The 72,089-nt window shown below is 42.2% G+C and overlaps 1 protein-coding gene and 1 pseudogene across 2 annotated transcripts; one reads left to right on the top strand and one right to left on the bottom strand.

Annotated features, from left to right (window-relative positions):
- Window positions 1–43,269: 43,269 nt before the first annotated feature.
- Window positions 43,270–43,894, bottom strand: LOC147430036 (uncharacterized; annotated as a pseudogene).
- A 7,148-nt stretch (window positions 43,895–51,042) lies between these two features.
- LOC147430035 (protein ANTHESIS PROMOTING FACTOR 1-like) lies at window positions 51,043–67,565 on the top strand. Of its 2 annotated transcripts, XM_086496228.1 has the most exons (11): window positions 51,043–51,193; window positions 55,444–55,544; window positions 55,633–55,733; window positions 55,818–55,884; window positions 65,982–66,081; window positions 66,155–66,271; window positions 66,332–66,466; window positions 66,541–66,625; window positions 66,769–66,818; window positions 66,891–67,066; window positions 67,153–67,565. In XM_086496228.1, exons 1-10 carry the CDS (start codon window positions 51,056–51,058, stop codon window positions 67,062–67,064), a joined length of 1,068 nt encoding a protein of 355 aa, XP_086352354.1. In that variant the 5' UTR covers window positions 51,043–51,055; the 3' UTR covers window positions 67,065–67,066; window positions 67,153–67,565. The 2 variants fall into 2 exon arrangements, with proteins under 2 accessions (XP_086352354.1, XP_086352353.1); XM_086496227.1 differs by having other exon boundaries at window positions 66,891–67,565.
- Window positions 67,566–72,089: the final 4,524 nt, after the last annotated feature.

Below are 72,089 nucleotides of genomic sequence, written 5' to 3'. Positions count from 1 at the left end.
CATCTGTCATTGACAAATTTGACTACAAGTCCAAGTCTAGCAAGTGCAGATACAGACAAGAGATTCTTCTTGATCCCAGGTACATAAAGTGCATCAACAAGTGTGAAAGAACTGCCATTAGCAGCAGTAAGCATAATCTTTCCAACTCCCTGAACTGGATAAAAGGCGTTGTTGGCACAAGTGACAGAATTCCCATGAGGGATAGACCCGAGAGAGGTAAACAATTCACGATGTGAGGTAATGTGCTTTGTAGCACCACTGTTGAAATACCACACATGTGAATCTGCAGCAACTGACAAGCATGCATCATGGACAACAGGATTGTAAGTGCACTCTGCGCTAAAAGCCGATTCTGCATCAACATGAGCATTACAGTCTCCTTTCGTAGAAGACTCAACAATGGCTGCATTTGTAGTGGAACCAGCATTTATAGTGGAACCAACCTCTTTCTTCTTAGCCTCTTTGGCCTTCAACTTAGGACACGACTTGATCAAGTGATCATTAGCTTTACAATAATGGCAAAGCATCTTCTTTTTGCCCTTATCACCAGAATTTACAGAAGAATTGCTGCCAGCAGAAGCATTAGGAACATAATTTTTGCCCTTATCACTAGAATTTCCAGAAGAATTGCTGCCAGCAGAAGCATTAGGAACATAATTTTTGCCACTCGTAGTAGAACCATAAGAGGTAGCTGCATTACTGTTACCACCCTTTCTTTGAGAAGCAATAAAAGCCTGTTCAACTGCACGTTGCCTAGTCCTGTTTTTTCTGGAAAGTGACTCTTGGAACAGCAATGTGCATAATGCATCAAACTTGACAACTTCAGGATTTCCTTGGGTCATCAGTCTCCAAGTACTAGCAAAAGTTTGGTAGAAATCTGGTAAGGCACCAAGAACAGTCTGCACAAGGGAACTGTTTGAAATGACTTCACCTGCAGAAATAAGTTGCTCATTGATATCCTTGACACTAGCAAAGAAAGTGTCCATATCATCTTCCTCATGCATAATCTTTGACTCCAGCTCTTTACGCAGCATTGCATAAAGACCTGCTAGAATATTCCAAGCCTATTTTGCATATTTTACTGAATGGATGTGAGGAACAATGGTGCGCTTCACAGACAATGCAATCAATGCATGAGCCTGCGCATCCTTTACATCCCAATGAGCGTGTTCTGTCGTAGGCAAAACAACTCTAACAGCAACAATCCTTGCAGCAAGACCTGCAACATCCTCAACATCGCCTACATCCTCAGAACCAGGACGTACATCAATGCCCTGCACAATGTTCCCGACGCCCTTTGACACAAGAACATGTTGTATCATATAAGCCCACATAGGGTAGTTGTCCCCATCCAACCTGTCCTCAACAACAAACATCTTGAACACATCTGTGTTGTTGTTGTCAGCCATGGTGAATGCTGCACCTGATGTGAAAGCAACCCGAAAATAGGAGAAACGGAGCGAGAACAACACGTGCTATATAGCACAAACTGTAGAAGACTATAAGGCACCTGTTATGCAGAAAACGGCACTAATAGAAATTCTGGACAAAATGATGAAATAGCCTGTGCAGTACTGCCTGTAGTGGAAACGGAGGCCAAAATGAGCCCAAATCAAAAATCTGAGCAAACCAAGCCCTTCGAGCTCGCTCGAAATATTTGTCGACCTGCGAACGCTCGCCAAAGCTCACTGAAATCAGAGAAAGTGAGCAGGCGTGTACTGGAGCAGCTGGCGACTAAGCCCGAGAGGACGCAACCTGCTATGATACCAATTGTTGGAATTAGGGTTACAGAGAAACGCACATAGCTTGGAGAAGACGAAGGAAGTTCAAGGCACACAATAGAGAGTGTTATGTAGTATGCAATGGAAAGATAGATAGCCCTAGAGTGATGGGCTTATATACAATGCTCGGCGGAAAAAACCTCCTAAAGTGGGAAAAATTGCCCCTTCATCCTTGTGCTTGAGAAAGTAAACCCATACTTTCCTCGAGTAATCATCTATAAATGTCATAAAGTAAGAAGCTCCCCCTAGAGATAGGTTAGGCATAGGTCCATACAAATCACTATGAACAAGTGCCAACTGTGTATCTCTTCTATTGCTTCTATGCTTATGTGGCTGCTGTGTTTGCTTACCATACAGACAATGTTCACAGAATTCAAAATCATTAAATGAAAAGCCAGGCAAATAACCAGAACGAGACAAGATTTCCATTCCCTTCTTGGACATATGTCCTAACCGGCTATGCCACAAAGAAACGTTCGGCTGCTCGGTTACATTGATTACATTTTTAGAGACATTTGATACATAAATCATGTAAAGTCCTCCAGACTTTACTCCATGTGCTACTGTCATAGAACCCTTGGATATCTTCCACATGTTCTATCCAAAAGTGGTGACGTAGCCAGCATCATCAAGTAAACCTGTGTTGATCAAGCTCTTTGTAATTGCGGGAACATGTCTCACATTCTTCAGCGTGAAAGAAGAGCCATTCTGAAACTTCAATTGTACATCTCCAACACCTAAGATCTCACATGTCTGCCCATTGCCTAGCCGAACATGATCTTTAGTGGTCACATAAGAGGTAAACCACTCCTTGTTTGGAGACACATGAAGTGATGCCCCTAAGTCTATAATCCAGTCACTCATTGCATTTCCATGAGATGCTGTAAGAAGAGCTGAGTCCATTGTATTCTTCAAGAAGTAGATGTCTCCTGACACTAGACTGTCATCCTCTGCAACAGTGTTTGTCACATTTATTTCTTGAATCTTCACTGAGGACTTGTTCTTCTCACCATGGTCTTCAGCTTTCTCTTTGCCTTTTTCTGCTTTCCATTCTTTGCAGTCTCTTTTCATGTGACCCTTCTTGCCACAATGGTAGCATTCTATGTCACTCTTGCCTTTAGCACTGCGGGACTTGCTACGAGACTGATTCCTCTTTCCACCTTTGTACTTTTCTTTGGTCCTTCCCCTGACAACTAAGGCTGTTCCTTTGCCTTTGTCCATTGTCTTTCTATTGGTTTCTTCAGTAAGCAGACTTCCTTCTACACCTGCTATGTTCAAACCATCTGGAGGTGCAGAATTACTCAAAGCTGTGCGAAAAGTGTCCCAACTTTTCGGCAATGTGATCAACAGGAACATAGCTCTAACAGGTTCATCAAACTTGACACCTTGAGCTGACAACTGACTATAGATTGTGTTGAATTCATTCAGATGATTGGACATAGGTGTCCCTTCTTTCATCTTCAAGTCAACAAGCTTCTTAAGCCAGTATACCTGTGAAGCTGCACTCTGCTTCTCATAAAGATCACTCATCTTTAACCATACTTGATAAGCCGACATCTCGTCTGCTACATTGAAGTAAACGCTTTCTGCCAAAGTCAGCATAATGGTAGAAAGTGCCATTTTGCTCCATTCATCTTCGTCCATATCTTCTGGTTTTATCCCCTTGAGCTTTATAGGTTTTATCTGCTTCTTTTGTACCAACACGTGCCAAATCTGCTTCTTCCACAATGGGAAATTGGTTCCATCTAGCTTCTTGATATTGTAAAGAGCATTGTCCTGTGATCCAGCGATAGCTACGCTTCACAATAGTTTACTTTTCTGGGAAAAATTCGGCAAAGTTTCCCCTGTAAACTGACCTCTGAACCAATATCAACCTGTCCAATGAACCAAGAAAGCTTCAGATTGTGCAGAAATTTTGGCAGAGTCTCCTTTGTAAAATGGCTCTGGTGTACTAAAAACAGACCAAAAAACAGCTCAAAAAACACTGTCTCTCTGACACTGTAAGCTGCGGGTAAACCTGTCCTGCACCTGTACTATCTCTCACAGTCCTCTCACTGTCCTATAAGCATAGACTGCAAAAATGCCTCAACGGCAGTAAAGCAAAGATGCAATCCCAACTATCTAACTCACAGTCAATACATCCTAGCTGCCTATCTAAGGGTGCTCGAGGGATCGCTCCAAGACTTGTATCACCGAAAGGATCTCAACATTCGAGAATCCCCCAACTCAATAAAACCTCACTCGACCCTCAACAAAGGCTGCAGTAAATCTAACAGTACATAGACTTCCCACAAAGTCATACATCCACAAATTTCCCACTATATGCTGTAACCGCTGTGTTGGGATTAAAGCCCAAGTGGCCTCTTATGCGGATATGGCTGGCCGCCCGCCTAACTTACTTCCCTCTAACTCTTTGTATATACTCACTTATACTTTGTGAATACTAAGGTAATTGGGAGATAACCCTTCTAACAGTTCTCTGTGTACTGTACTGTGTAAGCTCACTTTGTGTGTGTGAGAGAGTCGACCCACGCTCCGCTCCGCGACTTCAATTGGTATCAGAGCCTTGCTTTAGTGCAATTTTGCGCAATCGCGCGCGCGCGCACTTTTCCGGCAGATTTTGGATCCGGAGTTCGAAAATTCACACTCGGCGTTCCGGGAGCGTTTCCACCAGGTGACCTAGGGTTTTACCCCCCTTTCGAAGCCGTTTATGCCCTCAGAATTTCGTTCTGAGCACTACAACAGAAGATAGATTTCAGCCGCAAAGAAATCCGTCTTGTGTAGATTGGCAAGCAGGAGGTGGCCGACATCAATATCGGCATCGACATACATCACTCATTAGTCTTCAGAGCATCATCTATAGACCAGGTACACATATATATCATCATATATATATATTGCAGTCTGCATTGTTACTTCTTGTGCTTGCTAGGTTCCAGGGGAGGTGTGGCCATACGACGGCTTGACACCACTGGCATGTATTGCAGATTGATGTATTGTGATTGTGGGTCTGCTAGTTGTGAGTCACGCTAGCAGACAGACCGCCGCAGCGGTCATAGGACAGTGATTGGTCTATTATAGGATGTATGCTAGTTCTGGGCAGTTTGCTGAGCCATCTGAGCGGGTCGTGTGTGAGGTTTTTTGAAGCCAAGCACTGGGGGCTAGGTTACCCAGTGTGAGGTGGATTAGGTTGTTGGAGTTCCCCTCTACACGCATCCTCTTCGGCGACTTTTATCCCTTAGGATGTATGACTTTGTGTAGACACTGGATTGCATCTTATGCGTCAGGCCGTTGAGGCATTGTTCAGGGTTCAGTCTTGAGACAGATACAGGTTCTGTCATCGCCCAGAGAGGAGACAGTGCATGCTTACAGGACAGCATATTACAGAGATTTTTTAGATTTGTCACTGGTCAGCTATTTATGATTGTTTTTTGAGCTATCTTTTGGTTCCCAGAGCTCAGTTTACAGGGGAGACTCTGTCAAAAATTTTCAAAATACTGACAGTTCCTGAGGAGAGGTGTTCAGCTTGTTGATTATAGCTTGTTTACTGTGTACAGAGGCCAGTTTACAGGGGAAACTCTACCGGATTTTTCTCAGGAGTAAGCAGTTTGGCAGATATGGAATCTTCTCAAAGTGAGACTCTTTACAACATAAAGAAGCTGGATGGCACAAACTTTCCATTCTGGAAGAAGCAGATTTGGCAGGTTTTGGTGCAGAAAAAACAAGTGAAGCCACTGAAGCTCAAAGGGGAGAGACCAGAAGGTATGGCTGAAGATGAGTGGGAAGAGCTTGACGAGTTAGCTTGTTCCACAATCATGCTGACACTGGCAGAAAATGTTTACTTCAACGTAGCAGAAGAGACTACAGCGTATGGCGTATGGCAAAAGCTATGTGGTATGTACGAGAAACAAAGTGTTGCTTCTCAGATTTACTGGCTCAAGAAATTGGTGGATTTGAAGATGAAGGAAGGGACAGCCATGTCAAATCATCTGAATGAATTTCACACAATTTTCAGCCAGTTAACAGCACAGGAGATAGTCTTTCCAGATTCAGTGAAGGCTATGTTTCTCTTAATCACTTTGCCAGACAGTTGGGATACTTTTCGTACAGCGTTAAGTAATTCTGTCGCGCCAGAAGGTCTTACCAGTGCCAATGTAGAAGGCAGCTTGCTCACAGAGGAAGTGAACAGGAAGAAGATTGACAAAGGCAAAGGCAATAGTGCTTTGGTCGTTCGAGGGAGACAACAGTTTAAAGAGAAGAAGGGTAAGAAGGCACAAAACCGAAGTAAGTCTCGTGATTCAAAGTCAAAGGATGACATAGAATGCTACCATTGTGGCAAGAAGGGTCACATGAAGCGAGACTGTACGAAGTGGAAACAAGAAAAAGGAAAAACAAAGAGTTTTGAGCAAGATGAAAAGAAGAGTTCAGTGAAGATTGAAGAGGTGAATGTCACAGGATCTCGTTCAGACAGTGATTCTGGTATAGCAGCTGGTGACATCTTCCTTACAAGAAATCTTGATTCTATTTTCTTGACTGCAGAGGATGGACATGCTATGAGTGATTGGATTATTGACTCAGGGGCATCTTTACATGTTTCTCCACACAAAGAGTGGTTTACATCATATGTGGCTACTAAAGATTATGTCAGACTTGGCAATGAGCAGGTTTGTGACATCCTTGGAGTGGGAGATGTGTAGTTGAAGTTTCAGAATGGCTCTTCTTTATGGCTCAAGAATGTCAGACATGTTCCAGCAATCCGAAAGAGCTTGATTAGTACAGGGAAGTTGGATGATGCGGGTTATGTGACAGTTTTTGGGAACATTGCTTGGAAGATCTCCAAAGGTTCGATGACTGTAGCACATGGCAGCAAGTCAGGAACTCTGTACACTTTACATGTTTCAGAGGTTAAAAACCATGTAATTAATGTGATTGAGCAGCCAAGTGTGTCACTGTGGCATCGTAGGTTGGGACATATGTCAAAAAGAGGAATGGAAATACTTTCTCATTATGGTTATTTGCCTGGCTTTTCATTTCAAGATTTCGAGTTTGGTGAGCATTGTGTTTATGGTAAGCAAACACAGGAACCGCACAGATCAAAGAGGAATCGTAGGGACGAACGGTTAGCTCTTGTACACAATGATCTATGCGGACCAATGCCTAGTTTGTCACTAGGGGGAGCAGCGTACTTTTGTACATTCATAGATGACTATTCTCGCAAAGTATGGGTTTACTTCTTGAAGCACAAGGATGAGGTGCTCAAGGTCTTTAAGACATTCTTGCAGCTGGTGGAGAATCAGAGTGGTCAGAAGCTGAAGTGCTTGAGAACTGACAATGGTGGAGAGTACGTTTCCAAAGCTTTTCAAGACTTTTGTGAAGCAAAAGGGATTAAGCGGGAACTTACTGCACCATATAATCCTTCACAGAATGGGGTTGCAGAACGTATGAATAGGACCATACAAGAGAAGGTCAGAAGCATGTTGTCAAATGCTGAGTTGCCTGATGGATTTTGGGCGGAAGCAGTGGCTACAACAGTCCATTTGATCAACAGGTCTCCGAGTAGGGTTCTGGATAAGAGTGCAGTGGCCGAGATGCTATGGACAGGCAAGGCACCTTCGTATAAGCATCTCAGAGTCTTTGGTTGTGAAGCTTATAGCCATATTCCTAAGGAGTTCAGAAATAAGTTAGAACCAAAGAGCAAGAAGTGTATATTTCTTGGCTACGGAGAATCGGGCGAGATGGGTTACCGGCTTTGGGATCCTGAGTCCAGAAAGCTTATTCGTAGCAATGATGTGCATTTCAATGAAGCCAAGTTTCACGCTAAGCCAGAGAAGACAGAGGAGATCAGAAGAGTTGTCTTCAGGGAAGATGGACCTAGTGCTAGCACATCAAGACAGCATGGTCAGGCTCAGGAACAGCCTATAGTGGCTAGAGAGGCAGAATCAGTTGTGGTGAGACGTTCTGAGCGTGTCTCCAAACCACCTGATCGTTATGTGCCATCTCTAAATTATGTCATGCTCACAGATTGCGGAGAACCATCTTGTTACAAGGAAGCATTACAAGTGGTTGACTCGAAAAAATGGCAGTTGGCCATGCAGTCAGAGATGACAGCTCTGCATAAAAACCAGACATGGAAGTTGGTTAAATTACCACAGGGAAAAAAGGCTCTACCTTGTAAATGGGTTTACAGGTATAAAATCACTGCTCATGATAGTCAGCCAAAGTACAAAGCAAGGCTTGTTGCCAAGGGCTTTAAGCAAGAACAAGGCATTGACTTTGATGAAGTCTTCTCTCCAGTGGTCAAGATGACTACATTGAGATGCTTTCTTGCATTAGTTGCTATATTGGATTTGGTGTTGCACCAAATGGATGTCAAGACAGCGTTCTTGCATGGTGATTTAGATGTGGAAATTTACATGCAGCAGCCAGAAGGGTTTATTGAGAAAGGCATGGAACATTTGGTATGCCACTTGTTAAAGAGTCTTTATGGCTTAAAACAATCACCGAGGGCATGGTACCATAAGTTCCACCGGTTTATGCTTTCTCAAGGCTACAAACGTAGTGAGTTCGATCACTGTCTATATACAAAGAAGGCTAAGGATGGCAGTTGGCTGATCCTTATTTTGTATGTGGATGACATGTTGATTGCTGGCAAACACTTGGAAGAAATTTCAGCTTTGAAGTCAAAGAAGGCAAAATTGTTTGACATGAAAGACATGGGTGAGGCAAGTCATATACTTGGTATGCGCATTGAGAGAGACAGATCAAAGAAGTTGATTTGGTTATCTCAAACAGAGTATATTGACAAGGTTTTGCAACGTTTCAATATGGAGAAGGGAAAGGCATTGAGTGTTCCATTGCCACCATATGTGAAACTTAGCAAACAAGATTGTCTTGTGTCTGAGGAAGAAAAGGCTGAAATGGATAAGATTCCATATGCGTCTGCAGTGGGTAGTTTGATGTATGCAATGATTGCTACACGTCCAGATATTGCATTTGCAGTGGGAGTGGTTAGCAGATATATGTCAAATCCCGGCAAGAAACATTGGGAGGCAGTGAAAGGTATCATGAGATACTTAAAACATACAAAGAGTATGCGCATATGCTATGGTAGTCAGGATTTGAGTGTCAGAGGATACACTGACTCAGATTATGCAGGAGACTTGGATAAGAGGAGATCTACATCAGGCTATGTCTTTACATTGGCTGGAGGTGCCATATCATGGCGATCTCGATTACAAGATTGTGTTACACAGTCTACTATTGAAGCTGAGTATGTTGCAGCAAATGAGGCATGCAAAGAAGCTATTTGGCTTGGTAGATTGGTAGCAGACTTGGGAATCAATGCAGATATGCCAGAGTTATATTGTGATAGTCAAAGTGCTATACAATTGGCAAAGAATCCAGTGTTCCATTCGAAGACTAAGCATATTGATGTGAAATATCACTTCATTAGGGAAGTACTTGAAGACAAGCATATACAATTGCTGAAGATCCACACCAAGGACAATCCTGCTGATCTACTCACAAAGGGACTTCCAGGAGAGGGCTTTGTGCATTGTCGTGAGTTATTGGGCATTGGATAGATGGCAGCCATGTAAATCTTTGTACATTTATGTTCATAGATTTACAGTTACTTAAAGTGCCACATTGGACTTTAAGTGGGAGGTTGTTGGGATTAAAGCCCAAGTGGCCTCTTATGCGGATATGGTTGGCCGCCCGCCTAACTCACTTCCCTCTAACTCTTTGTATATACTAACTTATACTTTGTGAATACTAAGGTAATTGGGAGATAACCCTTCTAACAGTTCTCTGCGTACTATACTGTGTAAGCTCACTGTGTGTGTGTGTGTGTGTGAGAGAGAGTCGACCCACGCTCCGCTCCGCAACTTCACGCTGCGGCGGTTGTTTGCTGCGTGACTCACAGCCAGCAAACCCTCAACAAACATACATAATCTCTGACAATACATCCCATGTGGAAGTACCTGCAATGTCAGGATGAAATCTGGAATATCAAGCAGCAAACACAAGCTACCTGATGAACTAGTGGATGTCGCCTACAGTCTGTGTGTAGATGCGCCCGTGTCGTATGTGACACGCCTCCAAGAACTGTGAGCCGTCCTTCGATGTGTAGACAGCCACAAATCAACACTCTGGGAGTGTCGATATCCTCAACACCTGCAGTCGTAGGCTGAAAACCCCAAATTTGCAGAGTCGGATCTGCACCCGCTGAGACCACGTAGTCGAAAATGGCCTGCGCAGACCTTTGTCGAAGCCGAATGGTGGCCGAGATGACCTCAGAATGAAATTCTGAGCACACCGAGCCCTTCAGGCTCATCCACAGGATTTGGGGCCGTGTCTTCGCCTGTCGAATTTCACTCCAATCTGAGCTGGTGACTCTAGCCTCCTGCAGTGCTGCCCCGAGCCTCGATCTGAGCTCTGATACCAGTTGAAGGAGTACGAGCGGAAGTGCGACGCGAGAGAGAGTGTGAGAAGAAGAGCACGACGATATGGTGAACTCTCTCTACTGTAATGTGTAGAGCATAGTGAGTTCTTATTAGGTTTTAACAAAAGAATATGTGTACATACCTGGCGGCCCGCCCACTTACCTGGGCGACCACATTGGGCTTTATACCCCAACAGTAAACGAGAGCTGGCAAATGAGTAAAGGGAAGTGCCATGCCTTGAGGACATGATCAGTCCACAAAGGGGAGTAAGCCCAAAGCTTTCCGGAAAGCTTCGAACTTCTCCCGAGACAATGCCTTTGTGAAAAGATCTGCAAGGTTGTCCTGTGTTGGCACATAAGTCAACCTGACCTCTCTTGCTAAGAGCCTCTCCCTGACATAGTGGTAATGCACCTCAATGTGCTTTGTGCAAGCATGAAAAACTGTGTTCCTCTCAACTACCAATGTGCTCTGACTGTCAGTGTAGATAGTGTTGGTAGTGTCTTGTCCAAAACCCAATCAACCATAAGGCGTCTGAGCCATACACACTCAATCGTAGCTGTGAAGACTGTCCTGTACTCAGGCTCACAACTTGAAGTGGCCACGATAGGTTGCTTCTTGCTCAACCATGATATACATGAACTGCCAAGCATGAAACAAAAACTACTTGTGGACACTCGCGTGTCAAAACAACCAGCCCAATCTGAGTCCAAAAAAGCATGTAAGTCTGGCAGCAATGATCCTCCCTTGGGATAAAACAAGCCAAGATGTGAAGTGCCACTAAGGTAGCGGATAATTTTCTTGATAGCCTGCCAATGCTTAGACCCTAGGCTATGCATAAATCTCCTGACCTATGAGACTACAAACTGAATATCTGGCCTCATGTTGCATACATAAATGAGGCAACCAACAACAGTTTGGTAAAGAGTGACATCAGCAGGATCGCCATCATCATGTAGACTCAACTTAAAACCTGTTTCCATGGGAGTGGCAATAGGTTTGCAATCCTCGAGTCCAAACTTACATAGCAATGTCTCTATGTAACTTTTCTGACACAAGGTAGTACCACCATCACACCGCTTAAACTGTATGCCCAAATAATGATGCAACATCCCCAAATCTTCCATCTTGAAAGTAGCATTCAAATCAGCCTTAAATTCAGCAATATGTGCCTCATTGGGACCAATGATCAGCAAATCGTGCACATAAAGAGCAACAATGAGAAGTACATCGCCCTCACGCTTGACATACAATGTGCTTTCTGTTGGACTATTATGAAAGCCTCGTTTGACCAAATGAGAGTCAACTTTCTCATACCAAGCACGAGCAGATTGCTTCAACCCATAAAAAGACTTCTTAAATCTGCACACTTTGTCCTCTTGTCCTTTCTTGACAAAACCACGAAGCTCCGTTACATAAACTTCCTCAAATATATCACCATTCAAGAAAGCAGTAACAATGTTTGATTGATGTTCATCCCAACCAAAATGAGCTGTCAATGCACATAGAAAACACACAATAGTCATATGAAAAGTGGGAGTAAAAGTCTCTTTATAATCTATGCCCAAGGACGGAGTTTGCATGGGCCCACAAACATCACTATGCACAAGCTGCAACCTGCATGTGGCCCTAACTGAACCATCCTTTGGAAACTTTGAATGCTACATCTTACCCAAAATACAGCCTTCATAAACATGTTTGATAGGTGCTTCAAGAGGCGGCAAAGAAGCAACCATATTAGATTTCTACAAACGCAACAGATTGGCAAAATTCAGATGCCCAAAACGTGCATGCAACAATTTTGCATCTGAAACAACCCTTGAATCTGCAACCGCATTTGCAAAATTTTGTCCACACTTGTCATACAAAGTGAACTTATACAGCCCATGGCACAAAAGGCCAGATGCAACAATTTCATCACCAAAAGTAAGATCCTGAATTGTACATCTGTCATCCACAAATTTGACTACAAGTCCAAGTATAGAAAGTGCAGATACAGACAAAAGACTCTCTTGATCCCAAGTACATAAAGTGCATCAACAAGTGTAAAAGAACTGCCATTTGCAGCAGTAAGCACAATCTTTCCAACTCCCTGAAGCGGATAAGAGGCATTGTTGGCACAAGTGACTGAATTCCCATGAGGGACATACTTGAGAGAGGTGAACAATTCACGATGTGAGGTAAAGTGCTTTGTAGCACCACTGTCAAAATACCACACATGTGAATCTGCAGCAATTGACATGTATGTATCATGGACAACAAGATTGTAAGTACACTCTACACTAAAAGCCCATCCTACATCAACATCAGCTTTACGAACAAGGCAATCAACGCATGAGCATGTGCATCATTTACATCCCAACGAGCTTGTTCTGTTGTAGGCAAAACAACTCCAATAGCAACAATCCTTGCAGCAAGACCTACAACATCCTCAACATCGCCTACATCCTCAGAACCAGGACGTACATCAATGCCCTGCTCAATATTCTAGACGCCCTTTGACACAAGAATATGTTGCATCATGTAAGCCCACATAGAGTAATTGTCCCCATCCAATTGTCCTCAGCAGCAAACACCTTGAACCATCTGTGTTGTTGTCGGCCATGGAAAATGCCGCAGTTGATGTGAAAATTGCCCGAAATGAGGGAAAACTGAGTGAGACCAGCACATGCTATATAGAAAAACCTGTAGCAGACTGTATGAGACCTGTTATGTAGTAATTAGCACTGATGGAAATTTTGTACAAAATGATGAAATTGCCTGTGTAGACCTGGCTGTAGTGGAATGGGAGGTCGAAATGAGCCCGAAGAAGAAATTTGAGCAGACTAAGCTTTGTGAGCTATCCCAAAAATTTTGTCCACTTGCAAACACTTGCCAAAGCTCACTAAAATCGGAGAAAGTGAGTAGGCATGTGCTGGAGCTGCTGGCAGCTAAGCCGGGGAGGACGCAACCTGCTCTAATACCAATTGTTGGAATTAGGATTGCAGAGAAATACACACAGCTTGGAGAAGACAAAGGAGGCTCAAGGCACACAACTGAGAGTGTATTACTTAGTGTGCAATCGAAAGATAGATAGCCCTAGAATGATGGGCCTATATACTATGCAGGGGGAAAAACCTCCTAAAGAGGGAAAAAATGCCCCACGGTCCTAGTGTGTTCACACACATCACTATCACATGTATATGGTAACAATACCCACCCCTATGTCTATTATGCATAAAACGTCGCCTTCATTATTGCCCTAACATTTCATGCCCTTGCTCTCTCTGTCCCGCTTGGCTGTATTACCATACACCGCAGCCTACTGCATACATCTACATGCAATCTCTCTTCCCTCGCAACCCCCAATACACGAGCAAGACAGGCCATGAGGCGGCTTGGGAACCTGTAGCCACTAAAGACTCATATCGTGGGGCGTCTTCTCACGTGGAGCAAAGCAAATGGCCTATAAAAGGTGAGGGAGCTTTGAGCCCCTCACTTAGTCCGTGGGTATTCTTTCTCTGCATGTGTATTTCAAAGTGAGGTGTGAGGGATTTTTGATACTGTGCTACTATGGAGGTTGTTGAACTACCATCTCAGGTCGGTCCTACTACTCTCATGCATTTGGGTTATTTTCAACTATTTGCGCAGTGTTAACAGACTGGCTTTTAACTAGTTTTTTTAGGGATATTATGTCGGGAATACATATTGTGCATGAGTTGTTTGATTGTAGGAAGGTTTTTGAATACAATGCTGGGAATGCATACTGTGCATAAACTAGAACGGGTTTTTTAATGCTATCCGAGTAGGTACCGACCGGCTTTAACTGGTTTTTTTTACCGCGACTGCATATGGTGCATGAAACTGAGTATTTGTAGGATGGTTGGTAGAAAATATGGCTTGCAATATACATTTTGTTTTGGAAAAAATGGTGATGTTCATTGATGGGATCAATGACTTTAAATTGAACACGATGAGTACTTATGTTTTTTAAGCTTTTTAATGGAGGAAGTGGGTTTTATTAGTTAATGTGGGTTATGACCCAAAAACAATTGATAAACTTGTGTATTGCCTTATAGTTGAGGCTTCCATATATCTCTCCATAATCATGGGGCTAGGTAAAGCCGCAGTTGAACAATAAAAAAAAGGGGAGATCTTTTGGTACTGGTTATTGTCGTGAGGCTGCGCAGCTTATAATTTTGGTTTTTTCCTTTGACACTAATGGAAAAGGTGGCCCCAAAAGACGAATATTTTATGAAATAAGCTGTGAGGCATATGATGTGATAAAACATTGATAACAGGTTCATATCCGGCTTATTTTGCCGCTTAAAAAATGATTTTTTTTAAAGGTCGTTTACTAATGTGAAAATTAGTTTAAGCTAGGATAGATTTAGCATATTTCTCTCTTTATCACAACACATACAGAAGGAGGTAAGTTGGATTAGATATACCCACGTGGGACTGCAAGTTTTGGTTTTTACTTAAGCCAAAATTGATGCTAAAAAAAGGAATTTTTTGGGTACATATCTCAAGCTGTTTATTAGGTTAGTTTATGCGTTATGGTATTTAGGAATTTGGGCCTGACAAAATGACAAAATAACATTTGTAACACTAATCTATGGGTTAAAATAGGACACTTGGATCAAAAGGGGTAATGGTCTTTTGATCAAAATGATATATATGTTAAATATCTATTTAAAGGTCTTATAAAACATTGGGCTATATAGAAACCATACATACAATTCCTGCCAATAAATGAGATAATAATTTTTTTTACATTAAAAACAAAAGCACTAAAACATAAACATTTTGGACAGTGGTTTTCAGTTAAAAAGAGTTGTAAGTTGGACATGGATAATAACTGATATAGTCCATTGACACCTGTAATACACATCCAAGGCTAACAAATCTATTGTCTTTTTTGGATGAATGCAGGTTGTGAGGACTCTATCCTTTCTTGGAATTTGTGTTGGCTTAAAGCTATTGTCTGTCAGATAGTACACTTGCTCCTACCACTTGGGAAGTAATTCTTTATTGGATCAATATCATTGTATACTGGAATGTGGCTTCATTCTCATATGCCATGTACAAAGATAATTCTAAGACTGAGTGGTTTTTGTACTAATTTTACCTTTTCTCTAAAGACAATTGTCTTTCGAATGTAAAAGTTCATTTATGTCTTATTATATAAGTTAAAACAGCTACACACACATGTCACTTTTACGTTTGGATTGCTTGCATGATTTATCTCTTGAAAATTCCTCTACCTGTTACTTGGACTTATTGGTCTAGTGCAAAAAAGCCATATACTCGCACTAACACTATGATTGCACCAAGTTTCTGGGATTACTTTCCCACTAGGGGCTTAATTTTTTATTTTTCCCTAAGACTAGAACCCTAATTGGGAATACTTCCTTGATTGTTGTATGTAACCTCGTCCCTGGACTAGTTTTACCTCCCATGGATGGGACCTCTCCCCTATACAATTGTGTCTAGCCATAATGGATTGTTTTAGTGTCTTGTGGATTGATCTGCCCTTTGATATCATATTATAAAAACTCTGGCTCTTGGTGGGTGCTGAGATCTAATTGTTTAGTGGGACCTCACCCTTGGTGCTAAAATTATATTGGGGTAATTACCCCGACACTTAACTTGTTGAGGGGTACATGGCCTCTGCGTTGCTTTTAATTCCTTCTTTCTCCCAAGCGCATATTTTCCTTGCATATTTTTTTATTGTTGCTCCTCTCTCTCTCTCTCTCTCTCTCTCTCTCTCTCTCTCTCTCTCTCTCAGCGGGAGCTAAGAGAGGGACAACAGGCAAAGATAAAAGAGTGGCACCATGCACTAAGTTGCCTATGCCTCTCGTAGCACCCATGTTTTAGTTATAAGTGTGACTAGGTACTTGGCTTTAATGGAATTGTTAACACCTCAAGGCACATGTTGTGCTTAAGGGTGATTGTAAAGCTTGTTTGAAAGAAATTTTGTTCTCTCTCTCTCTCTCTCTCTCTCTCTCTCTCTCTCTCTCTCTCTCTCTCTCACACACACACACACACACACACACACAAATGGCAAGGAATATTAGCTTAAAGGGGAGAATTTTAGGCTCCCTTGTGCAAAGGCCCCTACAGTATGAAATTCACACCCTATTGAATTAAAAGGTAATATGGTGTTCTAATCCTTGAGATGGAGCATCCCAACAACTTCAAACACCATTGATGTGAGCAAACCTAAAAACTATCTCTATGCATGCTAGGGGGTATGGTAAAGCCTTTGATTTAAACAAATAAGGTGAGTTTCAATGAGATCTAGACAGCAAAACCTGCCTCGTGGGAGCCTGGGTTTTATAAAAGCCTTTTAAAAGGGATTTTTTCCCTTAAGTAAGGATTTCTAATAATAGGGGCACAGTGAGAGCGTGTAAAGAGAGATGGGTGATTCTCTGCAGCGCGGTGATGCTGCCGACAAAGGTGGGAAGCGGTGGCGAGAGCGTTGACAATGCACATGGGCCCTTCAAGGCTACCCGAGTGCATAATTGGTAATGAGCTGCAAGACGAGGGAAATTCTGGCTGATCCGAGCAGTGACTGTATAAAAGGTGAGGGTCTCCCTCACTTAGCTGGTGAGTATGTGAGTTTGAATTCCTTGTACACTCTCTATGGTAACTGAGGGTTAGTGCATAAGAAGTAGTGCTTGGTGTGTATTAAACCATGGCGAAAGGAAAGCAAGTATTGGAGGTCCAACCATTGGCTACTGCTTCGTCTCAGGTCGAGTTCCTTTGCATAATATAATAGAAATGATGCTTGGTACTGTGGAAAACTTTCCTTGAGATGGAAAGTTCTGTTCATTCGGGTTTGTAAGTAGCGAAAGAATTCAGTTTTTTACTGCATACCTAATATTGGCAGCACTCACACTTAGTTTTATTTGGCATCTAATCTTGCATTGACATAGAGAATATTTTGAGTTTTGTTTACTAATGGTGAGTATATGGCTGAAATCTTGGTGGTATTTTTGGTTATGCCGCCATGAAGAAAATTGGGTTTTCTTTTCAAAGGACTCTAGTTTTTATGCTTCACAACCTGTTACATACATGCAAATTCTGGTTTTTTCACAGCTTCGTATTTGGTATTTCTGACCAGGTAGGGTAAAGGGTTACTAGCTGATACTTCCCTAACTTGTGCTATTACTTCTCGGAGTTGAGGATTGTTGATACCGTGGGATTTGATAAGTATGGCATAAGATGGTTGTGCTTTACATGAAATTCCGACTGGCTCTGGCTGGTACCTTTCTGGCCTAAGCAAATACGTCTCAGTGAAGTCGCATAGATTTCCATGGGAAACTCTGGCTTTGGCTGTTGCTCTTTTGGCCTGGGCTAATACTTCTCGGAGCTGATGGCTTTCTGAGTTGTTTACTAACTAAAAGCGGTATGGTACTATGGTATAGGGAAATTGATCTTTACTTACAGAGATTCGGACTTTATTACTTGGATGCTTTACTTGGTTATAGGTTTTTCATACACATACAATAACTGAATTTGGAAGAAGCTCTTGGTATGTCGACATAAAAAATTTGGGATTCTGGTTTTATGCTTAAACAACCTGGTGTTTACATGAAAATTTTGGTTTTTTTCTTCACAGCTTGAGATTTGGTATATACTTGTAACCAGGTAAGTTACTAGGGTTCTGGCTGATACTTCCATAGCTTGTACTATTACTTCTTGGGCTGAGGATTTTTGATACATTGGGGTTTGATATTATAGTTATGCTTTACATAGAATTCCGACGGACTTTGGTTGGTACCCTTTTGGCTTGAGCTTATACTTCTTGGAGGAAATCGCATAGGATTTCCATTGGAAACCCTAGCTCTGGCTAGTACTCTTCTGGCACGAGATAATACTTCTCGGAGCAGTATCTTGTAAAAGCTTGATACAGCTTGACTTGCTGGCTTGTTGACTCTGGTTCGGGCTCAAGCTCTGGCTAATAACGTATCTGACCCTGGAAGGTACGTCTCTGAAAGGAGATCTTGGATAGTATCTGAGTAAAGATGATTGCAAAACATCTAACCTACATCAGTTGCTTGGATTTGATGTAGAGATCTGGTTTTTGTACATTCTTAGTCCACTACATCGAGTAATGATGCTACCTTAAATATACTATGGTTTAGATGCTTTTTTTCAGGCTTACAATAAAATTTGACCTTCTACTATGTACTTAGTGGCCTGGCTTAAATATGGCCCATGCTACCATATTCAGGTTCATTATTTCTTATGAATGACTACGTGAGATTGGGCAAAATATAAGATTCAAACTAAGAAGGATATGGTGTTAATGTTGCCTTGGCTCTGGCTGGATGGTACTCCTCTAACTTTGGCTGGTACTTCTCGGAGCTGATGGTTTGGCCTTTTTCTTTGGCTTCAAGGGAAACACTTTATGGAATGATGCTGGTAAACATGCATGACTGTGTAACTGCAAACTCTTGAATTCTAGCATAAAAGTGGTCGAAAGATAACCCTAGTTGATTCTAGCCTTGAAGGGCTCGACCTTGAGGCATATGGTATAGAATAGGACACAGATAGGAGATATACCGACTAGTGGCAAATGGAATTTCATAAATGTCCGCTAAACTCTCTGACTTGACATTCTACTATAGTATGTACAGATCATTTTAGGCTTAATCATTTGTTTACTGATAACAGGCTCTACCAAGATATAGGTTGACTACTTGAATGAGTACTACTCTTGATCCAATCAAGAGAGCACAGATCTCAAAAAAGCTTAAGGCGGCTAGGGCTGAATATATAGCAGCATTTGCGGCAAAGAATAGAACATGGTCGAGACAGAGAGCATATCTTAATCAAACCTACAAGAATAAGGAGATAAATTATAAAGATACTTAAATAGAGAATCATTGGCAGTTTGTAAACCGATGAAGTTTAGTGTAAAGATGTAATTGACTACCTAAGTCTTGTTAAAGTTCGTTCAATTTTTAATAAAGTTGATGTGCAAAAAAAGTTGAAACTTTGTGACATGGATAACAAACAGGGTGCCCATACATCACCTACATACAGAGCCAATGCTAACTGAATGTTATGTTGTTCTATGGGTGCAAGTGAGGACTACTCTCTTTGGTTCAGCTTTTTGGTTGCTTTATTGTTGGGAGGAATGGCTACTGGTTCGCAGTTTGTAAAAGAATTTCTACATTCGGATGGTGACTTGTACCAATCTGATAAGATTTATGTTGTCTAAAGTTTGTTTCGTATAATAAACCTTGTATTTATCTGGGTACCTTGGTCTTTGAACATATGTGTGTTCGTTTGTGGGTATTATAAGTACATAACTAAAACACACACGCACACACGCACATGTAAACACAAAATATTACAATCGCTTTTGGTCACATAAAACTATATTAATCTGTTGAACATGATGCAGGCAACCACATCCATAGCTGGGGACTAATGGATCTCAGCAAGGACAAAATATGAAGCCAAGCAGTTAATAATTGTATACATGCCGGTGTTTTCGGCATTGAACAGTTTTTTTAATTGTATTTCATACGCTTCAATAGAAGTTAAACAGACGATGTACCAGTTTTTGGGTAAATAAAAACTCTCCATTCAGCAATTGAATTTTTTAAACATAGGATTTCTTTAAATTTGAATTCAAAATTGAAATACAGGAGAATTTTTCCAAAAGTTAAAAAGATTTGCTGCAAGAACCCCAAAAAAGGGGGGATGAATTGCCCTGAGCGTGAGGGGTATTAAATAAACTTTTTTTAAACTCAATAGAGTTTTTGGATAACAATCTGGAGTGGTCAGGCCTTGTGTTAAAGCTCACCTAAAACACGGTGCAAGTGGCCCATAAGCCAGCGCAGAAGAGAATTTAACGCACCGTTTCTTGTATAAGCTATAAAGTGGCATATACAGAGGTGTTATAATGTAGATGTGGGCATGCTTCTGTAGCGCATAATGTTAGAAAAGGGGAACTAGAACCTAATGTGCGCTCCTTGCCGCACTGTCAAAGCAAGGGACTTGCCGATACACCGTGTGCGAGCCACAAATGGCTCCAAGCACACAACAAGCCTAAACTAGCAAGCTCAAGAGAGCAAAGGGTGTGTCACTCACCGCTCTACGCTCGCCTTCGTGGTGGATTCCTCGCCGCGATGAAGAAGAAGCTGCAGTTGTGCCGCGCTCAACCGCTTCGCCGCCGTCGTGCCTTCGTAATGCTCGATCGCACACACACTCTCCCTCTCCCTCTCTCTCTCTCTCTCTCACATACACACACACACAAGGAGGTGAAGAAGAAGAAGATGGAGATGGAGATGGAGCAAGAGCACTCTTCTATTGCACAAATGAGAGAATGAGTGAATTTTAGCTTTAGTTGGCTTTTATATGAGCTCACCCCATTCACACTTGGGCGCCCATGCTTAGCCAACTAATCCCTTGAATGTCCCGGTTAGAGTGCGCCTCTCATCGGCGATCACTCTTACCCTTTTCCTATTGGTCCGACAAGCCCGGTACCTGACTCTACCAAATACATAATACACGTCCGTCGTAGGTGATGGGGTATCTGTGAGCCGTGAGGGTTAACATGCCCCCCTTCCTGATGTAGATTCCGTCCTCTGAAGCTATTGAGTTGAAGCTCGTTCGTCGTCTCTTATATGACCTTTGTTTCTTGTTAAGGTTTTGATTTTGTCAAATATTTGAACTCGACTCGCTTGATAGGTCTTCGCTTGTATCTTCTTCACTCTCATATAAATCACCATAGATGGTCGTACTAGGCCTTGAGTGTTCAATTTCTATACTTGGCTCACTCAATGTTTCCTCAGGTTCTGAATCCATTTCTCCCTGAGATTCCGTTTATGATGTGTATTGGCCTGAAGCCTTTGAGGAATCATCGGTTTCACTCTCAGGTAGGTGTTCCTCTTTCTTATCATCGGATGTTACATGCGCTACACCTAGCATGTTTACTGGTGCAATGTGTGGTATCTCTTCCCCATTTGGTGTTACCTAGGTTGTTCCTCTAGCTCCCCATGTATCTATAGTTGCCGCTAGGTGCACCCAATCGACATTGTCTGACTCAGCCATTCCGGGTAGGATATCCATATAAGGAGAGTTCTCCCCAATATCCGTGTCTTCATTACACGTGTAACAATACTGTAACGGAGCTGAGTGAATTGTTGTGTGTGATCAATTATCAATGATGAATTTATTTCCTAGAGGATGTGTTCGACCACTTAAAAGATCAACTCGAATGACAGAGTCTTGGAACTGTAAGTAGACGTGGTTTTTGGACCAGTCATGCACCATTTTTGCTTCCCTCATGAATGGACGCCCTAAGATCATCTCAAATGACATAGGATGCTTGGAAAAATCCATAGCAATGAAAGTCTGCCTTACCTTGTGTCCCAAGACCTTGATTCTGAGATCCTTTAGCATTCCAATAGGCGTAACAATAGATCCATTAGCCATTTTTACCACTACGCTTGTGGCTTCAAGGTGAGGTCGCCCCATAGACTCCCAACAACTCTTTGTCACCATGCTGACTCCCGCACCACCGTCAAGGACCCCCTTTATATTTAATCCTTTAGTAGTGATTGGTAGAGTAGCATTAGATTCATCACCTTCAAAGTATTGCCCCAACTTGTTAACGGGTATTTCAATTAGAGATTCATGTCCCGCTAGGTCAGATGGTGGTGCTAAATGTTCCTCATCATTCATTACCGAGTCAGGTTTGTTCATATGTGCAAACTGTGGTAATCCGGCCTATAATTCTCTATTGAGGAAGGCTCGAAGAGCTGAGACTAGCTCGGGGTCTTTATATAGTTTGGACATGATGGTGGTTCTAACTTCTGAAGACATGAAATCCATCAATTTGGCAACATTTAATGGCATCTTGTGGGACGTAGGACCCTGACAAGAGAATGGTGAAGATGGAATCTCCACTTCCTCAAGGGGGTCGGGCATTCCCTCACCAAACATTCTCTCTAGTAGGAAAGGTGTGTGTCCACTTTCAGATGTCCTACCCTCACTCTCTTCCCGAATGATATTGGGTATAGCTAACGGCCTGTAGTTCTTGTGAGGTTGAACTTGTGTGGGAAACACTGTGTCCGACATCTGGATATGTTTGGGTTCAGGTTCTAATGTTCGTTGAGTTTCTTCCACCAAACCCCTCAGTTGTTGGACTCGTTCAATTTCCACTGTTGGGTTTGGATAGGTTCCAATCTTTCTCTTGCAATCCTCATTTTTTGTCTCTCGTGGCTTATCTTGGGGGTTCGCAACTGGGTGGTTTAACTTTGAATACTCTTTTGGTGTTCGTCGTAAGTCCCTCTCGTGATCCTCCTCACTGGCTTTTTCCTTTGTAGTAACAGTTTTGGTCTCCGTGGTCTCTTTCGAATCTGAGTCATCCTCAGGGTCATTCACATACACGGGATCCTCTCCTGTCCCTACGTTAGTCTTTGAACTAGGTTTTGAGCTAGAAGCAATAAGGGATTTCTTTCTTCGTGTTTTCTTCTTTCTCGCTCGGCCAATGGATGCAGCATCTCTCTCTTCGAGGATGTAATTTTGCTTTTGGAGCATCGACCGTGTGAGTGCATTCACTGGTGCTATGTTTATAGTTGGTGGTGTCCCATCAACAATCTCTATTATGTTCAATGGTGTGATTTTCGGTGCGTTTGGATTGTTAGGACAATGTACGATCAAATGATCTATGCCACAATGATTACAAGTGAGTATTGGCATTGCCAATGCACTCCCTTGACTTGTTTGCATTAGTGCGGCATTCTTTTGCATTCTAATGGGGCACTCAGCTACTCGATGTGGTCCACCACATTCGTAGCACTGAAGAGGTGGTCTCCTGGCAAAACTATTGATGTTTTGGCCTCTTGCTGCTAGCGCAGTAGCTTGATATACCGGTTTGATTTGTCCCCAATGGTCTTCCATATAGTACATGGGACACTCCTCAAGCACTCCTCAAGCATGTCGACTCCATAGGTGATACTAGAGTCTATGTCCTCTTCGCAATCTACATAAGTACTAGATGACTCGCAACCTATTTGGTTCATAGGTGTAACTCTTGGATGAGGGGGTTGCGGTCCTAGCACTGGAGGTGGCAAAGGTGTGGTTTGGACCACATTTTGGGTTCTAGGGACCATGTGCTGTAATGGAAACTGTTGCTCCATGGGTGGGGTAGGCATCAATGCAGGAACTCGAGGTGAGTCTGCCCAAGCTATAGGCGGTCTATCTTCCATGATGCGTTTAAGCATTAGGCAATCCTTCGCTTGATGGCCATACCTACCACACGCGTTACAAGTCCCGTTAAACTTTACTCTGAAAGTAGGGCATTCACTCGTAGTATGTGGGCCCAAGCAAATTGAGCACCATTGTTGCTCCCTTCTTGGATACATATGAGTGTTTTGTGGAGCACGATTACCCCTAAGGCTTTCTTGGATGGCCTTGGTGAGATCTGCCAAAGTCATCTCAGATATCGTTTGCTCTTTCACGATTGGCTTTATTTTCATTGGCTCATGTCCTGATGCTTGCGAGCTACTAGACTTCGGCTCGGGAGACACTCTTTCTCCTGCAATCGTTAAATTATCCTCCAATTGGATTGCATTCATGGTGACTGCTTCCCAAGTAGTGATACCTCTAATGACTAGGCCATTATAGATACTTTCATGTCGTAGTCCCCTAATGAATCTATCGAGCAATTGGTTGTTGTTGAATCGCTCGTTTGGATTGCATCGAGAATTCAAATTCTTTAGGCGACTAATGAAGTCTCTCACGGATTCACCTTCTTCTCGTTGGGCTTTCTGGAGCTGAGAGGCTACACCCCAAAGTACTCCCTCTCATATGTATTCTTTTAAGAACAGTCTCCTAAGAGTAGAGTAGATCGTTTTCTCTTCTACTCTTAAGGTTCTATACCAATCTCCAGCCTTTCCGCTTAGGGTCAAACTCAAAGCCTTACACTTATGTAGCTCATTGTGCTCTTCCAAGGAATCGCACACATGTTCAAAGACTTACATATGCTTTCTAGCATCTCCGTCTCCATTGAATTTCTGTGTGAGCTTAGCTACTTGAACTGCCTTGCTCCTAGGCTCTCTATCAGGTGCACTACGCATGTTTTCCACAATAGAGCGACCGATAGTTTGAGCAAATGCTGCCAAATCACCTATTTGAGCAGGTATAATGGGTGTATGTGCTCCTGGAACCACATGTGAGATGGGAGTTGGCCTTGGCCTTGGCATACGCGCGGCTCTTGGGTCCCATATTTCTTATGGTGGTGTACCAGACGATGGTCCAAAGTTTACAGGCGTGGCTCTAGGCATAGGGGGTGCCTGATATGGCATGTTATTATTAAATGGCATGGCTCCACTTGTATAAGAGCTTGGATAATTCCATTGTGGATTGTAAGCTCTTGGAATAATCGGAGGTGTAGGAGCTACATGAGGATGAGGTACGACAGGTGCACATGATTGATACATACATGTAGGTATAGTTGGGGGCACTGTGCTACTAGGCATCGGCACAGTGTTAACAAATGAACTCCATGGTGTATTTCTTGTCATGCTCACCACTGGGATATGCATGGTAGCCGTAGTGTCATTAAGAGAAAGATGAGGTAGATCTGGGAAGGTAAAGCTGCCACTTGTGGGCTCAGATTGTACTGAGGCCCCTGGCGAAACAACATATGGAGGATCAATGGGGCTCACTGAGGGAGTCTCCATTTGTGATAGGGTTGGTTGGTTGGCTTTTCCCATATCCAAGAATCTCATTAGGCCTGTTGAAGGCATGTTGATCCCTGTGTTCTGTCTTTCTAACTCGACAATCCTATGGAGGACGTCACAGACTTTCTGTTGTTGCTCATCTATGCTAGTAGCACCCGATGTGGATTGTAGAACATCTAACCAACCCACATGATAGGTGTGTCCTGTGTACCGATCAGTTAAAGATTTTTCTTGTAGGTCATACTCCCAATTTTCGTTTAGGAATATCCCATCTAGGCCTGGCGTGCTGGAGGTTTCCCTCGAAGTGGAAGCATTATTGCTCCCCATCGCTTGCCCCTCCGTGACTACTACCTTGGGAGCACTCGGTTGCTCGGCTGGCATGATTGTTGTCATAGGAGCCTTTGCTTTCATGGCTCGACTTTGTTCTAGCCTTCGTAGGTTCTCAATTTCCCTCTCCCTTGTTGCTTGCATATAGCATTCGATCTCTTGTACTTCGGCAAAACTCCTACCATCGGGTAGTAAAACTTCAGAGAGAGATAGTCCTAAAGGATCAGGAGGTGCAGTGGATGGAACATTCACATGCACACTCTCAAGAAGCATAGGGTCTATTTTAGGCATGAATGACGAATTTACTTCCCCACTCCCTTCATTTATTTCATTAACCGCATGTTCGGAGCGAGTAGCTCTACTAAGGGTCTCTTTTAAGCGGCTAAACACGCTGGACCTAGGCCGTGGGCCCATGGCATGCATGTCTTGACTTGAACTATCAGGGTTTGGTGTAGGATACCCCTCCATGACTTCGTAGTCAGAGGAAGAATCACTAGACGTGATATGAGGATCTTGGGTCACGCTACCTTTAGTCCCAGCCGAAGGTCCAGAACCTAGGGTGGAGGAATAATGGGTGCCCGCGTAAATGGAGGCACTACCAATATGCTCGTACTCTAACACTCGTCCAGAGCGTAGGTTCATATGACTTGGATCCCCTAGAAGTGTCAGTGAGTGCCCGTGAAGGCTGCTCACCTAGTCTTTTTGGGTGTTTTGCAACCCAAGTCTTTTCTTATTTTTTTTATTTTTTTTTGATTTTTTGGTCCTTTTTTTCTGACCCAGCTATAGAATAGAACGTATGATAGCTTAAAACGAGTGTCTCGGTCAGAGGGATGTGCCGTGCTTTACAGCCCTCCATTTGGTCACTTTATGCCCTCGGAATCCCTAAAACCGTCAATTTCTAGTAGGGAACTAGGCCCAAATTAGAAAGTCTAAGGGTGCAAGTGGGAAGAGAAGGGAGGAGAGTGGAGGACTTGCCCCACATGCTCTCATTCCCTCTTGAGGGGGTAGGGTATATATATAAGAGTGAGTCTAGTATATATCATAAGACTGAGGCCTGAGGCCTGGGCTTGGGCTTGGGCTTGGGCTTGGGCTTGGGCTTTGGCTTTGGCTTTGGCTTTGGCTTTGGCTTTGGGGAAATGATCCCGATCCCGATCAGAATTTTAGTGTAGCCCCCCAGTCACTCACGCTTAAATATTTTAAGGCGACGACCGTGCGCGGTTTAGGTGACCCTTTCTTGGCCACACACACTGTCAACACCTACCTAACCTCTCTGTCAACAGCTCACAGACAGCTCACTACCTTATCTACTTACTAACAGTGCTGCTAACCACTAACTAATCTACTAACTAATCTGTTAACTGTTTACTGACAGTGAGCTAACTGTCCACCTACTTCCTCTCTCACTACCTTACTGTGCAAAGACTGTGTGCAGGCAAACCTTGACAAGAAACTGTGTATAGACTGTGTGCAAACATAAATTGCTAACTGCCTTCCTACTTATTCATTCACTGCAAACAAGCTAACGACTACTAATTGTGCAAAGACTGTGTGCAAACAGAAAACACAACATTATGCAAAAATCACAGAACTTGCAGACAATACAGAAATTAACAACTTGCAGAAAAACAACTCATTCCTCTTCCTCTTCCTCTTCTTTCCTACTACAAACAACTCATAGGAGAAGCACAAAGTGCCTCTTGGGCTTAGTGCAGGGCGATTCCCCGGCAGCGGCGCCAAAAATGTGCGCTCCTTGCCGCACTGTCGAAGCAAGGGACTTGCCGATACACCGTGTGCGAGCCACAAATGGCTCCAAGCACACAACAAGCCTAAACTAGCAAGCTCAAGAGAGCAAAGGGTGTGTCACTCACCGCTCTACGCTCGCCTTCGTGGTGGATTCCTCGCCGCGATGAAGAAGAAGCTGCAGTCGTGCCGCGCTCAACCGCTTCGCCGCTGTCGTGCCTTCGTAATGCTCGATCGCACACACACTCTCCCTCTCTCTCTCTCTCTCTCTCTCTCACATACACACACACACAAGGAGGTGAAGAAGAAGAAGATGGAAATGGAGATGGAGCAAGAGCACTCTTCTATTGCACAAATGAGAGAATGAGTGAATTTTAGCTTTAGTTGGCTTTTATATGAGCTCACCCCATTCACACTTGGGCGCCCATGCTTAGCCAACTAATCCCTTGAATGTCCCGGTTAGAGTGCGCCTCTCATCGGCGATCACTCTTACCCTTTTCCTATTGGTCCGACAAGCCCGGTACCTGACTCTACCAAATACATAATACACGTCCGTCGTAGGTGATGGGGTATCTGTGAGCCGTGAGGGTTAACAGGAGTCCACCTCCCAACCACCCACTATATAGCATGGATCCTAGCCCTTTGCCCTAGTTGGACTCCCTTTCCACACTGCCTAGCCCGACCTTGCCCTTGTCTAGTCCGGCCTTGCCGTTGTCCTGACATTACTCCCCCTTTAAAGAAGAGTTTTCGTCCTCGAAAACAGAAGTGGAAAACTTGTTCTTAAGAACACTAATGTTTTCCCAAGTGGCACCTTCCTCAGGTCGATGTTTCCACTTGATTAAGGCTTATTGATGTACATGATGACGTGTACGTAACTCATGATAATCGAGAATAGGTTCATGCAGTAAGGTAGGAGGTTCAACGAAGTCAACCAAAATCTATTGGTCAATGACATTGTCGTCCCCATGTAACCGCTTACATAAATGGCTTACATGAAACACCGGAGGAATACGAGAATCTATAGGTAGCAGTAATTTGTAGGCACTTTCAAAATACTCGCAATATCGTGAAGATAATTTAGGTGGTGGCCTGGTTTTTAGACTTTTTGAATGTTCTAGCACACATAAAAATACTTCCTCCCCTTCCTCAAAGGTAACTTGCCGACGTTTCTCATCAGCATACTTCTTATACCGATCCTGCGCTTGTCGAACATTTTGATGAGCAAGTTTCAGCATATCCATGTGGTCTTGGAGAAAATCCTTAACCTGTTGGAGCTTTTCGGTTGCCAACCCCACCGTAACAGATGACCTAGGTTGAAACCCATACATGAGCATGAAAGGACTAAACATGCTTAGCATTGTTGTAGGCAAACTCGTGAATAGGTAAGTATTCTTTCCAGTCTGACTGTTTTTTGCTGACGTATGCTCTTAGCATATCCTCTAGCACTTGGTTAACTCGTTTAGTTTGACCATCTGTTTCTGGATGATCGACTATATTGAGGTTTAGTTGTGTACCAATCGTTTATACAAAGCCCTCCAAAAGTGACTATTAAACTTGGGATCACGATCACTGACAATGTTACTTGGCAAACCATACAACTTGTATAGGTTGTCAACAAATAACTTGGCTAGTTCTGGTGTCTTAACCGTTGTTTGGTTGGAATAAACTTAGATAGTTTAGTCAACTGGTCTACTACCACCCATACCGAGTCATGACCTCGTACAGTGGTTGGTAGACCCACAAGAAAGTCCATAGAGATACTTTCCCATTTTCCATTGGGAATCTCCAAAGGATGTAAGAGTCCTCCTACTTTCAGGCGGTCTGCTTTGTTAACTTGACATTGTAGGCAATGTGAGACATAAGCTTGAACAAAGCCATGTATACCTGGCCAGTAAAACTGTCGTCGGATGAGAGCATAAGTTTTTCTAATACCCGGCCGCACTGCACTTGGACTATCATGACATTCATAAAGAATTTGGCACCGAATGTCTGTGTCTGTCGGTACACAAACTCTTCCCTAATGGAGTAGGTACGCATTGTCGATGGTGAAATGCTTCAATCACTGTAGTTCATCACTCGATAGAGGAGAACTAGGTGTGGAGGTTAATGTTACACTACCATCATTGGAGTGAGAAGGATTCCTCATTTGTACATGGCTCCACACTTTGGAACATGCTTCATCATGCTCATATTTGCCTTTGAGAGAATCCAAAAATTCACTACGAAGTTCTGTGAACAAGAGAAAATTGATCTTCGACATACGATTTAGAGCGTTAGCCACCACATTGTATCAACCTTTACGATACCGGAGCTTGGTGTCATATTCTTGAAGAATCTCGGCCCACCTGGCTTTCCGACCCTTCAAATCCGTTTGTTGTGTAAATCATTTGATGCTTTCATGGTCAAACACAATCTCGTATTGAGCACCATACAGATAATGCCACCATGTTTTTAAGTCAGACACTATTGCATAGAGTTCACGCTCATAAGCAAAGTAGTTTTGCTGAGCTGCATCAAGCTTCTTGCTTTCAAATGCAATTGGCCGTCCGTCTTGTAACAAGACTGCTCCAATAGCACGGTTACTAACATCCGTTTCCAAAACAAATGGTTTCAAAGGATCTACAAATAGCTAGTACGGGAGTTGTAGCTAATGCATCCTTGAGCGTATCAAAACTATACTGTTGAGCGGGTCCCCACTAGAAAGCTTTGCCTTTGCCTTTCAGTTGATCCGTCATGGGAACAACAATATTAGCATAGTTTTTAACGAACCTACGATAAAAACCTGCAAATCCTAAAAAAATATGTAACTCTTCCACATTTTTAAGAGAAGGCCATTGCCTGATTGTATCCACTTTGGCTTGATCCATATATAGCCCATTAGTTGAAATAACATGCCCCAGATAGTGAATTTCTTCTTTCAGAAAATCACACTTAGATTCCTTGGCATATAATTTATTTGTTTGTAATAACTCAAACACCTGCCTGAGATGGTGTAAGTGTTCTTCTTCAGAAGCACTGTAGACTAGAATGTCATCGAGGAAAATGATGACAAATATGCCTAAGTACGGCTTCAAGGCACTATCCATAAGTGTCATGAATGTTGCGGGCGCATTGGTTAACCCAAAGGGCATCACCAAGAATACGTAGTGTCCAAACCTTGTTCAAAATGCAGTTTTGGGTATATCAGCAAGTCGAATACGGACTTGGTGATAACCTGATCGCAAGTCTATTTTTGTGAAAATGCGAGCATGAGTGAGTTTGTCGAACAACTCATCCACTCGTGGCAATGGGTACTTCTTCTTAACCATAACCACATTTAAGCCACGGTAGTCTACGCACATGCGCATACTGCCGTCTTTTTTCTTCACTAATAGGATAGGAGAATCCCATGGTGAAGAACTGGGTTGTATAAACCCTCTGCTAAGGTAGTCATCAATCTGACGTTCCACCTCAGTAGCTTCAGAGTAACTCATATGGTAGGGCGGTTTACTGACAGGTCTACAGTCTGCAACACATCGATGCTATGTTGCACCAATCGTGTCGGCGGTAATCCTGGTGGCAAATCATTAGGAAAAACATCTTGAAATTCCTTTAATAATTTATGTAACTCACTAGCAACGTTTGCTTGTTTGGAAGTAGCCATTGGTGGAAGAGATGAGAGAGAAGCATGCGGCGTTGAGGAATGTTCAACATATTCAATGTTAGAGAGAAAATGAAACAATGAGTAACACAAAAAAACTTGATCTATTTCATTATCAGAAACGAGCTGCATAAGCTCAGCTGTACATATCCATGGTAAAGAAGGTACATCCTTCTCTCCTAACAACAACACATGTGCGCCATGGGATTCGAACATCAAGCTGTTGTGCTCATAGCTACGCTTTAGTGATGGTCCTAGGCTATGCAACCACTCCCTACCAAGGACCACGTCTGCCCTCTCCATGTTCATAACCTGAAAATGCAAGGATGTGGAGTAACCTTGTACTTCCAACGAAACAGCTCGGACTTGAGTATCCCAGATTACGGTATCATGTCCTTTCATCATTGCTACCTTGTAGTGGTGGGTACTCGGAGTTTGAGGCAATTTGAGTTTTTTCACCAATCCGTAATTGATGAAATTGTGAGTAGCACCGTCATCTACCAAGATACACACATTGTGTCCTTGCAGAGATCGGTGCATACTTACTAACTCATGTGGTCTGAAAGGTCTATTGCCACATGGAAGCTGTGAGACAGTATTCATGCACCACCTCTGTGTGTGTTACTTCCACTGTAGAGAATCGTGAGGAAGACTCAAGAGGTAGTAGTTGCACCGTGTGCACTGCTTTCTCCTTACCATGTGCAGCAGATTTCCCCTTGGGACAATCCTTTTTGCCATGACCACTTCCTAAACATTGAAAACATAATTTCTCTTTCTTAGCTTTATCAAAGTCCTCAGGAGAGAGAGGACCTATGGACCCCTTGGGTTTTTTAGATGCTTTTGAATTGGCTACTATATATTTCCTTTTCATTGTGCCCATACTGTGTGCGTATATTACCATGTGTATTAGCAGACACATGAGTATTATGTGCTTTCTTTTCATCTGGATCATCGTGAATATGTGCTTTCACTATGGCTTCCTCAAGTGTTACACATGATTTTGACAAAGAAAGAAAACCCTTAGAGCTTGTACACAATGATTTATGTGGGCATATGCCTTCTAAATCCCATGGTGGTGCGTCCTATTATGTTACATTCATTGACGATGCAACACGGCATGTTTAGATTTACGCCATGAAGTCTAAAGATGAGACCTTTTCTTGCTTCAAGAAGTTCTTATCTAGTGTTGAAACTCAGTCTGAACATAAGTTGAAAACTTGGCACTCAGACAATGGTGGAGAATATGTGTCCAAAGAGTTTACAGACTGTTCAAGTAGGGGAATTAAGCGCGAGTTTACCGCTCCTTATACCCCTGCACAAAATGGTATTGTGGAATGAATGAATAGGACCATCCAAGAGCGGATTATGTCTATGCTATCACATGCTAACTTACCGCAAGTGTTTTGGGTTGAAGCATTATATACATCCGTGTACTGATGAATAGATCACCACATGCTTCATTACAGTTTTGTGTACCTTTGGAGTTATGGTCAGGACATAAATTGTCTTATGAAAAACTCCACACATTTGGTTGTGAAGCTTATGCACATGTACCCAAGGAGTTGCATGCTAAGCTAGGTCCTAAGTCCAAGAAATGCATCTTCATTGGCTATGGTGTAGATGGTCAATTTGGCTATCGTTTATGGGATCCCGAAAGTCAATCAGTGATCCGTAGCAGTGATGTTGTCTTTAATGAGACTAAGATGCATAGACAGCCAGTGAAAGAGGCTGAATTCCAGAAAGTGACATTTTTCGATGTATCACCTCCTGTCCAGACAGCTCCCAAGCCACTTACTACACAGGCTAGTACGAGTTCTGATCAGCCGCAAGAGATCTCAATGAGTCTCACATCCGCCAGAACTTTTTGTTCCAGGCTTGGATTTTGTTTTGCTGACAAAAAGTGGCGAGCCTTCTTGTTACAAAGAGGCTATGCTAGCCAATGATAAGGTTCAGTGGGAACATGCTATGAAGAGGGAGCTGTCCAATATTGCAAAGAACAAAACATGGGAACTTGTTCCATTTCCAAAAGGTAGGAAAGCATTGCCTTGTAAATGGGTTTACAAGAAGAAGATTGACAATTACAAAGCTCGTATAGTGGCCAAAGGTTTCAAGCAAGAATATGGTGTCGATTTCCAGGAATTCTTTTCTCCAGTGGTCAAGATGACCACACTGAGAATGTTGCTTGCTTTGGTTGCCACTGAAGATATGGAACTTGATTTAATGGATGTCATTACAACTTTCTTACATGGTGATCTCGAGGAAGAGTTTATATGCAGCAACCTGAAGGGTTTGTGCTAAAGGGGCAAGGAACATTTGATCTGTAAGCTACTGAAAAGTCTATATGGCTTGAAGCAATCATCCAAACAATGGTATCAAAAATTTGATGCATTTATGCATTCCCTAGGCTATAAGCGTAGTAATGAGGATCCATGTCTTTACGTGAAAAGACAACCCAATGGACAACTTATTATGCTTATCCTTTATGTAGGGGCCTCCTCCTTGTCAATCGTCTGCCTCCGTTGATCCGAGAGCCACCTTGCTCCACAGGTTCTGAAGGCCTTGAAGTATTGTCCCTTGCTTTCAAAGTGTGCACAAAGCTGAAAGAAAGCATCAATTATTCTCACAAAGTGTAAGCAGAGTTCATCATTAATCTCGTTAAAAAAGGTGAGAAGCAGGAACGGTTTGCCAATTAAAGACTTCAATGGAACTGAGCTTCCTGGGCATTTGTGTCGCTCGTCCCCCTAAAACAAGTAATTTTCATGTCCCTAATGAGAGAGGGAGAATCAAAGATCTTCAAAAGGACCTTGAGCGTGAGGCTGAGTTTGAGTTGAACAATACAGAAGCAGTGGTGATGGAGCACATGAGAGCATAAGCGAACACAACATCTTTTACTTGGTGAGCCCAAGGCTCTCTTTGTCCTATCCGCAAGCACAAGCCACCACGTGGCACGATTAAATTAAAAATGAAAAAAACCCCATAGATGTTGTGAAACCAAAACGAAACGAAAAGCAACACCATAAAAAGATTCTTTTTGGCGTTGATCGTTGATTGCCTACGTAAATTGACACCTGATTTTACTTTATCGCTCGAGTAGGTTAGCCATCAGCCCGCATCCCAACATAAGTCAACCCTCAGCCTGTAGGGTCCTATGGTTGCAGATCAGGTTGCAAGCTCGGAGTGCCGATAGTGTGGTGTTGAGCAAATTAGGTTGATTGGCATGTTGTGAAAACAGATCAAGAGGTATGGGTTAAGGTCATATCCAAATGCAATCACCTACTCTTGCATCTTGAACGCATGTGGCAATTTGGAAGACTCCCAACAAGGGCAGTGACAAGAAGCTGTGGGCTGTTTTCATCAGATGCAAAGTGAGCGAATTTCACCGTATTCCCAACAAGGGCAGTGAAGCTATGGGTTGTTTTTATCAGATGCAAAGCGAGGGCATTTCTCCATGTGTAATCACCTATGCTTGCATCTTGGTGTGCATGGAACAATGGCAAATTCATTGTTGTCAAATCCAAGAAAGAAGCAACATTGACTACACAACACAAGCATAATAATATATTGATTGGACTAAACGCCCATGCTAATAAGAAGGATTCCTACAAAATCAGCAAGATACACATTGAGCCCATTATTCACATATTTAAGGAGTACATTGGTGAGTGCATATGCCAAATGTGGTATCCTACTTGATGGGCTTCCTTTCCAAAATGTCATTACTTCGAACGCCTTGATTGCATGATATGCTCAACATGACTCTAGCACGGAAGCACACTGGATGCAAAGGAAAGGCTTCTCTCCAAATGTAACTGCGTCCTTACAGAAGGCATTGACATGGGTAAGAAGTGAGATTGCTAGCTGGTATGTTGGAGATAGATGTCATGCTTGGTGGTGCTTTGGTCATAGTCACAAATGACACGTCCCGAGAAGTGGGGACGGGGTATGGTGCTCAAATGGATTTTTAGTGTAAAAAAGAGGGTGTGTATTTATCTCTTAATGCATGTTTTGTGTTTGGCAGGGAGGACATATATTCACAACACTGGACGTTTCAATTGCACAAGCATGACTCCATCTCGACAACACTACAAGGTTCGTTATATGTATCTAGCACCCTATGACTATGCGTTTGCTTGGCGCAACACATAAACGCTATGGGGTAGGGCACGGCTTTCGTTCTTATAATTTTTGGAGAGACCACAATGCCAACTCTCCACCATACTTTTGTATGGGACCTCTGCATGATGTGCATTGTATACTTTGCAGTTTCAATTTGTGACGTTTCATTGCAAGAGGATATGTTTAACTATTCACATTGCTTTTTTGTAGCTTGAATCAAACAGTGTCCTCCGGCTTGCACAATTGGATGACTCATACATGATCATCAGGTTGGTAGTATAGTTTGATTTTTATACTCTATTTGCGGTTTCTGTATTTTTTGAGTTTATCAAAGCTTCAGTTTAGACATATGTTTTCCTCGAGTGCATGCTCAATTTTGATCACCGTATATGTATACCAAATAGACATACATTTCTTTTTGCACAATTTGACAATTCAACCTATATATTGAAATAAAGGAAAATTGACTACGGTTGATTGAGATAAAATGAATGTCTCAAAGATTGTTCCACTATTTAGAGACTAAATGGTCAATATTACTAGATTGAATGGTGCAATCTGCAAACAACTACCAAACTAGGTTAACTTGCAACCCTTTTGCTCTATTCAATTATCCTCTTTAGTAGCCCAATGTCCTATATGGAGCACTATGGGACACAACTTGCTTCTTTCCAATGCTCATCAAGTCCCAAGGTGAGCTATTATTGGTGCCTATCAATTGGTCCTACTCATTTTCTCAAGTCACCGCAACAAAACCCAAGGCGACAGCAATCACAACCAGCTAACCAACTAACCAGCTACGCTCCAAAATCTATCAGATTATGTGCGGCAAAGGCCCACCAAGCAAGGCTAGTTTATTTTATTCACTCAGTAGATTTTCACGCAGAGTATTTTTATTTAGAGCTTTTCATGGCAGCGATGTTTTTGTTTAAATTTAATGCCACGTGGTGGCTTCTGTGTTCAGATACTAGAAAAAGAGCTTTGACTCACCAAGTAACTAGAGTGCATTGTTAGCCGCATTTGTATTGAATCGAAGTGAGGGTTGTACCTCGCAAAAGAACCGTAAGAAGGGTTAGAATTTATTATAAAGTGATACGGATCGTTTAAAATATGTTCATTTTTAGATGTTGTTCCCTTTTTATGTTTGGAAGAAAAAGAAAACATGCGAGTCTCCTTGCATGGGGGAGTTCGCACAGTCCTCCCCAATTTTAATAATACGAGGGAACATGCCATTCCCACGACAGCGTGCAATTTCCAGTGTGTTCGTTTCATTGTGTTCTCAGTAATGAGTAAAGAATACAAAGTATTTATATGCCTTCTGTTTCTACATTCATTTGTCGATTGTCCTAACCAGCACGATGATGTCAGCTAAAGCTCCCTTTCCAAAGAGTCTCCTTGTCTTTGTTGCTTCCATGGATCACACCATCTGTCTCACAAAAAGTCTGCACGTCTTTGCCACTGTTAAAAATAGCAAGAAAGATAAAGAGTCTGCCACAGCCATGTTGAGGATATCCTACAACCAACACATTCCAAGAGATAACATTCCTGAAAAAGAACTTCTCATGCTTTCATGCGGGTACCAGATTTGGCATACGAACTTCAAAAATGCGTTCCCCAAAAAATGGTGAAGGTCTATTTGTCCTGTTGGATTGGTTCTGACAGCTCATCGCTTTTGACGCTTTGTCTGTCTATGCTATCAACCATAGTATCACCAATCACATCTTTTTGCACAACCAACAATCTTGTTGTGAATTCTCCAACATGTATGTGTCTTGCATTAGGCCATAAGTCTTCATGGTGTAAGCAGAGTAGATTGCGGTAGGAGAAAGGCCTTCCCTTCACATCTGGTTAAAACCACCTAGAGCTTCCTTGTCCTAGCCATGTTGAACATATCCTGTAGTCAATACATTCCGAGTGATAAAAGTCCAGAGAGAATCAACCAAAGCGCCACCAAGCATGTCATTTTGCATATGGAAACATGCCTTCCCTTTGCCTCCAATGTGCATCTTTGCCACAATTGTGTTTGGCATATCAGCCATGACATTCAAGGCAAGAAACCCATTTAGAGAAAACTTGTGCTTTTGTGAGCTTCGTAAATCTATGTCTTTTTTAAGTAGCGTGTTGTTGAGGAGCTTACTATTTATCCTCGTGATCTAGTACAAATCCTTCCTCTGAGCTCTCGCATTTCTTGCAATCAACACACTCCAAGAAATAACACAAGAAACAATTTTAATGAAATGCCCTTGTGTTACATCAAAGAAAAAGTTTAGAGCTTTCTTAGTAAGATCAAGCTAGGCATCAAAGTTCTATATGAGCACTCCAAGAGTTTTTGCCTAGTGAGAAACCATCAAGACGAAAGTATAGGTGACCCAATTTGGAGAGATATACTTGCTTTGCATTTGTTGAAAACAGCCTAGAGCTTTTTGGTCCTGCTCTTGTCGTGTGTATGCCGCTATCAGTGCATTCGAAGAGGCAACATTCCGGACAGGAAGCTCCTAAAGCATTTTTTCTAATTTCTCAAGTGCACCACATTTGGTATACATATTGACCAAGATAGGGCAAGCACAACATCCTTTTTCACAAGCCTCTGACTAACAATATAATTGGGAATTTTTGTACCCATATTAGCATCTTGCATAGAGCCACATGCCTTCAAGATGCATGCGTAGGTGATTGCATTTGGAGAGATGCCCCCCCTTCGCATCTGTAGCATTTTGGCCCTGCCCCTGTGGGTCAAATCTTGCAATCAGTGCATTCCAAGAGTCCACACTCCAGACAGGAAGCTCTTCGAGCACTTGTGTAGAGCCAGATGCCTTCAAGATGTAAGCATAGCCTTCAAGACCAAAGTATAACTGACTATATTTGGAGAGATACAGTTGCTTTGCATCCACTAAAAACATCCTAGAGCTTTTTGGTCCAGCTCTTGTTGTGCGTATCCCGTCATGACGAGTGCATTCCAAGGGACATTGTTCCAAGTAATCCTTGCATGAGGATACAGGGAGAGCTTGCTTTGCATCCACTGGAAAAAGCCTAGGTCTTTTTGGCCGTGCTCTTGTTGCGCACCTCGTAATCAGTGCATTCCAAGAGACGACATTCCGGATAGAAAGCTCCTCACGCATTTTTTGTGCTTTCTCAAGCACAGCAGAGATGGCATACATATCGAGCAAGATAGTGCCAAGCATGGCATCTTTTTTCAACTTACTAGCCCTACTCTTGTTGCGTAGATCCCGCAATCAGTGCAGACCAAGAGACAACATTCTGGACAGGAAGCTCCCCAAGCACTTTTTGTGCTTTCTCAAGCGCACCACATTTGGCATACATATCGAACGATACATTTCCAAGCATGGCATCTTATTTCAATAGCCTCTGACTCACAATATACTTGTGAAATTTTGTGCCAATATTAGGATCTTGCATAGAGCCACAGGCCTTCAAGATGCATGCGTAGGTGATCGTATCTGGAGAGAGGAGCTCAGAGGACCTCACTTCACATTTTTTGGAAACTATCTACAACTTTCTGAAAACCCTACAATCAATGCATTCCAAGAGTCTACACTCCAGACAAGAAGCTCCTCAAGCACTTGTGTAGAGCCACATGCTTTCTAGATGTAAGCATAGCCTTCAAGATGAAAAGGATGGGTGGCTACATTTAGAGAATACAGTTGCTACTGGTACGAACATCATGCAATCAGTGCATTCCAAGAGATGACATTTTGGACACGAAGCTGCACAAGCACTTTTTGTGCTTTCTCAAGTGCATCACATTTGGCATACATATCAACCAAGACAATGCCCACTGAGTGGAGAGATAGCTTCGCTTTGCATTTGTTCAAAACAACCCAAGGATTTTGTCCATCTCGGTATCTTCCAAATTGTGACATGCCTTCAAGCCTAGGTGATTGCATCTTGAGAGATGCGCTCGCTTCATGTAGAGAGATATGCTTGCTTCGCATCAGCTGAAAAATATTACAGATCTTGCTCGCTCAATTGATGTTCGACACATCCTGCAATCAGTGCGTTCCAAGAGACGAGATTTCGGACAAGAAGCTCCTTGAGCAGTTTTTTTTGCTTTCTCAAGCGCACCACATTTGGCATACATATCGACCAAAGAACTGCCAAGCACAATATCTCCTCTCAATAGCTACTGGCTGGAAATCTCATCACATTCCAAGCGATGACATGCAACGAACTGCTACAAATTGTGATGCTCTACTACAATGATGGGAGGATTTGCAGATCATGGAGAACTCTAATAACTCAAATGGGGAATGTCCCCGTTGCGGGGACTCTTTGATATGAAGCACCTCTCGGGCTGATTTGATGCACCTTTGAATCCTTCTCGATGGGGGATTGTCGATGGACACAGATGGCTGGAATGCGCACCCGATGCGAGAGCAATGAAGGACTCAAAATGCAGATATTGGCGTCGTCGATGATGGACAGCAATCGAGTAATCAATGTCGGCGAGGAAATGGCCGAGGAGAAGCCCAACAGGGTAACGAAGCACCGGACCGCAACAGGATGATTGCGAAGGCAGTTATGAGCCGTTCCGTCAACGGGGAATGGGCTGAAAACTTGCAAGCTGAGAGAATAGGCAAATTTGAAGAAAAAACACTAGGCTAATATGCTAGGATTGCCAAGCAGCAGGGCTGATCTGCAGTAGCCAGCACAACGCGAGCGAGCCGATGAAAAAACGTTGGCTATGCTGATGCAAAAAACGCTAGGTAGCTACTCATTCTAACGCCCCTTCTCTGTGTGAAAACGCTAGGAGAGCATCCCTTTTTTATACCGGCTGAAATTTGCTCCGAAAGTCGATCATGCAAAGATCCACATGGTCATACTCACGGAATTCCTCTGCTGATGTATCAGAGAAGGTAGCCTGACAAGTTGTTGTCCTTGCATTCTCGAAGAGCACTCCGAGAGACTCTGTATGGCGAGGAGCCCTCACTTCCTTGCCACAACCATGCTAGGAATATCGTACAATTAGCATACTCCAAGAGACAACATTTCTCACAAAAAGCTCATTAAAAACTTTTTCTACTTTTACATTTGGCATAGATATCAAGAAAAGCCTTACCAAGAACAACATATTTCTAACAGGTCATGACTAGCACTCTCATCATGTATTCTCTCAACCATGTCAGGATCTTTCGGAATGGCAGATGCTTTCAAGGTGCCGATCGCCACCGATGGCTGAAATGTGCACTTGATGCGAGAGGAATGAAGGACTCAAAATGCAGATCTTAGCATTGCCAATGATGGACAGTAATCAAGCACTCGACGTCGGCATGGAAATGGTCGAGGAGAAGCCCAATGGGCTACCAAAACACATACAGAGTCGCTCAGCTATAGATGGAAAAGATGTCGTGCTTGGCCTATAGACTCTATGCTACTAAAGAATGCTCTCGCCATGTTGACGAGGTAGGATTTCTTTATGGCTCTTTGCTTTCATGTGAATAGGTATAAGGTGTCAGTATAATAGCTAGCTGGGCGTTGCCACTTCCAACACCATAGATGGGTGTTGCCACTCCCAACACCATAGATCAGAGGATGAGTCGAAGGCAGTAGGGTCCGCGTTTGATGGTTCCATTAAAGCTCTGCGCGAGCAAGTACTTTTAACTTTTGTGTCCATTGCTTTCTCTTATATGATGTCATATGTGAGTAGAAGCTGCTAATTAACCTCCTAATAAGGTGCTTCAGCATAGGGTAATTGCGAGCTATTTTGGAGCACAGAAAAGAAAAGCATGGAAAGAGAAGGGCAATCTATAGACCCACATCTAGCAATGCTTGTTATTTCCTACAGTACTAGCTAGAAAGAAGTCGCAGCCTCTTGTAGTAATTACTCCCGTGAGTATGTGTATGCGGAAATTATAACGTGCTGCGATGAGTTTTGATGATTCGACTACAGATCAGACCTACTGATCATCGATTGAAATATGATATCTTCTGCTTCAGTAGCACTAGTAGAACACACCTCTGCCATGGGTTGATCGCACGGAATATTTGAGCTTTGGGAGTGCTCATCACGTCGGCAAGCATCCGAAGTACTCTCCAGCTTGATGATATGTGAAATATTGCCAGGGTTTGAAAAATCTTCGATACTCCTTTCCGGGTCAGTCTGGCTTGCTGCTAGGCGGGCATACTGTGCGGAATAGAAATGGTGTGAATCTTGTGAATTAGGCATGGGACCTGTTGTATATCATTTCTACGAACATTGAAGGATGGCCGAGGGCACACGGTTGTTGAATCTGCATGAGCTATATTTGGAGCGGCATAATGCTAGTCATAACTAGTTGCACCTACAGAAACGAGCTGAGTAAGGTAGTTGAAGCTGGACATACTGTTCAGCTAGCCACTGGGTATTGTTGCACACAAAGCTGCTATGATTGCTACGCGGGGAAGGCGTAGAGGCTTCACTGCAAAAGAAAGTCGATTCCAATATGCCGATGAGGCAAACAGTGGCATTGTCGACCTTCTACTGCTGGAATGAATAGGGAGGAGCTTGGCCTACAGACTCTATGCTACTGAAGAATGCTCTCGCCATGTCGACGAGGTAGGCTTTTCTTCATGGCTCTTTGCTTTCATGTGAACATGTATAAGGTGCAAGTACAACAGCTAGCTGGACATTGCCACTTCCAACACCATAGATGGTGCAGAGGCTTCATTGCAAAAGAAAGTCGATTCCAATATGCCGATGAGGCAAACGGTGACATTGTCGACCTTCTACTATTGGAATGAATAGGGAGGAGCTTAGCCTACAGACTGTATGCTACTGAAGAATGCTCTCGCCATGTCGACTAGGTAGGCTTTTCTTCATGGCTCTTTGCTTTCATGTGAACAGGTATAAGGTGCCAGTACAACAGCTAGCTGGGCGTTGCCACTTCCAACACCATAGATGGGTGTTTCCACTCCCAACAACATAGATCAGAGGACGAGTTGAAGGTAGTAGGGTCCGCTCCATTAAAGATCTGCGCAAGCAAGTACTTTTAACTTTTGTCTCCATTGCTTTCTCTTATATGACTTCATATGTGAGTAGAAGCTGCTAATTAACCTCCTAATAAGTTGCTTAAACGTAGGGTAAATGCACGCTATTTTGGAGCACAGAAGAAAAGCATGGAAAGAGAAGGGTAATCTGTAGACCCACATCCAACAATGCTTGTTACTTCCTGCTGCAGTACTAGCTAGAAAGAAGTCGCAGCCTCCTGTAGCAATTACTCTTGTGAGTATGTGTGTGCGGAAATTATAATGTGCTACGATGATGGCTTTGGTTGAAAGGAGGAGCGTCAAAAGATGCTACTAGCTTCATAGCCTTCTCTCTCTCTCTGTCTCTCTCTCTCTCTCTCTCTCTCTCTCTCTCTCTCTCTCTCAAACAGTGGCCAGAGACAAACTGCAGACAAAGCTTCGAGCTGCTTCTGGAACCTGCGAACTGTTTGTAAAAGATGCTACTAGCTTCATCTCTCTCTCTCCCTCTCTCTCTCTCTCTCTCTCTCTCTCTCTCTCTCTCTCTCTCTCTCTCTCTCTCAAACAGTGGCCAGAGACAAACCTGCAGACAAAGCTTCGAGCTGCTTCTAGAACCTGCGAACTGTTTGTAAAAGATGCTACTAGCTTCATCTCTCTCTCTCTCTCTCTCTCTCTCTCTCTCAAACAGTGGCCAGAGACAAACATGCAGACAAAGCTCCGAGCTGCTTCTGGGAACCTGTGAACTGCTTGTGGAGAAGATCGAATTGCTGTTGAGAGCACGCAGAATGCTTTTTTTATTTTATTCACTTGGCAGTTGGTAGCTTTTGACGGCGTAGTTTTTTTTAGAGCTTTTCATCGCAGTGGTTTCTTTTAAATAGAGTAGCCACGTGGGTTAATGAGAGCGCAATGCTGTGATATTGCCTTCTACGCTAACGAAGGAACAAGTAAAACATGTTTTAATGAGCACACGCCAATGAATGGATTGACAACAAAATATTTCTCAAAAGTTTGATCAACAAACATATGAACAACACATGCCTCTCTTAGCACTTGACAGGCAAGAAAAACTAAATGAATAAACAAAAGTGAAGATGAATTCCTATTGTTTAAATGAATGTGCAAGGCAAATCGAAGTGCAGTTGTGTTCGTGTTCTCGGGTCAAAGCATACATTCATCCTCCCACACTTTCATCCATACATTCAAAGTCTCTTCATTTTTCCTTTCAATATCTTGCACAATAAGTTAGTTGAACAATAGATTCTTGTAGCATATTCAAAGTCCAATCATTACCAAACATAAAGACGTGAGCACACAACACATCTTGGTTTGATAATATTTCTTCAAAAATAGAGGATCGATTTATAAATAGATGACATTGACTTCAAACTTGTCTTTGAATGAAACTCATATTATCTCAAGGGATACAAAATGTAGATCATTTAATTTGAAGGCCTTGTACGGATAGAGAGGGTATTGTGCAAAATGAAGAGCAAAATGTAGATCATTTGGTTTGAAGGCCTTGTAAGGATAGAGAGGGTATTGTGCAAAATGAAGAGCAAAATGAGGGGCACTTAAGCTTTAGGCCTATAGCTTGTTGCATAACCTTGCTTGTTAATGGAGAATGTATCAAATTTCTTAAGATTAAGAAGTGTGCACTTTATATCAACAAGGTAACTAACATATAACTGCAAGAAATTGTGAGAAAGTCGAAGCACCTCATCGGCCAGTTTACCATGCAGCACAATAGAAATTGGTTTTCTGTCTCTATCTATCACACGAGATTGGACAATAGGGTCCCACACCTCAACGACTTTGTTACATGCAAGGCAATAAGGATTAGAGCTTTGACGGCTAACTTGATTTCTCTTGCAATTGCCACAACTATACTCAATACCAAGACTGTTTACATTGACCACTTCGAGAGTGCCAAACACCTGGGCACAACCAAAGAATAATAGCAGTGAGAGCTTGGAAGCAAACACAAATGTGCTAAGAACTAATGCTCACCTTATTTCCAAACCCCAAGAGTGCAAGCTGCTCAGCATGAATATCTTTAAAGTGTGCTATCAAGCTCTCGGGCAAAGGGCACACGATAGAGTAGTCCACAACAGAGAGTGTGTTAGAAAATTGCTTGTAAACATCGATATTGTGGGCTACACATGCATAAAATCCATGTTCTCAAACTTCATTCACCATGCGATGATAATCAGGCCTTCTAGATGGGACAAACACAAGCTACAACGAAAGATATTAGGCAAGATCAATAGCTTGCTGACACTTCAACACAAGAAAACTCACACTTGCTCTATCGATAAATTATGGTCCATCTACGACAATCAACAAAGAAGAGCTAGTGCCATCACTCGTCGCTATATTTTCAACTTGCACAATTGTGAATGCAATTGTTGGCACAATATCCCCCAAGGAAGACTCTCGATCAACTAAGTGCTTTATCTTGTGCTCAAGGAGCATCAACAAACCACATTCGAACAGTTCAACGACAATAAAGGTAGTAGCATCAACATAGAGAGCATAAGGAGAAGTGCCTCCATCATTTGCATTTCTTTTCCTAACGGTCGCACCCCCAATGCGTGCAAAATCATTTACTTCAAAACGCTCAACAAATTGAGAAATGTATCTCTCACTAACAACAAAGGTGACAATGTGATTAGATGGTCTATCGATCAAATCAGCTTTCAAGAACCGATTGTATGTCGCCTTTTGAACCTTGTAAGTTCCATATTGGCCAATATCTTCTTCTCAAAAGCAAACCGAGAATGAACAACCTTAGAAAGCTCAGAAATAAGCAACAACGACAATGGCTTAACTAAGGCAAGTTGCGAGCTAAAGATTTCAGCAAAGGGTTCTCCTTTCACAAAATCTTGCACAATTGTCTCACCACCTTCAAAGGCACAATTCAAATTTTTAGCGCCTCTATTGGAGAGCACAACTACGCTAGCTTTCCCTTGACCTGCATGAAGATAAAATTTGGAACTTTCGAAACTTTACACCCACAAATCAACCAAAAATAAGAACTACACCTACAAATCAACCAAAAGGTTTACCTCTAACATAAGATAATTCTTTTTTGCTAGGATTTGAGGGAGAATGCTTTTTTAGCTTGGATTTAGGACTGAGAAACTTGGAAGGTGATACACTTGTTGGCGACCCATCGGTAGCTTCCAGCAAAGCCTTAGAATTTGCAAGTGACATTGGGGAGGAAAATTCCTCAACCTTCTTGTTCGTTTTGCAAATGTCAGCTATGTTTTCATTCGCCAAAGACTCTTTTTCTACATCCAAACAAACAGAAGTAAGATTTAAGGGATTCAAAGACAAGGAAGCAAAGTTAAGAGCAAAAATGTGAACCATTCATCATAGAATCCATGAGGAAGCTTCAATTCTAACTCCTAGATGGAATAGATCCAACAAAATATCTCCATAGATATCGAGTGGAAACCACCCAATAATATAGCACTCAAATGGTATAAATAAGAGATGTTAGGGCTAAATGTTCTTAGTGGCAAGCAGAAAAACTATGGGTAGCGACCAAGAATGCACATAGAAAATGACACGCTGAAGACAACTATTCCTATCTAGAACAGGTGCTAGTATAAAAGTATGTGAAGGTTGTAAGCAACACTTGCGAGCCCAATACAATTCTCTCTTTTTTCCATACATAGTGCTTTCAAGTTGAACAAAACTATTGTTGAGGTCAAAACGTTAAACCCCATTGAGACACGGCTTGTATCACTTCGTATCCCATTTTTGCAGATAAGAGAGCTCAATTATGAGGGGCAATATGGTTTGCATGGGAATGTCGTGAATGTTATGGCATATTTGTCTAGGATTCAAAGAATTTTGCCCCAGTTTGAGGACAAGCATGCAACAATCTTAGTCAAGGCAAAACGAAAACTAGACTTTGATCATGCATATCTTAGTGGGGTAATTCGTCCATTCCATGTGCTTCAAGCTTTAGCATCATTGATTTAAAGTCCATTGTATATTGAACACAACGTTTCAATAAATGAATCTTGGGCTTCCACTGTCCAAATAGTGCATGATGTTGTGTTGCATGAAGAAAATGAGTTTGTAGAAAATGCAACTAATCATAGCGATACACTTGTGCATGGAATCTAATGCATGCAACTAATCATTGTGATACACTTGTGCATGCCCAACTTGCCAAGGCTAAATATTAGAAGGTTGCTTAGTGGGAACTTAAACACAAAGATACGATTTGCATTGGACATTGAGAATTTTCTTCAAGGTCATGAAAATCATAATTGTCAAGGTTTTAGGCTCTATATGGGTTCACCTTCAAAAGGGAAAATTGCAAGGGAACGAGTTGCATGCGACTGACGTCCAAGGAATTACCAATATTGAGCAGTCGCTCCAATCACAACTTGGCTATCGCAATTTTGAAACCCTACGCACATCATGTGATTACAAAGCCAAGCTTAAGCGCAATGTCTTCGCAATGATTCATAGTTGAAACAACCCACATTCTTTGTTACGATATGTGTGCAAAGCAAAGGTGGAAACCTCTACATAAATGTCTTGCACTACTCAACCCACACAAATAAAAAAAAGTGATTTCCAGTCTATTTCTGCTTTCATTTGCTCTTTAGTGAATTCTGACCCTATCACAACAGCTCGCTACTATGTTCATAGGTTCAAATATTTGAAGAAAGAGCTCAAGTGCAACTCTAGTATACTTGGTGAAATCGTTGACTTCTTTTTTGTGACTAAATTTCAATAGAGAGGAAGCTATCATGATCACGGGTAGCTTTGGATCATAAATGCACCAGAGTTTGGTATGGCTGAAGATAGAGATGTTATCACCTGATGCGTACATCTCCACTGACAAAGATGAATTGGTGGTTGAGCTAAAAAATGTTCAGACCCATTCACACCACAAGACATGCAAAAGCAACAGAAAAGCTTGCCGGTTTGGATTTCCTTGTCCACCTATTAGAAAAACAGTCATACTGCATCCAATTGAGGCAAGTGAATGGAGAAAGAATATACTTCTTGCAAACAAAAAGAAACTCGATAAAGAACTTGTAAGCCTTGGACATGTACCAACATTGAGCTTCGATGAATGGTTGATGAACTCTTTATCTATGAATGAGAAATCATATCTTGAGGCTCTTTCATCAACATTCACAGAACCTACACTTTTGCTTAAACGACATCCAAAGGACATCTATACAAATAATTTCATTGTGCACCTTATGGGATCCAAGAAATCTTAGCCCAACAAGTAGCATATATTGCACTCTCCTTGCCATTGCATAACGCTAGCAGAGAATTTGTTTTCATTAATGCAGATTTCCAATCTCAAAGAACATTGCTACTAAAAAGACGGGCCACTTTAGAGACACTTGATCCTGATGACACACAATTTTTCTTTGATGATCTTTTCACTGAATACACCAAAAGAGCATCACATTTAACGCACCTATGCTTGTCCAAATTTGCAAGCCAATTTGGCATTTCACAAGGTACACAGCAAGCAAAAAAAGCCTCGTGTGATTAGGTATGCGAATTTTAGTAGAGAGCTTGATGCTGAGAGATATTATCATGAGCTTTGCTTGCTCTTTCTCCCTTTCACATGCAATGAGATTGAGTTTGGCGCATGTGTGATAACATGGAGAGATAAGTTTGAGTCCAACATTGGCAAAATATCTTAAAATAAAAAAAAGTTCACAAAACTTGAGATATTGGCAAGTAGCAAGCAACATTCTTTGTCTAATTCTTCTGCAGGAAAAAGTCATCAAGAGGCATTCAATTATGAACTCGGCCTTGACTTGCCAACCTCACAACTCAAATACTGCAACACCATCAAGACTTCATGGAATCCCAAATGAGGAGTATCATGCACTTGTGATGAGCTTAAACATAGAACAAAGACACCTTTATGATGACATCATGACCAAAACAAGAATACAGTAAGACATTCCCATCCACCTTTTTTAACGGCTGGTGTTGGTACTGGGAAGACATTCACACTATGTGCCATTGTCCAAGGTTTGGTTCGACACGAAAACACAATCATTGCAAGTGACATTGAGCTCCCAACGACACTGCTAATGGATTACACAAGCAAAGCGGCCTATAATTTCGATAGCACGACCATTTATTCAATTTTGCGGCTTCCATTGATGCTCAATGTGACAACATTGCTCTCTCCAATGAGACCCTAAGTAATCTCTCAAATGTATATGAATCTCAATCTACTTGTTTATTATGAGGTGTCTTTGATAGGAAATAGATTGCTTTAGATTATAAACACACGACTTTGAGCTATCAAGCATAATCACACTCAACCATTTGGTGGGCTAGACATATTTTTTTATGGGGATCTTTTCCTGTGCGTGATCATTGGATATTCAATGACCCAAACAACACACTTGATATTTTTACGCCTTCATTTTGGAACTCTCACATAAAGTGTTGCGAGCTCATGACCCCCATCCACCAATCAAAGAAAGTATTCATAGAGAACTCGAATTGAATCAGACTGGCACTTGTGATGAGCTTAAGCATAGAACAAAGACACCTTTACGATGACATCATGACCAAAAAAAGAATACGGTAAGACAATCCCATCCACCTTTTTTTAACGGTCGATGCTGGTACTGGGAAGACATTCACACTACGTGCCATTGTCCAAGGTTTGGTTCGACACTACAACACATTCATTGCAAGTGATATTGAGCTCCCAACAACACTGCTAATGGCTTACACAGGCAAAGCGGCCTATAATTTTGATAGCACGACCATTCATTCAGTTTTGTGGTTTTCATTGATGCTCAATGACAACATTTCTCTCTCCAATGGGACCCTAAGTAAGCTCTCACAAATGTATATGAATCTCAAGCTAATTTTTTTTTATGAGGCATCTTTGATAGGAAATAGAATGCTTTAGATTATAAACACAAGACTGCGAGCTATCAAGCATAATCACACTCAACCATTTGGTGGGTTAGACGTATTTTTTTGCGAGGATTTTTGCCACCAGGCAAGTCCTGTGCATGATTGGTGGATATTCAGTGACCCAAACAACACACTTGATATTTCAATGCCTTCATTTTGGAACTCTCACATGAAGTGTTGTGAGCTCATGACACCCATGCACCAATCAAACAAAGTATGCATAGAGTACTCGAATCGAATCAGACTGGAACTTGTGATGGCTTAAACATAGAAAAAAGACAGCTTTACGATGACATCATGACCAAAAAAAGAATATGGTAAGACATTCCCATCCACCTTTTTTTTAACGGTCGGTGCTGGTACTGGGAAGACATTCACACTACGTGCATTGTCCAAGGTTTGGTTTGACACTACAACATATTCATTGCAAGTGACATTGAGCTCCCAACGACACTGCTAATGGCTTACACATGCAAAGTGGCCTATAATTTTGGTAGCACAACCATTCATTCAGTGTTGCAGCTTCCATTGATGCTCAATAACAACATTGCTCTCTCCAATGGGAACCTAAGTAAACTCTCACAAATGTATATAAATCTCAAGCTAATTGGCTTTTATGAGGCGTCTTTGATAGGAAATAAATTGCTTTAGATTATAAGCACACGACTTTGAGCTATCAAGCATAATCACACTCAACCATTTCGTGGGCTAGATGTATTTTTTAACGGGGATCTTTGCCAAGCAAGCCCTGTGCGTGATCGCTGGATATTCAGTGACCCAAACAACACACTTGATATTTTGGCAGCTTCATTTTGGAACTCTCACATAAATTGTTGCGAGCTCATGACACCCATGCACCAATCAAAGAAAGTATTCATAGAGAACTTGAATCGAATCAGACTGGCACGACATACCAAGGATGACTTGTCATTCATCAACACCACACCCACAAACAAGAGTTTCGACACTATGACAACTACCCATCTTTTTTTCACCAACACATTGAAGAACGATCATAAACAAAAGGTTTTTGAGATGCTCCATACAAGTGGATATGTCATCAAGCCACGTGACAAACCACACAAGACATGCTCGAGAAACCTGCTCATTCCAAACAACTTACAACTCTGCAGGATTTGTCACAATTCTTGAGCTAAAGCCAGGGATGATAGTTGAAATATGATCTGGGAACATCAACATTTTCGATGGTCTTGTAAATGGGGCTGATGGAATTCTCAAAACAATAGATGACAATGGACATTCCCATGTGGCATGGATAGATTTCTTCGATAACAAAATTGGAGAGAAAAAAGAACTCAAAATCAACATCTACTCAATAGCCACATTGGACACCCATATCGGAGGCAACAAAAGAGTTCCGAGTCGGGAGAAATGAACTCAACATAGTCTCTAGGAAGTAACTTCCAATACAGCCTACCAATGCACGACAATCCATAGATCACAAGGTATAACCGTGACTTATCTAGCATTTGACCCTATTGGCATACGAGCCCATGGCTTGGCCTACACTTCATTATCACTTATCAAGGACCCTACAAATTTTCAGATTCTAAGCCCGATTCTCAACACCCACATTCACATCGACGCTGTAGTACTGTCGAACGTCTTCGAACGACTGTAAAATGGCAACACTTAAATGAGTAACTCAATCTTCTAGAGGCTATTCATTACATAATTCAATCATTGAATGTGGTTTCCATCCAAAAACATAGTCGATCACATAAAAAATGATCTCAACTTCACCTCATCAACAATCTTTTGTTGGCAAGAAACAAAACAACAAAACGAAAGAAACTTGCTTGGACCAAACTTTCAACACATATACCATCACAATGGGTATGGTTTATCAATGCATCACAAAACTTGCATTAAGTTGGACAAGAAATCTTTTTTGTCATCCACATTGTGAATGTCTACAAATCACCCAAGGCATCGATACAATCATTGCTTTCACAATTGAAAAACTTGCTACAAGCCATCAATGGCAACATTTTAAGCATTATCATTGAGGACTTCAACGTCCACATTGATCAAACAAACAACCAATACAAAAAATTGCATGGATTTTTTCACAAAAACAAATACACTCTACAATTCAGTAGGCAACAACTATTTACAATTCAATCCTTGACCATATTTGGGTGAGAAACTCAAAACCGAATTCTGTGAGCGCCACAAGATTTTGCTTTTGGTTTGATCACTCATCAAAATACATAAACAAACACCCCCCCCCCCCCCCCCCCCCCCCCCCCCCCCCCCCTCTCCCTAAAATCCATTATAGCTAAACATAAACTTCTCGACAAACGTCCACGATAGGGCAAACGCTGATTACAAGAAATGTACAAGATTCTCATCGAAAATTATAAATAATAAATATAAATATAGAAAACCTTCTGAATGAAAAGAAGGGCAAACCTGCGCCTATATCGTAAGATTTGTTTGGGCTCTGACGCCATGATTCGACCCCGGGTGTCAATGGAGCTGGACGATCACGTGATGGCTAGCATGACAGTGGGCGCTTCGTTTCGTGATTTCGTAAGCTCTCTCTCTCTCTCTCTCTCTCTCTCTCGTTTGCGAGGGGGCTATTGATGGCCTGTTTCCACGCCCGTATCGGGCAGTGATGGCGATATTCATGATGAAGCTCTTATCTTTTGGCTGACAACCATGAGTCTAACTTGCACTTCCCTCTAAAGTTGAGTTTTGGCTTTTCCTAGGTTCATCTTATGTGCTGTATATACTATATGTAGATGAATGGGTTTATAAAACACACAGGGGAGAACGATGCACATGTAGAGGGACAGATAGATACGAGTGTGAGAGAGACTCTAGTGCAATACCTCAGGAGATCCAAAATGGGGTTTGAGACATGGCTAAGGGTCACCTTTATGTGTTTGGGTAGCTTAGGACAGGGTAAACAGGGTGGATAAAATGACTTGTTTATACAAATAAGCCATGCTTGGTTGGCCTCGTCGCAGCAATTTATGTAATCAAGGTATAAAAGGTTACTATTTTCTTTGTGAATAAGAGATTTATAAAGATAAACATAAGACATTTGCGATTCTAAAATTAGACTTTGAATAGTTCGGTAAATTAATATCTCTTTTCTATGTAAAAGTATGAGTATGGTTTATACATCAAGACAAAGCACCCACCTTATGTGTAATGTGTTCACTAGAGCAAGTTTGCAATTCAAAATCTCCCTTGGAGGAGCTACGAACATAAGCAGAATCCCAGATAAACTTTCAGCTAGGGAAATTTTGAAAAAAATATCAAAAAGTAGATAGGGTAAAGGGGCCAATAAAAAGCCGGGTCCCTGTTGAGGGACCCTGCTACCCCAATTTTAAAACCACCTTGCACCAATTTAAGGACACGAAGCGCCGGGTGGTAGAGTGGTTAGAGTGGGCGATGTTTCAATCTCCATCGTCAGATCACGAGATCAAACCTTGTTGGCAAAATGGCATATTACTCCTGTTGGGTTGTCTCGCTTCAAACCCCCAATTTTGTCACACTACAAATCTCCGGCAATGTCGTACGTCGTCTTTGTACTCCCGATCACTCTCAGATTTTTTCGACGTATAGATCTCATTTTCAGCTTCGTTTTGTGCTCCTCCACATGTAAAACAGTGCAATGTGCGCTTTGCAATCCTTACGCGGCTTAGTTGGCACCTTTACCCTAGTGAATAGACTAAGTGAGTGCACGATGAAGAGTGGGCACATTGTCTCTGTTTGTTACAAAATACGGAAGCGGTGCCATGCCCTATGTATTGCATATGCATGCAAATATAAAACGAATAATGAATATGAATTATAGTGGGTTTGTAGTTCCACACTTTTTTTTGCTCCCTTTGTTGCCAATCTGCATTAAACAGTGGCCGTTGAATTTAGAATGTTAGCCCTTGCTCTGTGAAACTTTGTTGAAATCAGCCGGTGAAGTGAGTAGCCATGCCCCTCTCAAGGATATCTAGCAATCCATGCAGTCAAAGCGACCACTTTCATGAACTTTCTAGTGAGAAAGTTCATGAAGAACTTGTTGCGCTTTCAAAAGTGCACCTTGGACATGATGGCCAACACATTTGTTATGTGCAGCGGAATTGAAATGGTGAAGATTGAGGTTTTACACTGCCACAAATCCTTTTCTCTCTTCCTTGCGTTAGTGATTCCTTTTAGCTTGAATGGCGGTTCCTTTTACCTTTCCTTGGAGAGAGAGAGAGAGAGAGAGAGAGAGAGAGAGAGAGAGAGAGAGAGAGAGAGAGAGAGAGACCCAATGGGGTCCCAACCAACCCTCTCAAGGGCCCACCACACTGTTGCGGATGTGGTATTTGCTTTTGATTGCGTAAATGGAATGTACACTCATGCAATACCTCAAGTGCAGACTCTACTGACTCGAATGGTGAATGTCACCTCGGTAACTCTTTAAGATGAAGCACCACTGGGGCTGATTTGATGCACCTTTGGATCCTTCTTGACGTGGGATTGCAGATGGCCACCAAGGGGTAGATCTTGGGTTGAATTGCGCTCCGGATGTGAGAGGAATGAAAAGCTGAAAATGTAGATCTTGATGATGCCGATGATGGACAACAATCGGAGCACTCGATATGGCAAGGGAATGGCCGGGGAGAGGCTCAATGAGCTACGGAAGGACCAGACCGCATTCGTGAGGGCTAACGCTTATAGATCCCGCACTTCTCCCGCTTGGAAGAGGGCCGAAAACTGAAAATGCTGGCTGATCTTCAGGGTTGAGCCAGCGCTAGGGTTGTATCTACAAAACGCTGGGGTTCTGTTGCCAAAACGCTGGTTTGTGATGGCTGAAAATGCTGGCTGTGAAATCTGCAAAAGGGTATGCTGATTTGCTCTCTTAGCGCTAGCTTCTTCAGTTAGGCCAGATTGATGGGTCACTTGCTCCCTTTATGGGTGAGGTTTTTGATTTATAAATTAACTAAGGCTTAGGTAGGGCAAAACCTCTATCAAATTCCTACAAATAAATCATTAAAATGATTTATAAATAAGTTTGACCAGGGGGTTAGTTTCTAGAAATTGTCACACATCTACCCACCCAAGAATCCAATTGAATGGCTTGTTGGATTCCTCTTCCTTAAAACTACATGCACGTCATGCCAGATGCCCACTGTAGTGTAATAACATCCGTCAAAATGCGTGTACAAACCATTTATGCAAGAGGGTTCCAAAACTGGAAAACCTAATCTAATGAACTTGTTTTGACATGCAGGTCCTGCAAACAGGCTTGCTGATACTAATCCTCCTCGGATTCTAGACACTCCTATCTAGGAAGAAGTGGAAAACTGGCTGGAAGTCAATGAAGCCTATCCACGTGGCACATAGAGCCATGTGCACGTGACAACATTGTGAAGCACATTGTGGATTTTTAAAATCCCCTAGCTAAAAATGTCATCATGAAATTGCTTTCCAAGTCGATGGCCTTGCTGCCTTTGTTTCCCAAAAGGTCAAGGTGACGTCCTTATGTTGAAGCAAACCATTAAACAGTCCTATGAAGAGTCAGAACGGTGGACAAGCACATTTGAGAATGTCCGCATTGCAAGCCAACCTACTTGGCAGGCATTGGTATTGTGAGTAGAGAGTTGAACCTAAAAGATTTGCAAGAAGGATTTCATGTGCATAGATGTTTGCACATCTGTGTTGAGTCCTAATTCACTGCGATTGGGACAAAGATGTGAATGTGATCCTAGTGCATCAATAGTTCTATCTGGATGAGATGACTGGATATTGATCTCTGAATATCAAAGTTCTGAAAGGATGAGATGGCTTGATAGTGATCTTGATGCATCAACAGTTCTGGAGTTAGATGAGATGACTACATTAGTTGTTTGTATTTGACTGCTCAATGTAAAGCGAGCTAGATGAGATGACTATATTGATTGTTTGTATTTGACTGCTCAATGTAAACTATGTGGATGTAGATTGTTGTCCGAAATCAAGTGCGGATTAGGGATATGTGCAAAAGCATACCTTGTGAATGTATTGTCTTGTGGGGGATGGTCATTGGCATCTCTGCATGGAAGGAGCGTGTATTGAAGATTTGGTTTTATGCCTGTCTTGCATGCCTAATCAAGTTCTTTTACCGTGGCTCTCGAGTTTGTATATATGACTACGGCCTTAATGGAATAAAGAAATATTGGTGATGGGTCCAAAGTTAAGGAGCCAGTGGAACTCCACCACTCCGCGTCTCTTTTCTACTGTGTGGTGTTCTCTCTTTCAAGGTCAAGTGTTTGCTGTTTCGGTTCAGTTTGGTATTGTTGCAGTGTTTCTACTGCTTCGCCAGTGGCTTGCCAGTTACACTGAAACTATAATTGAAATAATGAAAAAAAGTAGATTGAAACTGCATCTATCAGTGGATTGAAGAAACATATTATAAGTGCAACTGGATTGAACTGAGGAGCACAACTGAGATACAGAGTAATGATCAGGGTTACGATTGCATAAACAGACAGATGACAGCTATAGTCTAGGCAAGCAAATTGGTCTGCTCCTTGGCATTCTCTGCAGCATTCCCGTCCATCTGTCATCTGTTAGTTACCTCCGACAGTCTTCTTAAGAGACTGTAGCAGCCTTCTCCACCTGTCCAAGTGGCTAACAATGCATCTGCCTTCTATGGAGTGTTTAACACATGTCTGACGTGCTTGACAAATGTTTTTGATACTTAACTTTTAAATTGCTAAAAGATTAGTGATGTTTACTTGCTCTGATGCGGGTATGCATGTCTTTTTGAAAGTGAAGGGTTGCCAGGACTCAGAAATGGTTTTTTGCAGACCTGTAAAATCAACTCTTTGGACTTTCATGAAACAGATGAGGTCCTTGTTACTGCAAGTGATGATGAGTCTATACGACTTTATGACACTGGGAACGCTGGGTACTAATTATATGAGGCCCATTTTCAAGTCTGGTTTAAGTTTGAGAATGGTGCTGAAGTAACCTTTGAGTTTGATGTGAGTATGCAGATTTCTGAAAATGATATATAGCAAGAAATATGGTGTTGATCAAATATGCTTCACACACAGAAAAGGTTGTGTCCTTTATGCTTCAAAAAATGGATGGGATGGTGAGTAGGCCTTACTCTGTTAGCAATACCGATTTTGATGATGGTTATTTGTACTCACATTATTGAATGTGTATGTGAAGGTAGAATCACTGCGGTATCTTTCCCTTTTTGACAACAAGTATATTTGCTACTTCAAAGGCCACAGAGACAGGTCTTTTCTGGCAATGCCAATTTAGATTATTTATGATTCAATTTCCTGGATTAAAAAAAAACATTGCTTCTTTTAATGGTGCACTGTTATGAATATCTAATCTCTTTTGTAAGGATAACACCTCTTGATTGATTCACAAGATCAGAAAGAAATTGAGCATTTGCACAAAGAAGCTAACTTGAGAAGATTAATTGCACAAGAGAGGCTAAAGAGGTGAATTTGTGTCACTTTGTGGATTATTTATAGATGCTCTCTGTGAATAAGATTTGGCTTCCTTTCGACCAGCCATAGCTTTTAGGTAGAGCTTTTAAGTAGATACGCTAAGCGTTTGAGAAGAAATAAGCTTTCATGTTTATACACTTGAGAGTTTTTGTTGTTCATGAATTTTCATTGCACAAGAGAGGCTAAAGAGGTGAATTTGTGTCACTTTGTGGATTATGATAGATGCTCTCTTCGAATAAGATTTGGCTTCCTTTGGACCAGCCACAGCTTTTAGGTAGAGCTTTTAAGTAGGTACCCCTCTTCGTCTTCCTCCCCTTTCTTCCTTTAAAAAAAAATGTAGTTTAGTCCTGGCTTCTTATGGTTCAGTCTGTCCACACCTCTAGATCCCTAAGAGAAAGTCACTATGCAGACCTAGGCATTAATATATGCTCGTGTGCATGTGTACTTCTTTTTTTTTGGGGGGGGCGGGGTGTGTGTGTGTGTGTTGGAGCATATGTGTGTACCTCACTGACAATTTTGATTGTTTTTATAGTTTTCATGTTATTCAAAATGTTTCAAAAATCTCTCAAAGAGTTAAGAATTCAAAGATGCTCCAGAAAGAAAACTGGAGCTTGTACGTGGCAACTGAAAGAATAGACCGAAATAGACTTTTAGCACTTCATAACAATTGAATTGAAAGAGAGAGAATCCATGTGAGAGACACAGAGTGGCGGAGTCCCACTCCTAGAAGGCACTAGCCCCCTACCGTGGCGCACCTTTCGGTATTTCTTTGTATTGCTTCCACAAGTACAAGCTTTGGGAATGCTGCTCTGCTTCTCCACACGGCAGAATGCTAGAGAGAGAGCCCACACAACATATTTAAAGGGCTCGGGCCTATCCAAAAGCGTTTCACATGAAAAGCGTAGTTCTAAAGCATAAAGCACCCTGCTTTATTTCAGGGTTTAGGCCCCTTGGCCAATGATCTGTAAGAAAAAATAATGAAATAGCGTGGAGATTGTTGACGTGGTAGACAAGATGATTTCCATAAATTGCGTTGATGTGGCAGGCTGAACGGATGTCTGTGTTCTGCACTGCTTTTCACACTACACTAATAGCCACCAGCGCTAGAGACGACGCTTTTGGAACTTTTAGCTTTTCATGTACTGCTTTTAGGCCCGGAGCCTTTATAAGAAACTACCAGGCCTCTCTCTCTCAGATTGTGTCACGAGATCGGGTCACCACGTACTGTCACAGACGGAGCGCATAGCAATATAAAATATACTCGGATAAATAAAATTTATCACTTAATATTGAAGCTAGAGGATATAGAGAGATAGAGTGAGAAGATCGACACAGTATTGTGGACCAGAAGATGGGTTGGTCCCCCCCTTAAAGAGAATCCTTTATTAGGGAGAATCTTTTTTTACAAGCACAAGAACCGGAGAAAACCTCTCCGTTCTAATTCTCTGACTCGATGGTCGTTCCTTCCCGTAAGGGAAATCCGAGAGACGAGTTGTCAATCCTTTTTCCGTCTGTACTAGGAGTCGAGACACCACAGACAATTTTCTAATTCCGTTCTCGGAATTCCCAACGTAAGCCGAAGCCTTCCCGCTTCTCCTTGGCGATAAAGTACCTGCAAACACACACACAAACATGCGACAACAATTCGTATGGCGAATCCACAATAGATACCTGTCGCTCTTGCGTGAGAAAAGCGGCTTCCGTACTTCGCAGTCTCGCGATCTCTTGCGTCTTCTGGTGGCAGAGTCTTCTCTTGCTGGCGCTGGCAACTCCTCTGAGTGAGGGCATGTGGTGCTTTTATAGCTCCTTGGCCACATCAGAAATAGTTGAGCAGAAGCTGGCCGCGTAGAGATCGCGGCGGTTTTTTTTTTGCCGCTGTTCTATCCGAAATAGGGAGAGAGAATTCGCTGGCTGGTTTTGTTGCTTTATTTTCTAAGTGTTTGTCCACTTATTAAGTGGGCGGTCGACATCTTTTAAAATTGGTCTGAACCTGCCCAAAAACTCAATAAAACCTTATAAGTTAAAAACAATGCCTTTCACAGCACTTCCCAGGCGTCCCTGTATGCAACCACATGCACAAATGCAATGCAGACATAGATTCCTCGCGGGAAAGCATCTGCTCTTCCCGGAAAACTCGTTAAAATATTCCGCTTTTTAAGAAAAGCTTCTTAGAACCCATCTTTATTCTTGTGCTTGCGTCTTTACGCGTATTCCTCTTTTCCAGTTTGGATTTCCTCTCGACTATGGATATCCCCTTTCTGATGCACCCGTCACCCACCTTGTGACGCATCAGGAATACCCATCACCTAGTCCTTTCCTACCGAACTTACGGTACAATCCCCTTCACGATGCTCTATGTCACCCATCCTATGACGCATCAGAGATGTCCATTCCCGGATGGTCGGATACTTCTTACTGATGCTCCCTGTCACCCTCCGTTGTGACGCGTGGCCTTACAGATATTCTTGTTCTCAGTGCTCTCGTCATTACTTTAAATGACACACTAGGAATACTCTGTACTCGGATGTCTCTGGTGAGAAAAACCCTCTCACTTAAAATTCCAATAATTCATTTAGAATTATTTTCTTGGTGTTCCAAGCGAGAAAACCCTCTCACTTGTAAATCCAATAATTCATTCAGAATTATTTTTCTGTCAAATAAAGCCAATTTAGCAACATCCCTCTCATTTATAAACAGTTGTCCTCAACTGTAGAGGTCCAATTGAACTGCCGGGGAGAAACCGGAAAGATTCCAAATCTTGCTCAATGGTGAGTTGAGCTGGTCCTTTCTCAAAAGAGAACTTAAAAATTAAATTAAACAGAAATTCAAAAATTCAATAATTCAATACTTACCTTACCGGTTTATGTCCTTCCTCTAGTACCTCGAGGATATCCTTCACCAATCATCAAACTTACGAGCCCTGTAAGAACTCGTCATTCGCGTCTTTCCAACAGATCGGAAGTTTCCTCATTCGAGAATCTGTTAACTCAATTCCACCTTCTCAATCCCGAGAAGAATAATCCTCCTAGAAATCAATCTAGGTATCTGTCGTTGCACATAATCCTGCGTTGTTAGTCTAGAGGGTATTAAACCTCTTGTGTCCTCCCACATAGGGAATGCCCAAGTCATAGAGCATTAGTCTCGATGTCTTTCTTTCACAAAGAGTTTGCGATCACCTTAAAGAAGGTTCTTTTCTGGGCCATCGCTCAACGTAGGTGGACGGTTCCAATCCGAAGATTCCTTGTGCACGGCGGCACTTCTTTCCAATCTTTTTCTCTTGTGAGTTATTACCACTAGCAGTGTTTTCCACTACTTGCTTTGACTCGCTCGTGTTCCTATTGGGCAAACCGATCCCAATCTTCTTGGATGCCTTCCACAAAGCGTAGAGAAAAAAAATTGTTGGAAAATTCAGCCTTGAATTGAATCCAAGTCTTGTTGTAAGTTCCTGTAGAGCTTTGGTATACCACCAAGTACTTGCAATCCCCCTTGAGGTGTTTGGTCACATGCCTCACCTTCGACGCTTCTGAGAAATTGCCATTTGCAAAAGGCAACCTCAAACTGTCGAATAAAAGCGATAGCTTTCAGGACATCTTCCCTTCCGTCAAATGTATCAAACTTGACCGGAATGTTCAGAGGTCTAAAGACCTTCATATCCTTCCCGAAATAACGGGATTTTATGGCTATGGTTCTGGATTGATGTTTATGGATATTTTTAGGATTCTAAGGATCTTGAGCATTCCGCCCCTCGGATTCTCTAGGTTCTCGAGCATCATGCTCTTATCGCCTTCTCAGAGAATCCAAAGTCTTGTGTCGGCTTCTTGCAGAGAGAAAAAAATTTCCCAACTCTGCGAGCTTTTTCCTGCAGGACTTAGGTTTCCGCCTGCTTACTTCTCTCTTGGCTTGTCATGGCTTCTTCCCGTATCTTCCCAGAGTCGTCCTTCTTTACAGAGAAAGAGAGGAGACCATGCTCTGATACCACTGTCAGAGACGGGAGCACATAGCAATATAAAATATACTCGGATAAATAAAATTTATCACTTAATATTGAAGCCAGAGGATATAGAGAGAAATAGATAGAGAGATAGTGTAAGGTGCAGCGGAATGAATGTTTGCGCTTTGCTCAAGATGAGTGCTCCGAACTGTGCTCAAGGTTCCTTTTGTTCTTATGGAAGGGAGAGCCTTCCGTTCTTAATGAGAGAGTGCAATGGACACAAACAAAGTGAATGGACACTGTGCGTGAAAGTGTATGAAACTGAGAGATAGAGAGAGAAGAGAAATACGACACCAGAGAGGTTGTATAACCCTCCTCCGAAGGCCCCACTCTCGTTGGCGAGAGTGGTCTACTATTGATTGCACAAACCGGTACAAAGTGGATGCATGTGACTGATGCAAGTCTAGGCTAGATTGATGACGACGACGGGGATGGCGAGACCGATCTAAGGGCTGAAAACTGACGCTTTTGTACCGCTGTCCAAAAACGCTGCTGGCTGAAATCTGTCGCAGATTTTCTGCTGTCTCAAAAACGCTAATGGCTGAAATTGTCTGGCACCAAAAACGTTGATGTGGGCTGGTCTTTGCGGGCTCAAATTTGTTGGTCTTTAGGGGTTCAAAGGCTGAAATCTGCTGGTTCCTTATCTGCTGAAAACGCCATGCAAATGGAGCGCGATTTGGGGATTCTGGGAACGCTAGGGGCTGAGGGAGTCTTTGCTGAGAAGTCTTGATGAAAAATGCCAATGCTAGTGAGGCTATGGCGACGCTGATGCCTGCTGAAAACGCTAGGGGAAGGTCTTCTTACTTGGAGGAGAAAACACCACCAAGGGAGGTTCTTGTTGAGAAGTTACCTGTTGAGCGATGGTACTCCTGCTGCCTCTTCTGCCAATTAGTGCTAGCCTAGGTTTGCTTATATACAAACTTACTCAATTTGCCCTACCTACTTTCCAACAAAAGTCACTTAAAAATAATAAGTGAAAAATGTCAAAAATAGAGAAAATAGGCTAAATGCACTGGAAAATTCCCCTGAAGGATTCTGATGGATTGTGATGGGAATGCTTATGATCATGTTGTGTGCAACCAGAGGATATGCATCTACACTAAGTGTCTGGGCATGCACGGTCTGCGAACAGACTCACAGAAGTGCCAGAACGCTTGCTAATCTAGACTGACTGGACTGACGGAACCCTTGTTATGAAGTAGCTTGTCCACGGACACATAGGGTTGGATGTGTCACGTGACACCTCCTCTTTTTTTTTTTTTTTTGGCCGTTGTTCTACTCGAAATAGAGAGAGAGAATTCGTTGGCTGGTTTTGTTGCTTTATTTTCTAAGTGGCTGCCCACTTATTAAGTGGGTGGTCGGCATCTTTTAAAATTGGTATGAACTTGCCCAAAAACTCAATAAAACCTAATAAATTAAAAACAATGCCTTTCACAGCACTTCCCAGGCATCCTTGGATGCAACCACATGCACAAATGCAATGCAGACATAGATTCCTCGCAAGAAAGCGTCCGCTCTTTCCGGAAAACTCGTTAAAATATTCCGCTTTTTAAGAAAAGCTTCTTAGAACCCATCTTTATTCTTGTGTTTGCGTCTTTACGCGTATTCCTCTTTTCCAGTTTGGATTTCCTCTCGACTATGGATATCCCCTTTCCGATGCACTTGTCACCTACCTTGTGACGCATCGGGAATACCCATCACCTAGTCCTTTCCTACTGAACTTACGGTACAATCCCCTTCACGATGCTCTATGTCACCCATCCTATGACGCATCTGAGATGTCCGTTCCTGGATGGTCGGATACTTCTTTTTGATGCTCCCTGTCACCCATCCGTTGTGACGCATCAGAAGTACCTGTTCTTGGTGGCCTTACAGATATTCTCGTTCTCAGTGCTCCCGTCATTACTTTGAATGGCAACACACTAGGAATACTCTGTACTCGGATGTCTCCAGTGAGAAAAACCCTCTCGTTTAAAATTCCAATAATTCTAGAATTATTTTCTTGGTGTTCCAAGCGAGAAAACCCTCTCATTATAAATCCAATAATTCATTCAGAATTATTTTTCAGTCAAATAAAGCAATTCCAACGGAAAAGAAGAGACTGAATAGACTTTTAGCACTTCAATAACAACTGAACTAAAAGAGATGCACGACACACGAGACGAGGAGTGGCGGAATTCCACCCCAAGAGAGCACTGGCCCCAAACCTTGGCGTCCCTTATGGTATTTCTTTATATTGCTTGAACAAGGTACAACGTTGGTACTCCATCCTCTGCACCTTCATACTGAAGCGTGCCAGAGAATGAGCCCTTGGCTCATATTTAAAGGCCCTTGGCCATAAAAGCAGTTACATGAAAAGCTTTCAAACTCAAAAGCATCTGATCCCAAAAATTGGCTTAAAAAGCTGCCACGTCAGTCGCGCAAAATGCAGAAATCCGTATCGTTTGCGACGTGGTACTGTCAGCGCAAATTGCGTGCGTCCGTACTATTGCCACGTCATCATCTTCTACGCTTGTGTGTGTGTTGGTCTCGTTTTATTTTCATGGCATTAGGTCCCCTGGGCCCCATCGGACGGGGTCTCGTAAGTTGGTGGGAACTCGTCTTTTAAAATAGGCCTATCGACAAGACTTTGCAAGTCGGTAAAACTTCTTTTGCTGCTGGTTCTTCTTAGGGTTTAGGCCCCTCGATTGGGATTTGGCTCCGTTCTTTAGTGGCTTGACTTGTTAGCAATTTGTGACATTGGCTTGGGAGCACTGAGGAGAGAGGACCCTCGGACTTTATGCTTTGCTTAGAATTAATATAAAAATAAATACTGAAAGGGGCGTTGGACTTTGGGGCCAATACCTCTGGGCACGGAACTACACCGGGATATGTTATCTCTTTCTTAACTGTGATAAGTTTTGTTAAGTGATTTTAAGTATTCTCTCATGTGTCGTGCCAGATTCCTGACTTGGGGTGCCCAAGTCTGTTATAGTGGTATCAAAGCGCATTCGATTTTTCTTCTACGGAGAATCCGATCCTTGCTACCGCGACACACATGGATACAGTCGACGAATCTTGCAAGGAGCAAACGGTTGCACCTGACCACTCAGGTTCGGGTGAAAACATGGAAGATTCGAATGGACAATGCCCACCTTTTGTCGACTCAAGAGAAGAATATGGGCCATTCCCACCTACGGAATATGAACGAATGGAGATGCAACGTCACAGCAGGTTGATGCTTGTGCTCGGCAAATGCTGGAGTATTCAAAAGATCCCTAGTATGTGAAATTTTTGACCAAACACCCGATTGATGAAGTGCATTCTCGTTGGCGCACGACCATCGACTCACCTCTGAAGCCAGCTTTGAAGAAAACACCTGCTCCGTGGGTGTACATAGAAGATGAACCCGACGAAGTAGTAGAAAGGTGAGTCAACCGGCTCTTGAAGTCTAAGAAGCAATCGAAGAGACACGGTCGAGCAACAGACTACCCTGGCTACTTGGGTCATAAGTCTACTTTTGCAAATGCACGAAAGACAAGGAAGCGCGTCCGCTTTGAGGGTGTTTCCAGCTCATCCTCATCCTCTTCTGATAGTCCCGACAGCTCTTCCTCCTCTGATTCCAGTGATGAGGACACAAAGAGCAGAAATGGCAAGAACAAGAAGAAGGCTAAGAAGAGCAGATTCCACCGAAGATCTCGGAAATATTCAGACAGTTCTTTGGACTCATCCTTTTCTGAGAGTTCGAACTCCGATGAGCAGATGTTTTAAAATTTACTCTAAGAGGAAGCACTTTTACAGAGCCAACCAATATGACTTTCTTGAGGACAAGAGCAAGAAGACCAACGATTTCAAGGAAGGTGGGCAAGCCCTGAAGTTTGATACTTTTTCGGGCTTTCGAGATACTCATAAGGCCCTCGCCGTTATTCAAGAGTTTGACATAGCTTACTCTAGAGGGTGCTATTCAGAGCACTCCAAGGTTAGGAGGGTAGCATCTTATCTGAAGGGAAACGCACCCAAGACTGTGGGCATGATGGAATTTAGACTATTGTGGATAGGTTCAACGAACCAGCTCATTTTGCACATGTGAAGAACACAGTAAAGGCCGATCATTCGGCAAAGCTATTTGTCTTGCACATCGTTTGATCGCATGGGATGCTAAGTCTATTGTGTCAGATAGAGACCCCCAATTTACTGAGAGAGAGAGAGAGAGAGAGAGAGAGAGAGAGAGAGAGAGAGAGAGAGAGAGAGAGAGAGAATGACATGAAATGTAATATTAACGTCTTCAAAAGGCCAAAATGACCTATGAGACCAAAAGGTTACATGTGGTGAATCTAATACCAGGTCTGGGTACAAAGAGTACAAAGAATTGAAAAGAAAATAGTGGGTAGGGTGGGGTGAAAGCTGATGCAAGGGGAATACAAAGGGTGAGCTGATACAATGGAGCTCTCTGACAGTCGAGGCATCATATACATATACATCTGAGAGAGAGAGAGAGAGAGAGAGAGAGAGAGAGAGAGAGAGAGAGAGAGAGAGAGAGATGTCCATTACCGCCTAGGCAGTAGGCCAGCCGATTAAACTCCCCCCTTTGTACCTTGTCAAAGATCTCAACAAAATCCAGGTCAAAATCCTAATGATGCATTGATGTTCCAGTGAGTCAAACATGAATAACTGCTAAGAGCTCCTTTTCATAAATATGTGCAACCCTCTTTGGCTTTGACAACATCCGACTCTCATAAGCTATGACATGGCCCTCTTGCATTAAGACCGCTCCCAATCCGCTTCCACAAGCGTCACAATAAACCTCAAAAGATTTTTGCTAGTCTGGTAGCTTCAACGCTCGCCCGATCGCCAACTTCTGCTTGAGTCTCCCAAAAGCTGCAATCTATGAAGTCCTCAAGTGAATGGTACCCCTTTCGGAGTCGGGGTGTGCAAAGATGAAGCAATCACTGCAAACTGTCTGTACTATCTGAAGGATGTCCTGAACGCGGTCTTGTATACATCTCCAGGAGTGATCTTGATGTGATGATAGCCACTTTTAAGAGCGATCCTATTGAAACAAAAACCCTGCAATCTATTAAGTATATCATTGATCCTGGGTATTGAGACCTGTTCTTGATGGTAATTTTATTGAGAGCCTTGTAGTTGATACACATCCTCCAAGAACTGTCTTTCTTCTGTTCAAGTCCATGCAAATGAGTTTAGAGAGCACTGCAAGAATTTGATGTATTCTGTCTGCTTCATTGGAGAAGACCTCTGTGTGAAATCTTATATGTAAATGAATGGAAGGCTTGGGTACCGTTTTCTGTGTTTGGTGTTTGGAAAATTTTCCTTGAGTCAAATTTGTTAAAAGGACACGGTCTTTAGAATTAGGGTGGGCTCACAGCCATTTTATAACTAACTTGTAAATTGCACTCCGATAGACTTAAAACGCGTCCATGAGCCTTCCTCATGGACGAAGAGGATGACACAAAAGAATGTAAGCTTAGGATCGAGTTTATTGAAACCAGTAGAAAGCAAAAATAGCGGGATGAAAATTGTTCAACATAATACAATCTTGAGCTTTGGAATTTTCTTCTCTGATTCACAATGCACATTGCAAACAACCAACTGGCGTCCAGGGATTATGCCAAGAATTTAGGGATTAATGAATAATCACTCCACTAGCCAGCTTATCATCTAAGTGTGTGCTTTTGGCTGTTGACCTGACATAATCTGCTGGTCTATCAAAAGGTGTTACACGTGACATGCACAGATCGTTCACAAAATCACATTTAAGCTGCCCTTGTGTCATTGGGGTTACATCTTTATTATTATTTCTATGGTCATGCAACAACTTGTATGGTGAATTCTTGGTCGTGTTAATTCTAAACTGCTATCTCTTAAAACATGATGCATATTGTAGGGTAGTGTCGCTATGCATGTGCCCAAGAAGTGAGACTGCCTTTTCAGGATCTCTTGACCACACTGTGCGAGTTTGGGATTTACGAAGTAATGTTTGTCAGGTATGTACATTATTCTAAAAGGTTGTGGAAATTTTGAAGGTTCTGGCAACAATCTGGTTGCATTTGTGTGTAGGGAATGCTCCGTGTACAAGGCAGGCCTTCTGTTGCTTGTGATAAGCAAGGTCTAATTTTTGCTGTAACTTCAAATTGGGGGACAGTTAAGCTTTTCGACTTGCGACAGTTTGAGAAGGTACAACAATTTGCTGGCCTGTTCTCTGAAGGAAAGGTTCTGATATGTGGTTTGTAGCAGGGTCCATTCGAGACGTTTGAAATTGATGTCAATTATCAGGAGATTCGTGGCATGAAGTTCAGCAATGATGGAAAATTGCTGCTTTTGTCAACAAGTAGTCAGATTTTTGTTCTTGATGCATTCGAGGGTGTCAAGGTAACGTTCTTGAGCAATTTGCGTTCTATTTCGTATAACCAACAGATATCTTCTGACTTCTCTCATGGCCATAGCTGCATGAGTATTTTGTGGAGCCTGACCCTGATGGCGCAGCAATAGAGGCTTGCTTCAGCCCAGATGGACAATACATTTTATCAGGTTCAAATTATTCAACAGCTTTCAATCACCTTTTGCTCAACTCTTAAATAAGACGTAGGAGCTTATTGGTGGGGGACTCTGTTAGCAACCGGATTTGGTAGGAGAAAATGGGTTTTTATGCTTCTTTTGCTTTTGTTGCCCAGGTTCTGGAGATGCAACCTTGCATGCATGGAACACTTTCACTGGTCAAGAGGTGGGTATTGCACGTGCTATGCTCAGGCAAGGAGTTGCAACATTGCTTATTTGGGTCTATCTTCGTGAACAGGTTGCAACCTGGATGAGTCAGGATGGGGTGCCAGCGGTGGTGAAATGGGCTCCGCAGCGCTTAATGTTTGCAACTGCCTCTACATCCTTGTCTTTTCATATCCCAGACTTCAGATTACTTGGACCGTCTTTTGCGCCAAGCTCATATATGCATGACGATCACCCACCTGGTTGATGGTATTTGTTAACATGCCTTTGTGCTTCTAGTGAGATGTTTATTGGCGTGTGAGTCTAGTGATTGAAGATGCTTTACCTTTCCTTAGGGCATGGACAAGTGTACATTAATTGGCAATGGCCCTAGAATGGGCGTGTAGATACGTATCTTCTCTCATAGCAATGTCACTAGCACTCACTCTTCTGACCAAGATGGCCTTCTTAGTTTTTCTGGAGCAACCGAGCAAAGGAAAGCAGCAGGTGTAAAAGCCTTACATACTTTCTGGGTGTAGAGTAGCTACACCAAAAGACTGCATCTTCTTTTGCTGTTTAGTTGGAAAACATGAGGACATGGACAAGAGTTTTGTGCTCAATAAATGGGCTAGAGGAGTCTAAAATTAAGCATTGTGATTAACAATTGTGGCGTTCCCCTATGTGCATTATGTTTTTTGTGACTCCTTTGAGTGAAAGGGAGAATCGTCAACATATCTTCAATTGTAAGTGAAGGCTTCAAATTTGCCCACTGGTGCTCTTATCTCCTACCCTTTTCCTCCACTTTCGTCGTCATGTGCATATGCCTCTCTTGTCCACCTGCTCCCAACTTACTAATGGAAGTGGGATCTACGTCGCGAAACTTGGCCTCGAAAGTCGAGATGCATCATCACCATTATATACTTGTGGCTTTACTCTTATGGTTTGAGTTTACCTTTCCTTGCAATTGTTTAATATAGGCATTTTTGTATGCTCTATTTCAAATAGACCGTTCGTCTTAAGCAAGGATGTGGGTTCGATTCACACAGCTGAATAGAATTTACCTCATACACGGTCACGAGATGTAGCCACACTCAACTTCTTTTATGGATTCATTCTTTTGCATTGTTATGCTTACCACAAACATATCATCAAGGAATTGGAAGCTTGTGTAATGGAAATGGCTTATGAACATTGAGAATAGCAGAATTAAGAGAACTGTAGTGAGCATTTATATGAGACTATTTTGAGAAAATAGAGGTTGAACTTGATCAAAGGTAGCAATATAGCCATTATACTTGATTAACTTGGCATGAACAATACTTTGCAAGAGAGAATTAGAGAACTTGACAATAGTTGAGGATCGGATTTATGTGGAGCTGGTCCCTCCTCCAAAAGGCATTTGTATTATAATTTCTCCCATAAAAGGAGACTTGGTACAAAACAAGCTTTGTGTTCCTTGAGACCTTTGATGGTGCAATGAAGATAGAGAGTTTCATGTGCCACAATCATGTTTGTAACTTAGCTAAATAGATCTAGCAGGGAATGAGGGTAGGGAAGAGGAAGAAGAAGCATTCTTACGAGAAAGAAATAGTTTCTCACTTATCATCACTCTTGTTGCTTAGCGTAGCATAATAGCATAGTAATGCTGATGAAGAAGATGACAAGTTTAAGCATTGAAGCATGGCTCTTGGTTGGATTTGCATTCCATAGCAAAGAGTGTTGGTGGTGTAAGCTCTCACTTCTCAACAAGCTTGGAGAAGGAGATGAAGTTCTACAACTTAGCACTTCACACAATGAGAGAGTGTGTGAGTGTGTGGAAGAGAGTATACCTCTTAAGCGAGCCTCCAAGCTGCTTGGGTCGACCCCCTCTTTTAGCCCTTGATTGAAGCTCATTGGCCCTCTCAAGCCTAACCAATCAAGCGTCCTCCTTTCCTCTTTGAGAGAGAGGACGCTTAAATAATTAATTTAATTAGCTAAATTCTCATTAGACCTCTCTAAGGGTTGGTTAATAGGCTTTAGGGTACACTCTGGGGGCAACTTTGGTTAGGGCCTTGACATGTGTTATATGTCTCTTTGAGCAAGGGGTGTCCCTTGGGTGAGGTGAGGGTCATCAACCTAATCCCCTACTTGTAGGGCTCGCCCCCTCCTTTGTAGGCATGACTTTGACTTTCTACCCCCAAGCACCTTGACCCCCAACTAGCTTAAGTACTTTAGTCATCATGCATAGGTTTAGCAAGAGCATGGTCTCTCTCTCTCTCTCTCTCTCTCTCTCTCTCTCTCTCTCTCATGCCCCTAGCTTCAAGGGCACGCCCTCTCCTTGTAGGGATTTGCTTTGACTTCAAGCACATGCCTAGCTTGACCAAGCACCTTAGTCATCAAGCATCTCAAGCATAGGTCTAGCTTAACCTAAGGTCTAAGAACTTTTACACTAACCTTTGGAGGTCTTTAACAAAGCTAAGCCTAAGGTCTTTTGAGCTCCATTGTGCTCACATTTTTTTTCAGTAGACTATCTCCTTTTGAGCCCTTGTTGAGATGAAACCATCTCCTTTTGGCCTTGTGCTGAGCTTGGTCTAAAAACACATATCTATATTCTAGCTATTGTTTCCTATTTATCTTTCCATATTAAATGATTACTTTAACATGAGAAAATAAAGCTAGATATTAGACTTTATGACATTACCTCTCCTTTGAAACCTTAGTTGTCCTCAACTACGAGGTAGAGAAGATAAAGTCTTGGTCATTAGTCCATTTTTCATAGCAGATAGAGGATCCCTTTGTACCTTACGATATCATGCCAGAATGGATGACTAGTCCATTTGGTACGGATGACTAGTCCATTTGGTGCTTGGGAGACGTAGTTGTGGCAAGCGTGTCTGCTCTTTAATCTATATTATAGTTCCAAAGTAGAGTGACAATTTCTACTTGGTGTTTGAGAGACGTCGTCAATACAAATATGATTCTAAGCATGTATATTGCTTAAATTTGCGCATAATAAACAGAGAATTAGTCTTATGAGACAAAAACAATGATTATTTGAAAGAAACATTTACATTTTCTTACTCTAATGTAGCATTGTAAGCATTGACAAGGTTCCTACTATCCTCAAGCTGTATTCCCTGCATCCATCTAGTATCGTCAAAAGGATAATTTTTGAACTTAATAAGATACCGTCGGATAATATTACCATGTCATAGTACTTTATCCTTATGTCGAAGAATAGCTTTGAGTTGTAGCACCTCTTCTTGATCTTCGAATTTTGGAATCACGTTTGTTGGTGGCTCTCCTTTGGAAGGCTCGAGTAGGCTCACATAAAAAGCATAGTATTATGTATGAGTCAATGGTTGGGCAACTTGAGTTGATAAGCTATGTCATTGATTGGCTTCAAGATTTGAAAGGGACTATAGTATCTTTTTGCTAGTTTAGAATAATACTTTTGATGGGCTGCAAGATTTTTGCTCGTCGTTTGTCTCACTTGAGCCTTGGGAAACTTGAGTAAGATCCAATCATTTTCTTTGAACGTTAAAGCCCTTTTGTGCTTATTAGCAACAGCTTTTTGCCTTTGTTGAGAGATGGATATAGCCTCCTTAATCTTTTGGAAAGATTCTTTTAGGTCACGACTATATTCATCAACAACGAAGGTCTTCTCATGTACTTTAAGTAGCAAGGGACTTTTTGGTCTTCCCTCTATGCTCTTAAAAGGTGCATTTCCCGTAGTAGTATGGACATTATTATTGTACGCATACTCTACAAGGGGTAAGTACTTCTCTCATTGTGATCGTTAATCTACTTCTGTAATATAAGTCTTTAGTAGATCGAGAATCGTAAGATTGGCTATCTCACTTTGGCCATGCGTTTGTGGGTGATAGGCCGAAGAGAAATTCAATCTTGTATCTAGATTTTCAAAGAGACCTTTCTAAAAATTATCGGTCATTCTAGGATCTCTCTTTGACACGATGGATGTTGGCAATCCATGGTGTTTGAAAATGTGAGATGTGAAGAGGGTTGCTATTTGGTGTGCCTTAATAGTCTTTTTGATAGGAATAAAGTGTGCTTGCTTGCTAAACATGTCCTATATTGTCCATATTCCCGTATTTTCATGGATAGTCTTGGGTAATCCAAAGATAAAATAGATGGATATACTTTTCCATGGCGAATTAGGGATGGGTAATGGTTGGAGTAATCCAGGTTGCTTCCCTCTATCATACTTTGTCTTTTGGCATACCACACATTTTGAAACATACTCTTGTTGTCCACTTCATAGCTTTGTTTGTGTCATGAGGTACTTGAGACTTTGTGGTCTGTCGTTCGCAAAATAAATGGAGTTCCCAATAGATAGTGCTTCCAGTGTTTAGGACATGTAGAACAGCTAAAAGCTCTTTTTCATATATGTCCAAGACCCATTCATTAGCATTGAGCCTTCGGCTCTCATATGCTATGGCATGCCCTTCTTGAAGCAATACTGCTCCAAGGCAATCACTACAAGCATCACATTGGACCTCAAATGGCTTTGAGAGATCCGGAAGCATAAGCACTGGTTAGGAGGTAAGCTTCTCTTTGAGCTTGTCAAAAGCATTTTGCTCTTCAGCAGTCCATGAGTACTTAACGTTCTTCTTTGTTAAGTTATATAATGGTCATGCTATTTGAAGCTATGAAGCGTCTATAGTATGCACACATACCAATAAAGCTTCGTAGCTCATGTAGACTCCTTGGATTAGGCCTTGCTTTTATTACCTTCAACTTTGATGGATCAATACGGATACCATATTGAGAGATAATATGACCTAAGTATTGAATCTCTTGAAGGAAAAATTCACTCTTTTTTTGATTGATAAAAAGCTTGTTCTCCCTTAAAGCTTGAAAAATTACATGGAGATGTTGTTTGTGCTCCTCCAAGGACTTGGAATAGATAATGATATCATCAAAGAACACTCCAGTAAACTTGCGGCGGGATCTAAAAATTTTCTCCATCAAACGATTGAACATGACTGGAGCATTTGTCAAACCAAAAGGCATGACAAGATATTCAGAAAGACCAAATGTTGTACGGAACGCGGTCTTTACAATATCTTCATTCACTATCTTTATTTGATGATAGCCACTTTTAAGGTCAATCCTACTGAAGTAGGTCGAACCTTGTAGCTTGTCAAATAGATCTTCTACCCGCGGTACGGGAAATCTGTTTTTGATAGTGATACGATTTAGTGCTCGTAGTCCACACACATGCGGTATGTACCATCTTTCTCTTGAAGGACTGGAGAACAAAAGGGAGAGGAGCTAGGCCTCACCATCCCCT

This window comes from Adiantum capillus-veneris, chromosome 22 (genome assembly GCF_014529385.1).
Source record: "Adiantum capillus-veneris isolate H3 chromosome 22, ASM1452938v2, whole genome shotgun sequence".
Lineage (NCBI taxonomy): Eukaryota > Viridiplantae > Streptophyta > Polypodiopsida > Polypodiales > Pteridaceae > Adiantum > Adiantum capillus-veneris.
Note: the sequence above shows the minus strand (reverse complement) of the source record. Positions and strands in the feature narration are given on the sequence as shown.

Excerpts from the sequence above, each read along its gene's own strand:
- LOC147430035 (XM_086496228.1), top strand. The coding sequence starts at position 51,056 with ATGAAAAGAAGGGCAAACCTGCGCCTATATCGTAAGATTTGTTTGGGC. Across the intron at positions 55,545-55,632 it reads TATGACACTGGGAACGCTGG|ATTTCTGAAAATGATATATA; the intron begins GTACTAATTATA and ends GTGAGTATGCAG. Across the intron at positions 66,272-66,331 it reads ACTTGCGACAGTTTGAGAAG|GGTCCATTCGAGACGTTTGA; the intron begins GTACAACAATTT and ends GGTTTGTAGCAG.